Here is a 60,948-nt window from a genome sequence, read left to right on the forward strand (position 1 = left end):
GAGGAGCAGAATGTGCTGGAATGTGTAGCCAGCATTTATTGTAAAGTCACAGTAGAGCATTTACCATGTAGAAAATCTGAGTGTCTCATTAACTCCACACACATACATGATGAACTATACATAAACAGGATACAAATGCTATTAATCTCATGTATGAAAGGCTACACATCATATATGGGGCCCGGAATCACACGTTTACCATATAAGCATGTTCAGCTTTTAACAAACAAAAACGAATCTAGCATGAACAACGCCATAAGAATAACATTAGCATGAATTAGCTTTGATATATGGTGATCCTGCTAGTGTTGCTCTACTGCATTGGATTTCCCTCTCAATTGCATAACATACGGAACGCAAATACAACTTAGGCATGATATTTACAAATGAAGGGTTCGTAGAATCCCTTCTCACAAGCAGCAGTGTCTTACATGTGGGTCTGTATTCTCCATTTAACAAACAAACCTCAGTTGGAATGACATGCCCGTAAGACAAAAACAACATTATGAAAAAAAAAAAAAAATGCCACATTGGAAAGCCCCAGGAATGTAGAGTTGAATGCAAAATGAAAATATAGAGTTCCTGAGTCTTGGCATTTGGAGTGAAGTTGGATTTTCAGTTGAGCAGAGTGAGTCTCGAGTCTCTCCAGCTCGCTGCTTTGACTCGCTCCAGGGGAGCTGTTTGCGATGCAGTGTTATTCTGGCCTGTGGACAAATCAAGTAACTTCTCATCAGGAGCAGAAGGGAGGAGAGGGAGGAGAGGGAGGAGAGGGAGGAGAAAGACAGCTTTTCAAACAGCATACATTAGAATGCCTTCTCTTTGCTCTCCTCACCTTCCTGTTAGAGGGGTCCTCTGGGCCTGCCTCTTGTTCAGAGGCTTAGACTCTAACAACACTCCCTGCGATGGTCGGAGGTACCTCTGTGTCCAGCCTGCTCCTCTCTAACAGAGGCAGCACCAACACATCAAGCAAGGTCTTAGAACAGAGATCAACTTTTACACTTTTAAATCAACTTTAATCCTCATCACAAACCCCCCATGAAAAAGGCTCGAGATCTACTGTCCATGCAGGGTGGTTCATGGCCTACTGTGTTTCTACTGCATCTCTACTGTAGCCTATCTACTGTATACGGGGGTATCCACTATATTTCTGGGGCCTTTCTGGATTTCTAGAAAGATGTGGAATCAGGAAACATAGTTAAACAAAATGAACCGATACCGACAGAGCCATGTTGTAGGCATCTGCTTCTCCTCCTCTATCATACTGTGGACTTTCAAGACAATAATTGATTATTGCTTTGAAGGATGCTGACAAGTACATCCTCCTTACTCGCATCATTTTTACACAGTTGTACAGACAAAGCTGCTGTACTCAGCGGCACGTAAAGAAAATAACTAAATCGATGGGAGTATGCGGTGGACACAGTAGCTAATGCCTGGCGGGGTATCGGGAGAGAACGTTCTCTGCCGAGCTGAGTGCAGGGCACTCCCCAGGGAGGCTGGGTTATGATGGGGTGAGCTCCTCCGCTCCTCCTCCCCTTCCCCTCCAGCTCTCGGTTCCTCCTTACTGAAGAGGATCACATCAAATCCGCCAGGAGGTGCAGCGGACGAGGAGAGGAGAAGGGGGACCAGAGAAGGAGGATGAAAATGGGAGGAGATGGGGAGGGTTGGGGAGGGAGAGGAGAGGAGAAGGGGGACCAGAGAAGGAGGATGAAAACGGGAGGAGATGGGGAGGGTTGGGGAGGGAGAAGAGAGGAGCTGACTAGCAGGGGAGGAAGAGGAGGAGAAGAGAAGCGGAGGAGGAGCAACTCCTAGTTGAGGATATTAGGTCTACAGGCCTCAGAGAGCCAATGGAGAGGAGTAGAGGAGGAGCAGGTGAGGCGTGGAGGAAACAGCGTCTCCTCTTCCTAACAGGGCCGGGCTTGTGACTCTGACCTCACCTTCACTCTCTGTAGCAGGGCCGTGTGTGTTCGTGATGCCAGAGATGACACTCTGGTACTGCCAATGACACATAGTTTAATATAAAATTATCAGAGGGGACAGAATAGTTAGGAAGGAGGGAAGGATGGAGTTGATAAATGTGGGAGGACGTGGAGTTTATATAGGGGGAGGGCAAGGGGAGGGGGCATGGGCTCAATACAGGTGTGGGGGTCATTGGTCATTGATAATACTGATAAGTTGGCTAGTGCCAATGTTACCAGAACAAGCAGTGTTCATTCACAGTTATACTTGATATGCTGGAGTGAACAGGAATGTCAATCCGTAATTACTGACTAATTAATGTGTTCATTGATGGGGCTTAATGAGTGTGAATGGTAGTTTTCCCATCCTGAACTTCGTATTTCACTGGGTTTTAGTCAAGGTCTGCATATGAGACAGGAGAGCCAAGCGGTATCTTGGTAAATCCAGATAGAGGTAACCTTTTACCCAACGTCACGGCGAGAGAGCGGCAACCCGCAGCTCTATGAATCGTGGGCAACCCTGCCCCGTGGAGAAGACATGCTCGAGTGTACACACCTGTCGCGTAATAGGTCGGTAGGCAGCCGGGTCTACCTCATCAGAATAGGCAGCTCGCAGTTCCCAACTCTACGGGTTAAATTATTATCTGAGTCTTTAAACCGCCACCTCTTTTTGAGTTACTCAAGCAAAATCACTTTGGATGAACGAATGCTTGTTCGCGAGGTGTGGTAACCTACCCTAACAAGTAGACATATAGCCTTCTTGTTTCTGTGTGAAATGAAATTCTCATTAAATCGCGGCGTTCCATGAATCCCGGTTCAGCGAATAACCTTTTCTACCTTGCATCGCGGGATGTAGACATGATGTCACTTCGGTCGTGGGGTGAGCCATTCTAATCTGTGCTCTGTCAACGGTAACGCTCACCTGCTGTGATCCCAAGGTAGGCAATTTCATGGGACAAAGAGTGACAATGTAGTATACCTCATGTCTGATAGCCTACAGGAGTGTGTCTACTAATATCCCGGATGTCTGTTCAAACCAAATGTAGACCTAGAATATACACCTGTAGGCCTAATAGTCCTTTTTATATTCATGATTTAGGCCTATGCTATATATTCCAGACCTCGCGGTAAAATAAGTTTGTTGTAAAATCAAAAATTTTCACAAATTGGGTGCACGGTAAAAATATATATTTTTTATTTCAGCACAAACAAAAGCTAAAGTGCTTTATGAAAGGCGGAGAATTATACAAAGAAGCGAGAAAAGGTGTCACAGAAATTGCTGCGACCTGCAGCGTATTATCATGTAGGGCCACGTCAGCAGTTTGATTGTAATTAAATACCAAAACCAAACTGAGGTGTCCCAGTTTTAACCAACTTTGGCAGTCGGTAAATAACCAGCATGCGGCTGAGTTGAAGGACATAATTAATGACACGGAAGTGTGAACAACGATAAGCTATAGCCTTTTTTTAAATCCTAATCTGCATATGAATAGTGTATTGTTTTGGAGATGATTTTACACTCTCTATGTCAAGTGATTTAGACTATGTCTAGTGATTTAGGCTATCTCCCTTATCTTGGCCAAAATCAAATATTCTGATTAAACAGAGTGAAAAACATTAGGCTACTTGATGTTTCCATTCACTTTGAACGTTCTCTTTACTTTAATCAGCTTATGGACATATAGCCTAGTCTACACTTCGTCCATCGTGCTCACTCGCTATAATTACACAATGATCACACAAGTAAGGCATTTAGACATGCAAAACATCTTAACCCAAGTCAGTCTTTGATATACTCGTTGCCGTACTTCAAACACGTTGTTTGGTGAGAACCATTAGTTTCTCATTATGGGCTATTTATAATTGTCCTATCTCTGCAGATGAAGATGATCACTTAAGACAGTACACAAGGGAGTAAGGGAGAGAAAGGAGAGACTGTCATGCTTTGTAAATCTGGCACAAAGCACAAAATCACCTGAGCGAACATCTTAGTAATGTTTTTCCTTTTTTTAAAGTCTGGATAAGAGCGTCTGCTAAATGACTAAATGTAAATGTAAAGTCAACCATAGCCGCTATAAATAACGGTTAAACCGGTTGGGGCCAGAGATGCGGTATAAACAGGAACAGAGCGCCCCCTATGTGCCGCTTCTGTTTCAGTCAGCTCACCCCCCATAACAGCAGTAGACTATTAGTCCAACTTGGATTCTTAGTCATGATACTGGCCCATGTAGACAGTTGTAGATTAAGTCTCTTTTAAGGAAACCATGAGGTAAAATATGAGACTTTTACATTGTAAATGCCCTTTGTAAGTTCCATGTCCCCTGAAGTTAACCAGAGAGACAGGTCACATCAAACGCCTACAGATCTTCACTGTCTATTTTCACAATCCACTTAAACCCAAAGAAACCCTTTCATTATCTTTTTCCATGATTTGACTTTTAAAACGAAATCATATCTGTAAGGTAGATCTGTTTTGCCAAATGACAATTGATGAGACAAAACCTGACCAAAAACAACAAGGCCTTTATAGCAACAGTTTTTCACTTTCTCTGTAACACAACTCTAATCAGTTTAAATGTAAACGACACACATACTGGTAATGTGTAGAAATCCAAACGCAAAACAATGTGCAGCCAGTTCCGAGTTCCGGTGCCTTCCGGTAGAGGAGACAGATGTGCTTCGGAATATGCCATCGATTGCCTCGGGGCATTTCCAAGTTCTAAAGGCTTCCACTGTCAAAATGTGGGCCCCTGGGAGTGAGCGACACAAAAGTTAAATGAAGGTTAAATGGAAACACTTCAAAGCTGGGGGATCTCCACAGAAAAATAACAAAAAAAGGTTAATGTGTCTCTTGTTGAGACACCCCAGCAGCTTGTAGCTTTTGGGCAGGGCTGACCCAGGTCCAGTTTGGGGCGAGGTGCCTCAGGGCCTGGCAAAACAGTTCAGTTTGACCAGAAATGATAACTGGAGAGCAAATGGTGTTTGAACGTGGCTGCTAAAAAATTCATTTTCACTCCACCAACCCCTATAAAAACTGTTAAATGAATGATGCTGCTGTACTGCTACAGGCTCCATAGCCTAACTGTGTGGCTTCTCTAGGTTTACACTGACAAAATGAGAACATTTTGATTTTGTTTAGTTTTTCTACGTACTGAACCACCCAGCTCATGACATGAGAGGTGCCGTTACTTTAGGAAGGATTCCTTAGACAGCAAAAAATCTTTAAAATCCAACATAAGTTTCTTATGGACCAAAGACTGGCCTTCATTTCTTTATGACCGAATGTGGGACAATTATTTCCCCTATTTTTTCCTTGTACATGTCATGAATAATATCCAAGTTATAAGAAGATTAATGTATGATGCATCCTTTGCTGATATAAATAATGTTCTATAATTACCAGCTGTGAGTTAAAGAAATGGGTAACATCGCCAGCTAAGTCCCCTAAGTGTTGAACCTATTATCACAACATTGTCATGAAAACTAGGTTTCTGCACATCAACGTCGAAACACAAAGCGTCAATTAATTACCAACTACAAGAAGTATAAGAGGCCGCGGGGGACGCGTGTTGAACTGAAGCTCCACGGCTTACCATTCAGCAGAGAACGGAGAGCAGAGTTTGACACGGTTTTGAAGGTCAACTTCTTCTGCTTTCAAAACCCCCCATCCGGTCCCCCTCGGGTCCCCTCCACTGCTAAAATGCCTATCACAGGAAACTAGAGAAGCTCATTGTTCTCTCCTCTCCTGTTGACCCTTACTGCCCCATTAAAATCTAGCCTGAAACGCTGCCTGAGGGTCTTCAGACATCATCGGCATGCGTGCCTTGCTAAACCGAGTTGCATACTAACGAGGGAGGGTCTGGCCGGATCTGTAAAGAGACACTGGTCTGCATCCTAAAACGAGACGGTGGAAGTGGGTGGGGGTCGGGGGGTCTGTAACCAAGCAACATTAATGAGTTCTTTAGCCAGATAACTCCAGATTGACTCGGGCTACGGGCTACTTTTATAGCTGGTTCGTCAAACAGAAAAGGTTGCTCAATAGAAATATAGGCTATATAACATGATGATTCATTCATTTTGTCAGAAAAAAATTGAAGGAAAAAAAATACTGAGCCTGTGTCAACATATATGTATATATTTTATTTGACTATTTTGATATAGGGTAACATTATATTACAATTACAAAAATGTATTAGTAATCTGGATACCCGTGTGGTACTCATCGGACTCTGAAATAACAACTACAGAGGTAGTGGAAATACTTACACAACCTGACATGTACTGTAGGCCTAATATATTATCATGGTATTGGAAGCGGTTGACATTGAGATAAGTTAATGTACGTTAGTGATTGCAGAATTCACATGAGAAAGTTCAAGATTTTGGGTAACCTAGCATGTATAGTTAGTTAAAAAACAAAATGGTGACAAAATGACTTGATGTACACATTCATATGCCGAACACAGAACCCCTGAAAACAGATGTTTATAAACATTCATACTTGCTTGTCTCCTTAGAATAACATAACACGTGCAGTATGACGTTAAGCTGACAAGACTGCACTTACCAGAGTTCTTAACCCTAACCACTTATGTAAGGCAAACATATTGAAATGTGTCTGCTGTTCTACAATTAAAGAAAATATTGAAAGAATGAGAAATTGAATACCGAATACAGCAGTTTTCTAAATGGGTTGTTCACGAGACTTGTCATTGTAAACATCAAGAAGACAATGGCAGATTTTTTGTGTTATGTTCCTTAATCTGGCATGTCTGTTGACAAGTGCCTTGTCAAAATTAGAATCATGTCTTAGTTTACAACTAAGAAGAGTCACTCTCAGACACAATTTAGATATCCAAACAGAATATTCAAAATAGAGTTTCACAAGGCACAGTAAGCTTATCATCTTAGCATTATCCAACTTATTAATAGGATTTTTAGTTGTCTTGTATAGTAGTGTGACATTAACAGCATTAGCTTTTAAGCACAGTAGCAGTTGATTATTCTAAAATGATTCCCATGTTCATGTCTAGATTAATGTACTGTATTAGACAACAAAATACAAGAGAACATGTTAAATTGTTTATACAGGTATGTTTGTGTTGCTTCACTCCTACCACAGTGACTGTACCCTTGTTTGTTTAATCCCCTTTCACCCCCCAAGAACATTTTGTTAGCTCAGTCTTACTTAGTGGCTCAAGTATCCCACATCAGAACTGAGGTATGGTCTCAAGTTCATATTACGTTGAAGATGATTTGTTTTCACTTACCAAACAATACTGTAAGCAGTGACACTTGTTCGTGCACCCAAGATTCTTTGCCCATGTTTGAATTAACATAAGAACATCAGCCATCACTTCCTCATTCTGTCAACATTTACATAAACAATTGCCATTTGTTTGTGCGTAAAAAGCAAAACATGAAACAAACAAAAAAGGTAGTTTTTGAATGCATAGCGTTTGATTATCTGGTTTGATGAAATAAAAAACAGTCAAAGTAAGGACCACTAATGATGACACCATGCCCACACAAACACACGTTTCAATTAGAAATCAAGAACATATCTCATATCGACTTGACGCTCATTTAAATGTATTTACTACAATATGTATTTTCTTTTGGTCCTGATAATAGCATAGTTCAAGTTCATCAACCACATGCTTTTAAATAATGACATGGCTTTTTATACAATGTTATTAAATTAATAATCTGGAGGAATTGATGGTTTTAAAATAGGTGTATGGAAACATATCTCATAATTCCGATTTAAAGATACAAGTCAAAGTCTTGTCAAGTCTTGACAAAATCAAAGTAGTAGCTAAGTAGCCAGATCTTTAGATAATAATTCTGTGAAACTAAGAAAATACAAGTGAACATTTTAAGCATTGTATCAAAATATGCGGTTTACTTTAAACTTAAAATTGAAAAATCAGAGTAACATTGCAGTAAAAAAAAAGAAAAAAAGAAAGAAAAAAATCTATCAGTCAACAGCTTGACTTTTCACTTCTGCCTACAAAAAAAGAAAGACAATCACTGCCTACAAGCGCTTTTAATACAACTGCATAAAAATGCACGTGTTTATTCAGTTTATCATGGGTGTACAATGTCAAGTACAAGTGAAAACAAGCAACATTCTCTTACACACCCATTCAGGTCAACAGGTTTGGGTAAGGGAAGACGGCTACACCTACTCAACTGCATTCAGCCCAATTAAACAAGAACCATACCACCAGATGTGGTTTTTGTAGGGTTTTTTAGAGTGGAAAGCTCCGTTTTGCATTTGTTGTGGTGGTTTTCAAACCAGCAGGGGGCAGTGTTACCTGGTATATAAAACGTGATTGTACAGTACATTCCTGCATTAGGAACTACTGCATGTGCTGACCCTGTTGTCTATGACTAGGTGTAGAGTCCTTGCATGTGCTAGTAAAACGTTGACTAGACAACTAGCGACGTAAATGACCGTTACACGCTCTCTTGCCCACAGTGAAGACAAAACTACAGAAAATTACATAGTCATAATACTATAAAAAATACTGTCTACCCTGAACTGTTAAAATACTATGAAATGCTGGAGGCAAACAATAAAAAAGGGCTCTAGAACAATGGCTGTTAGCTGACAAAGTGTGTTAGTCAACTAGAATGTGTGTTTGTCTGTTCACAAGTTAACACCTCTACAAGAAGCAAACAGATGTTAAACTTCTTCACTAAATTGCTCAGAAAAATCCAAAGATGGATAATCTTATACTATATTGTACAGTAAGCTACATTGAATCTTCTGAACTATATTTAAATATGGTAGTTCAGTTATTGAAAACCACACTATTAAAATTACATGGATGATATCTCCTATTTCCTTTTCTGAATTTCACATTACACATTAATAATATACTGTACTGGTGTTATAACACAATGGGCTGTTTGACAGTATATGCACATACAGTAGATAGATGATTAAATGTTATTAGTTAGTATAGCTGCTGAGCATTCTTCAAACACTTCTCCAAGTTGTAAGAAATACTTTCCTATACAAACCAATTGGATGTGAGAATTCTACACATCACATTTCAAAGTGTTAATTTAACACCGGGATTGTTTACATATGTCCATCTAATGAGAGTGGAACTATAAACACATAAGGAGTAAAAATGAACACTCCTGGTGATAAGACAAGTCCACAATGTCTCAGACTCACAGTGTTCAAGAACACTTCAATAAATAGTGTATACTATAACTTTATATATAGATAGAGAATCAAGTTTGTTGCATTCTTTTTCATTTAAGGCAATGCATCATTGGTGAAAGTGAAACAGCTACTCCCAAAAAATGACCCATCCCCATGTCCCACACTAATAGTTATCCCTGGTCAAATACATGCTTCAATGCGATGGATAAGTATTGGTAATATTGCTCATGGGGTTAAATATTTGGTATAAACCTTTAATATATATTCCTAGGGGACGTTGGTGGCAGCAGGTGTCGGTTAAGGCCATTGAAGACAGCCAGATAATGAGCCGATTCACATTCACTGGATTTGATTGGATTGCATTTGTTAAAAAAAAGAGGTCTTAATTGGGGCCTCAAGTGGGCCTCATTGACAGTGGTACAGCATATATTCATATGTATGTGGACTCCATGTGCTTTATGCAGTGGTAGATTACAGTGTGGCCTCTATCTTACGTATGACAGCTGGGCTGTTTGAGCAACCCAGCAGACACAAAGTTCTATAGGGCAGCATAATACATGGGCACCAGAAGATCCAACCAAAACCATGATTTCTGTTCTTGGTGTATTACACTTCAAACTGGTTTGGAGATTCCGCATCATAAATCGTTAGCACAAACTTCAAGTGCCTGACCTCAGTCAGTTGAATGTGTTAATAGTAATAGTGTATTCATCCAGCCCAAGTTTTTATCCAAAGCAATATGCTGTACAGGGGTGGATTTGCACCTGAGACCTTTGGATCCACAGTCAAGCGCTTTAACCACTGAGCTTTACCCTCCCAATATTGCTGCGGTGTGTGACACTGTAGGTTTAGTGGCGGAGACTAAATATACACATTGCGTTCTTAAATCACAGATTCCTAGATACATGACGTGATTCATTCTCCCACATTAACAGCTCCCTGAGTCTCTCCCTTGCATATTGTACATGATCTACCCAGCTGACACATCCCCCAGTATTCATGACAGTCCTTTTTCCGTGGAGAAACGCGCCTCGCGACGCAACAGGCGTCGTCGTAACTTTGGCAGTTAAAGAGCAGAGTGTGGAAAGCTCCTGGCGCGGAGACCCTGAACGGACATCGGAACGGAGGGAGCGGAACCGGAACCGCTGGCTCGCCCTCTAGGAGCCGTCTGATCTTCGTGGAGGGCGTGGTGTGATGGCGGCAGGTTTGTGGGTTGGTGTGTTGGGTGTTTGTGGGGGGTTGGGGAGGGGGTGGGGGTGTTGGCAGGGCAAGGCGAGGCAGAAGAGAGAACGTTCTAGACGGTTCTAGATGTTGGTCTCCCGCTGCATGGCGTCGTCGTCCTTTGGTCCGTTGTTGGCCAGGCTCTCTGATGCCTGCAAGTCCCCGTCCGCCTCCTTCTGCTCCTGGTCAGGGTCCTCCGTCTCAGTCGGCTTGTACATCTCCGCCTGCTTACGCTCCTTCTCTAGGAGTCTGTAGTTGATGAAGTTCCCGATGAACAACCAGATGCTGGCTACGATCACCACGGCACCACAGCAGAAATACATGTACTTGTAATTCTTGGTGACATCTACCAGTTTGCCTGTACATAAAATGACGACAACAAAAAACATGCATTTCTGTAATTATCTGGAGTTTTTCTTTAACAGCTATTTAGTTTAATGAAGGTAATTTCACATTTGTCATTATTATTCTAAAACATAAACACGTACTAATCTTTAATGAGCACAATTTAGTCACCACTTGCACTTGACACCACAGAAGTAAGTAGTTATGTAATAAACATCTTCTTTTGTTGCTAAACGATTAGAAAATTTAAAAAATGGAATCAAAAGCAAAAATGTTTGTGGACATTTTTCACTCCTTGAAGTGATGAAGATGTGTTAATTTACCTCCATTTGAATTCCATACACAAATAAACTCATTTAAAATTCAAGGTCTGGACATGAGGGGAGAGAGACAGAAAGAGAGGGAGAAGAAAGACTACAGAAAGAGAGAGAGAGAGAGGGAGAGGAAAGAAGCCAGAGAGAGAGGCTTCCTGTGACGTACCAGCGAGTGGAGGTCCGAGGAGAACCGGGCAGCACTCCACGATGGTGGTGAGGCCCACGGCACTGGAGAACCTCTGGGCCCCGACCAGGTCCATGAGGGTCTCGAACAGCACCGAGCTGACCATGCCGAACGCAAACCCAAAGAACACGGCGTACACCACCAGGCCCGTGTAGGTCTCCACAAACGGGCAGAGGACGTGACACACGCCGTTGTAGAGGACGGCAAAGCTGAAGAAGTACTGGATCCGGGGACGGACCCACTTGGAGTTGGCCAGCAGCCCCATGGAGGGACGCGCGAACATGTCGACGAACGCCAGGATGGACAGCAGGAAGGCGGCCGAGTACTCGTCCACGCCCATGTCCTTGGCGTAGGCCGCCAGGAAGACGATGGGCGAGAAGAAGCCCAGGAACATGATGACGTTGCCCGACAAGTAGATGAGGAAGCCGCGGTGCTTGAAGAGCGACAGGTCCAGGAACTTGTTGACCGTCTGCCAGGCTGTGGCCTTCTCCTTCTTGGACGTGGTCTTGGCGGTGAGGGCCAGCTCCTCGTCTTTCTTCGCCTTGCCCGGCGGGGGCCCCAGGGGCCGCATCAGGGCCCCGGCCACGCAGCAGTTGAGCAGCAGGCCCCCCAGGATGAGGAAGCTTCCCCTCCAGCCAAAGAAGTTGAACAACCACTGGTTCAGAGGAGCCAGGGTGCTCAGGAACACCGGGCTGCCGGCCATGGCTAGGCCGTTGGCGATGGGGCGCTTCTTGAAGAAATACCTGCCAATCATCGTCAACGCAGGCTGGAGGTTGAAGGCCAAACCCAGCCCTGTGAGAGAGGTTGAAGGTCAGAATATTTGGGCTTAAAGGGGGTTTCTGATGAGGGTTAAAAGGGACACAAAGATGATCTTTACTACATGGAAACAAGGGGTTATTGTGGAAGCAGAGAAATTGTAGACGAGTTCAGAAATAATAGGAGTTCCTCATTAAAGAAGATAAAAGAATTAATGACAAGTAACGTTCTCCAAAACAAAAGAGAACCTCATTTAACTAGAAAACCTATGTTCTTAGACCTTGACACAATGAACTCAAAGGGCCAGCTTACAGGATTGTGTCAGACTTACCTCCGATGACACCAATGCAGAAATAAAGCTGCATGACGTTGTTGCAGAAGGATGCAGAGATCATCCCCAAAGAACACAGCATGCCTCCCATGATCATTATAGGCCTGCAGCCATACGTGTTCACCAGGATACTGCTTATAGGACCTGGAGGAAATCATACAATCAACAAAAACATTTTCAACAACAACATTGAGCACTCAACTGGGTGATTACTAACCAGATTAAACTGTAAGACCTCACTTAAGTGTTCCAAAAACAGAAGGGATTCTGGCCTAAGAATAGATGTATCTCTAATGTGTTGACACTCGAAGGCACGCATGTCATCTTGTTTGTTTGTGTTGTTGAACAGAGAAAGTGTTGGCTTTGTCAAATGGTTCTCAGCCATCAGTTTCAAATGGACCAAACAAAAGGGTTGTTCAATTATTGTTTAAAAGTTCTATGTAAGTATACAAATTGTTAAGAAATAATAAAAAATATTTCAAACCTTGAAGACTTGAACAAACTGCCAAACAGGAAATCAATACCCCCCCAAAAATAATAACGGCTAATCAAATGTAATGCAGATACTGACTTGTTTAGAAATTACTTTATATAAACTACAGTGATTGTAGCTGGTTAGGGCTGACAGATGGAACAACAACAGTTCGGTCTGGCCAAAGGGACAATCAAAAATCAATCAAGCCCTGTCCAGGGCTCTTGGATTCTTTCTCTTGCTTCAGGTCTCTTATGTCACAATTAGAAGGGGGGCATTTCTTTCAGTTCACTGTACAACTTTCAGGTGTCAATGTCATTGTTAGCAAAAAACAGCTAGACCATGCTCCCAGTGAGGGCTGTTGACAAAACCCTTAAGCATGAGGTTTTTCCATGACCACAAGTAAATACTGGTTATTGTCAGTACACAAAGCTAAGTGGGACTAGCAAAAGCGTCCCAGTCACGCTGCAGTTTGAACTCAATGAGTCCACTTCATTTGTATACTGTTATCAACTACACCTGTCTCAACATATTTAAACATCATACATAAGCGTTAACATAATTTAGAATACTCATTAACAGTCTCTGAATATCCTTCCATTCAATTTCCCCATTGTTGTGGCTCAAACCCTTTCAGACTGTTGCTCACCATTTAGGTGAAGGAAGGATTGTTCCAACGTTCCAAATATTGATAATAAGATACCAATGTTGCTAATATTATACAGAGGTCTAATGGTTGCTAAATTATCTCCCCAAGGGAGAAGATGACTCATTTCCTGTTGTGACAGTGATATTTGATGACACACAAAAAAACGGAAGCTGGTCAGCATAAATATGTTTGCGCATTTAGCATCAATTGATCAATTTGCATAAAATGGTAGAGAGAAAGGGGTTGTCAAAGCACAAGGCAGCTGACGGTGCTGGAAAATGATGTGAATTCCATCCCTCTTCTGATGTGACACGTTGTGTCAAAACTGAGCACTACGTAAAACAGCGTCGGTTTGTTTTGTGAGGCAGTTCAATTACAAGGGGATGAGTCGGTGTTGTGCTACAGTGATTTTGTGAGTAGTCGGTTTGCCCGCGATGACACATTTGTGTTGTTTCTATTGGACAGCCTCCTTCACCACTGAGGCTGCCAGAATGGGCTCCGTACTGACAGTCAACAGAGATGGCTGTGTGTCTACACTGCCAAGCTCAAGGTCACCTCTTCCTTCCCCTGCAACCTCTCCCTCCATCTTCCTCCCTGTCTAGTTCCCTTCCTTCCCCCTCTCTCCTTCCCCCCTCCATCTCTCTCACTCTAGCAGTCTACCGTTCTCTCTCTCTCTCTCTCTTCACTCAATACCCCCTCTCACTCCACCCCCATCCCCTTTCTCCTTCTAGTTCCCTCCCTCATCTCCCTTTCTCCCTCACACTCGCCCCCTTCTCCCTCCCCCCCCCCCCCTCCCTCGCTGCCCCCTCCCCCTCTCCTTCCCTCTCCCTCCTTCCCTCTCTGTGGATTAGTGACATTGATCCAGCACTGACACGGCCTGCAGCTTAGCCCGTCACAGCAGAGCGACACTCAGGGAAAAGGGCGAGGCTGGCGCTACTGAAGCTGGCTGGCGTAACAAACCATACAGTCATGTTGCACGATGCGGACTGTTTGGGCGCCTGAAATGATGCATCCTCATCCTGCTACATCTCTCCATCACCATCACGCTCCTCAATCATGAAGCATCCATCTATTTTTCTGATGACAATACCACATTCCAAGTACAACCGTAAGAGCTAAGGCTTCTGGCTAGATTCCAAGAAATAACGAAATGCTATGCATTGCATTAGCAGGCCTTGCCTACCAGGACGTGGCTGTTGCATCATAAACTTTAACTGCCGTACGGGAGGATGAGAGCGGTACTAATTGGTATGTGAGCATATGGCAGGCCCATCCAGTCTGTTTGCGCTTCACCACAGGTGCTGCCAGGGCCACCACGTCCACCATTTTATGAGTTCACCATGGGCATCACAGGGTGGGACGTCCAATGCCCGCTGTCCTGGAGTGACCTCGGACTCCTCGGTGAGACGAGGATGATGCGAGCAGCTGTTTAATGGCCTTTGGCTCTTTATAGAGTACACTCTCCATGGCAAATTGTGTGATAGGGGTGTAAAATGCCTGAAAAATTGGACTACAGCTTTCGGGCTTTCATTGTTTATACAATATTTGTCTTTCGTATTGGATAAAAGTATCTACTAAATGAATAAAATGTAATGTAATGAGTTTCAACACAGGGACCAGATAAAATCATTTGAAATTCAGTAAACATTGGACGAGCGATTAACAAATGATTACCTCATAAGCCTGCACAGGACAAGACGGCAGGTGTTAAACAAACAGACGATGAGAAGCTCTGATCAATATGAATGAATTGCTGGGGGAATAGTGACGAGCATCTGGAGACTTGTCTAAATTGTGCAGACTGACATGGGAGGGGGTTGTCACTTGAGGGACCGTGCCACCATCCCCACCCCTCCCAAGGCCATGACAACATGACGACCGTTAAAAAGAACTCTCCCCCCGGTCTCAAAGCCCCTGTGACCACGTTAGTCAGGAATGACTGAAATTAGATCTGGGGAAAGATTGCTGGCATAGAGCTGCCATGCAACAGGCCTACTGACTTATCTAACAGTGAGGGGCACTTGTGCACGTGATGCTGAAGGGCAAGATGCTGCCAGCACATCACCAGAAACTTCTGGCCGTCTAAAAAGGTAAATATCAAGAAAGAGATGAAAGAAAGAAATGAGTTTGTGAAAAGCCAAAAGGAAACGACCACCACAACCTACTTTAACTTGACCGTTCTAGGTTGTGTTTGATATATTTTCTGTCAATGCTAGTGTTATGGTTTATATTTGTAGCTTACAGCAGCAAGACCAATGAGTTGAGAAAACTGAAGTAAAGGGCGGGGGGGGGGGGGGGGGGGGTTGGCAGGGAGAGAGGGTAAACAGTGGCGTCATGGTGGAAAGCCTACATGCGTTGAAGCATGAAGACGAATACATAAGTAGGCTAAGTCAGGTCAAGTGTAGAGGTCACATTTCTCTTCAGTGTCCTTATGCTCATTTAAGGTCAAATTAACACGCAGTGTTTACCCTTTCCTCATACCTAGAATGATCTGGCTGAGAACTTTCTACAAGAAGTATGCAGCACGCCTTTGTTGTATTTCACATCAACCACATCATTCTATGGGGGTTGTCCAAATGTTCTTTGCTGTGTTTATTTTCGATTTAATTTGCGTACATGACGTCTGTCAGTGTACGTGTACATCTTCCTTCCTGGGGGCTCAGTTACAACAACCCGCGATCGCCATGGAGACAACGGACAGAGATCCACATAATGAAACAATCTCTTACCTCCAGCGTACATGACAGCGAGCATGATGGAGGAGATCCATGCTATCTGGCTGTAGGAAGCCCCGAAGATCTTCTGGATGTCTTTGAAGAAGACGGTGATGGCTTTGGGGAAGGCGTACGAGAAGCCGATGGAGATGAAGGCTCCGAGCACCACTGCCCAGCCCCAGCCCCCGTCTGGGGGGGGCACGGCGGGAGGACCTGAGGAGGGGGGTGGCATCACTGGCCCCGGCTCAACGTTCGGCTATCACTGGAGGGAGGTAAGGAGGAGGGGGATGGGCGGAGAACAGAGAGGAGAGGTGGAAGGGTGGAGAATGAGAGGGAAAGATGCACAGGTGGAGGAGAAGAGGAGGTGGAGGAGAGATAAGTAAAAGGTGGAGGAGGTGAGGGAGAGGAGGAGGAGACAGGTGAGGTGGTGGAAAGACGTGGGCAGGTGGAGGAGGAGGAGGAAGAAGAAGAGGTAGGTAGAGAAGGACGAGTGAGCAGGAAGTGGGTGAAGGTGAAGAGGTGGATGTGTCAAGGAGGACAAAAACAGGTGGAAGGGAGAGATGGAGGAGAAAGGTGGAGAGAGAAGAGAAGATCATTAAATAAAACACAGACAGGAGGTCAAAACACTGACCTTAGAGGATATACAATACTATTCCTTAATGCAAGTCCCTTTAGAATTTGACTCTGAGGGCTAGACAGCCTCTTAGGTGTCTTATGTCATTCCAACTCATGACTGCGAGATCATAAGACCAGAATATTAAACAGGAGGTTAAGGGCATTCATGCAGAACACACACACAACGGATTATATCCTTTACAAAAGGTGAATTTTACTACCCGGGAGACCTTGCCCCAACCGTCACTCACCTTGACTCCAGCCCCTCCCTTCCTCCCCTCCCCTCTCAGGCTATAGGGTAATAGAAACAAAGGGGTGTGTGTGTGTGTGTGAGGGGAGGGGGGTTAACAGACCAGCATGGTATAGGACCACAGGGCCAAAATCTCTGGGCTATATTTACAAAGCAAACACGCCTCCACTGTTATCCTGTGTGAAAATCTTCTATTGTGCAGCAAGAGCCTATGGAGCACAGTGTGTGAGGGTGCAACACACACAGACACACACACCCTTCCACACATGCACACACACCCTTCCACATGCTCACAGACCTTCCATACACTCACACACCCTTCCACGCACACAAACACGTACACTCTAACAGGATATAGCTGGGAAAAGAGGCACCTAATAAATTAGAGAAATCTAGGCTATATTTGCATCGCCTGCTAAGTACAGAATGGCCAGCTACAGAAGGAACAAGATGGAATTTTTAATTATAGTAGCCAAAACTGAGGCAAACTAATCATGTTGATGCACAATGACAAACTGGAGAAACAACACAAACAGTAAAACAAATGGCTCGTGTAAGAGTTTCACAAGTAAAAGATTACTCCAACAAAACATGCCCGGTCAGTTTCAGACTAGGCAGATAACCAGGCAGCTATTAGGGGTCTGGCCTCACCTAGAGAGAGTTGGCAAAGTGCTACCAGATTTGGAATTCACCAGATTTATCCTCCACAACCGTGTTGCTGAGAATAAAGTTATCTTCTGCGTGCGCATGAAGGCACCAATGAGTTCTGCTGCACCAGACTTGTACATAAATCTTTCGTGTTTCAATTTCAATACAAGCCTTTGAAAGAGCAACCATGACAACCGCGTTTTCCCTCCCCCGAGCATCAATTATGGAAGCGTCTCTGCCGCAATCCCAAACCAGACTAGTGGAGCCTCATTCACAGTAAACCCCATCTCGACTGTCAACGGCAGATAATTAGCTAAGAGGCTCGACCTGGCCGTTGGTACGTGAATTATGAACCCAGGCAACAGGAACGGTGATTTATGTTTTCTCTCACCTTGACAATGCTTGAACAAACCTCCTGAACTGGTGATACTATGAACAATGATAAAGATTGTTTGCACAGTTTACAAACACACTTAATCCCCAGTGCATATTCACATCGGTTAGGGTTTTTAAATTAAAATGAGAGATTAGGCCTATGTATTTCTAAACTATAAATCAAATCAAATGTATTTGTATAGCCCTTTTTACACGCAAGCATGTCACATAGGGCTTCACATATGCCCATAGAACTGCCCCTCAACCAACCTAAACCCTCAAGGAAGACAAGGAAAAACTCCCAAAAAACTCTCAACAGGAGAAAAAAATGGAAGAAACCTTGGGAGGAGCAATTCAGAGAGGGATCCCCTCCTCCAGAGACGGTTGGTGAGAGAGAAGAGCAGAACACAGGCTAAACATAGTCATACAGTGTCGATGGGTTTTTAAAACACCAAAATCCATTGTTCAACTTTATAGATGTAGGACAGGACCGGGAGACTCGCGACCAGGTCCAGCGTTGGCTGACCGACGACCAGGCAGGTGCTGACAACTCAAACCCCCCACTCAAATAATCCACTGTAATCTGATTATCGGTTGGCTGTAGCCCTTTATGTAGATAGGAGGTATGATTGGTTGAACGTGACAAAACAGGTCTTGGGACCCTTAAGAGGCCTAGATGTCTGAATAAAATGACCAAACCAATGACCAATGACCAAAACACACTAAATCAAGGTTAAAAAAGTCCAGTGACATAACTATCTAATAAACAGACACTTAGACAATTAGTCTGAACTGTGTGTATGGTGTTGTCCCTTAAGAATGTATATTAATTCGAACACCCACACCATCGTGTACACTTGAGTGTCCTACTGCCTTTTCTCTGCTTGACAACGAGATGTCAGCTGACACTGTGGAGACACACCACACACACATACACTTCTGTTTCACCTTACACCAGGGGTGTGTCCTCCAACGAGCCAATCACAAGCCACTCCTGAAACCCATTGTTGAGCAGAGTAACAGTCACCTCTGTGCCATGTGAAACTCCCCTACCTGTACTTGAAAACTACTAAAACAGCAGCTGAGGTTAGATAAGCAGTAGAGCCAGCAGGAGAATATGGTGGCTTCTGGCCAGAGACTACATCAGCCTGTTGATTCAAATAATCTCAATTACATAGATGATTAGTGCTCAAAGATATAGCAAAGCAATGTGTGTACGCGTGTGTGAAAGACACAGAAGGAAAGGGCGATCTGGTCCAAGTTTTCCTAGAGTAAACCCCAAGGCACCTTCATCCAAGGTCATACACATACAGTGGCTTGGCATTCGGCCCAGAAGCTGCTTTCTGATTAGGTCGGCACGGTTGGAGGAAACAGAACTAAGGTCTGTCGATCGGTCTATTGACTCACAGGGTTACGTTTCTGGTGAGCTCGGATGACGTAACCTGGCAGGAAATAGGAGCACCTGCATTTTAAGGGCATAGACAACACCTGGTGTTCACAATGGCTGTGTGAACACATGACAGTAACTGGTTCTACGGTGTTTGTCTTTGTACTGTACACCAAAACGGATTATGTGGCACCGAGAGGGGGAGTGAGGGAAAATGAAGATAGACAAGCGTCAGCAGCAGGCCTATTTGGGATCGACATATCTTGGCTCTGCTGTGACAGAGACTTAGAGAATAAAGCCTGGCTGAACGAGAGGTGCATTTGCATGATGATGATCATAATTGCTTGGAAAACAAATGGCAGATGTCGTGTTTGCCAAGCTAATGCAATTCGGTTGTTGAATAGGCGGCTTGAAAAACTACTCTTGCATCTCTAACAGAAAGAAAATATAGAAATTAGAGGGTAAATATAACAATTCAGGTCAAAAGAAAATATGACCTGAATTTCTAAAAATGACACAAAAATGCAATGCTCACCAGCACTACCAGAACTGTAGGCATTGTAAATTGCACTGGTTCTGAAAGCAGAGCTTCAAGTCTCTCAGTGGCCTGGTTTGAATCTCTACCAGCCTGCAGCACATACAGTGTCAGTAATAGTCTAAATCCTAACAGTGTCCTGCATCCCCTAGGACACAACTGCCCAGTGATTTCATTAACTTCATGAGTGAGTGAGTGAGTGAGTGAGTGAGTGAGTGAGTGAGCGAGTGAGTGAGTGAGAGACTGACTGGCTAAGAGTCCTAATTTCTCATGAAGTTTTTCCATGACTTTGAATAACTCTGCATTTGCGTATTCATAGACCGTATCCGTGATATGCTTTCCGGGATTGACTTTCTGCTCTCAGTGAATACCTCATCAGGTCGACCCTTCTTCAGACAAATGTGCGTCCCTACACAACACTCCTTCCTTCAGTGGGGGCTTTGCTGGATACACACCAGAACTGCTAGCATCATGGCCCAGCTTGCTCCACCTTTAATTTCACAGATGAGGCCCGAGCAAATGTTAAGGTTTGTTTTTTTTTCAAGAGAAAAAAAACACTATAGTTCCAGGAATTCTCCCTACATCTAAGAATCCTACACAGCTTACACTCTCAGAAGACATGTTTTCAAGGTCAAGGAGCAAGTTTTCAAATAAAAATGGTGTTATGGGATTTTACATTCCACACAGCACAGTGAGGCCCAACCTCATGCTGTATGTCCTGGCTTTGTATTGTATATTGAGGACCCCCCCCCCCCTTCTTGTGTGTGCATGTATGTGTGCATGTATGTATGCATGGACATGTGTGTGGATCGTAATCACATATCCACGATGTGTACATTTCGGATGCATATCATGTCAGATCACCCGGAGTCTCGCTACATTTGATTAAAGCTCCCTTTTTATTAAGCAACAACAAACTATGGCTGCTCGATCGGCAGAAGAAAGACTACAGAGAAACAATGGAGGCTATTGAGAGCTGAAGGAGAAACACCCTCTTCAGAGACCGAGCATGCCAGGGGTCCTTCTTGACAAATCATTGATTCAAGTGTTTGAAACCCCTTTCCATTCAAATCTTATCCTGACGCTAGTTTGACGTCGACCACTTCAACAAATTACCCAGGGAGGGACATGGAAAAGGCAAGAGTTTGGTAGGATGAAAAGCATTGATATGGGGCTCTGAGATACAAGAATTCACTCCTAAATGTCAAAATTCTGCTAATGACAATGACAATAAAATGTCAAACCAAGAGGTTGAGTATTGGTTCGCAGCTGAAATCAGCAACCCGTTAAAAAGCCGTTTGACATAGGGTTAGGGTTAAGCCTAACCCCAAAACATGATACTGGCCTCAGGGAGAATGTCCCTGTACTTACTGTAAGTCACTCTGGATAAGAGCGTCTACTAAATGACTAAATGTAAATGTAAAGTAACCCAGGTCATAGGTCACAAGAAAACCTCGAAATGACCGAGGATTAACTCGCACTTCTTTGATTTTTAATGAGCTGTGACTGTGTAAGATTGCTGTTGAGTGATTACAGACTGAGTACTACTTGATTGTTTACTATGGCACCACAGGACTTCATGGAGCTTCTCCATTACGCCCAAGGGTGCCTGACTAGCTGAGTGAGACTACAGCAAAGGTATGTAGCCAATACGAAACAACCATCAAACAGGATCAGCAAGATGCATATTTCTACACACACCCACTTCCAATAAAGGACACCGTATGTTATGATGTCACTGGAAGGAGGTCACCAGGAATATCTGGGCACCCACAAGATATTCCACGGCTCTCTTGTATAACTACATCTTGTTTGTTGGTGGCTGTGTAGGCCCTATATTTCAACTCATCACAGCTGAAAGGACTCCTCGATCAGTCCCTCTTCATCCTCTCTTCATTTCATTGCACCCTAAGAACACAATGAGCTTCAGGTGTCAGGGAATTCAAAAGCCTTGCAGCTCTTGTTTGACCAGCATGTTGATAAAAAGAGCAGTACCTGTGACGCAAAACAGTGGAACACAAGCCAAGAGTCAACGTAAGTCGCATGTGGACTGTGACAACAAAGCAGTATTTAGAGTTTCCATTAGTCAAAAGTCATGCCATTTCAGTCACATGACTTTCAAGCTACTGAACAGAGATAGGTCACACTGCTTGTTATGCCTGATGAGAAACATGCCTCCAGTAAGATGTGACCATATAATGGGTTTAACCAAAGAGGAGATGTAAATAAATCTGTATGACAGGGGTCAGGCGTTGAGCAAGGAACATATATGCGAGCATCCAAACTTTAAACAAGATTGGAAGGAATAGCAGTGAGGTGTTTGGTCTCAGTGCGTGGATAAGAAGTTTTCTGCGTCACATTTAGTTCTATTTCTGTCACTTTTGCAGAGTGATCCTAATCACAACAACTTGAAATGTGCCATTTTTTTACACTTTTTTTCAGGAAAGAATAGATCACCTCTGCTGACAGTTTGACATTTTACAGAAATATAACTTAATTGTTGCCATACAGTAGGCAGTCAAAAAACACAAATTCAGAGTCAGTCACACACAAGACTAGCGTATGCTTGCATCAGTCATCTTTAGTATCCACCGACATGGATGACATTTATATTTTTGTTATTTGGACAATTGCTTTTAAACGGATATTTGAGGACGATTTGGAGGAGAAACAAGTTTCAGAAAAGCTCAATATTGGCCTGGTGTTATATTTAAAGCCCACCGGCAGCTGACCTGAACAGAACATCCTCAGCTCAAGGCAGCCAAAACCTGCTTACGGGAAAACCTCGATCAAATCCTAAGATAATAATAGACAGAGATCTATGCAAACTGTCTTGTGTTCTTAGCGTACCCTTGTCCATTTCTACACTGTATACCGCTATTCAATGCAAACCAGCGGAGGAGACGTAGCCTAGGCTACTAAGATCTTAGTAATAGACCGTGAGTCAACAACTATGACAGCCAGGCGCATGTTAGAGGGGTAGTGTAGTACGATGCTGTTTAAAACCGGATGCAACCAGCCGCAAACGCATACCCTGCCATGATATTCACGGCCTACATAATGAATCGAACAAGAACAATATAGATTACGAACATAGTGTCTTGTTGGTTACAATGGGCCTAAATTACGTTGCAACAGTATGTTTGTGAATGTCATATTGGGCTAACATTGGGATGTAACACACATTAAATGTATCTGAGTTTAACATAGCCTACATTGAATAATGTGGATTGTTAGGGAAAGACACGGTACAATAAAAATTGGGTGCGAACTCTCGGCTCGCAAAAATGAACATAACGAAGCACTCACTGTGGCAATACATCATGTTGGGACAAAATGCTCATGGACACGAGTTGAGCAGTTTCATACTGAACCCTTGCGAACTAAAACCGCATATTAATCGCATATTACCTTTGAGAATAAAGACGCGTGTATCTCCTAATATGGTCCTTGTTCGGTGACCTTGTCTGTGCAGTTGGACGATGGGTCTGTGTTGTGTTTTCGCTTACAGAGAAGCCGCTATGTGACGTCCTACAGGGCTGGAAGAGGGCGGTCTAACCTGCTACCGTTGCTATTCTGGACCACGGGTCGCCAACCGGAGGCAAAAGGCCGGACTGAGCATCATAGAAAGTTGCCCGTTGCACAAGCCACCGAATAGCATTCAACCTAGTGGTAAGAAAGGGGCGTTTAAAAATGTTTTCGCGTCTTTGATGAACGGTGTGAGCTTCGATGAGCCAGTGCGCGTTCTCCTCGTGCTGTACACACTTTACAAACAGCCCCGAAGTAGGTCATCATGGGGATTAATCAAGTAAAGCCGTGTCATAAACTAGATAGAAAGCCGCTGCAATTTAACAAACTGTGCCTTAAATAGACATAATTGAAGATCTGGGCTACTAAACCGTAGTTACATTACAGATCAGTAAATAGGATCATATTATTTCATTCAGGGCAAGCCATAGAGAGCTAGTGATTAATAGCCTCTCAACTGTAGTTTTCGAGTAACCAAAAGCACCTGCCATGATGCGCATGCCCAATGCTCTATGACTACTCTCTCTAACTATAACCTCTTGCTCGGACAATTAGACCGAAAAAACATTAGAATGGACAATAATATGCTTTTATTTCTATTTTTTTTTCTTATTTATATTTAAATATGGTGAGTGTTCTTTGGATGAAAGCAGAGGAACGCACATCCCCCACCACCACCGACACGCTGACGTCATGTGTCATTCTGACAAAAAAAGATAATGCCCTTCTCAGCCCCAGTTTCTGATTACACATAAAGGAATGGAATTATAGTCTGTTTTCTGCCGTGCTTGACCAAAAGTCATAACAATCTTCAACAGCCAATTATGTGCTACTGGTTGATCGCATAATAGGCTACTTGACAAGTAACCTAGGCTATTTGAGAACTATGAATGAAACATATAGGCCTACATTAACCACGAAAACAGAATACATTTTATCGATTAATTCAAAAGTAATGCAATCATAATCTGATTCTAACTGTTTCATACCCAAACGGATAGAATAGTAAACTATCTTTCTGAGTCCGTAGGTTATAGCCTCGACCACCTGGAATGAAAAACAGCAACACATGGGAGTAGAATTTAAGCAAGGAGGACACTCCCTAAAAAGCAAACAAAAACACCGAACCAGTGTTTCCATGAAGCAAATGTGTTGTTTTTAAGAACGCCAAGAAAAATAAAGGATTGTTCCGTGTGTAACCCTATGCTGAAATTGATCCAAGACAAAGAAATAGGCTACCTTAAAGTTTCAAGGTAAACAGCGATTTTGATGTTATCCTATCTACTACCAGCATGAAATAGGCTATCTTATTTGATTTTATACTGTAGGGTTGGTGACTCCAGGGAAGGATGAGGAAATTGAAGAGGACTGAGTATTATTCTGAACAGTCTGACAGACACCTTCATAGTCTCTGTAGCGTGAGTATGACCACATGTTCGAATTTGAGCAATGAGCAATTTATTCGAAAAATCGTTTTTTAAACTAATGCGTTTCTTTGGGGTTAAATATGTTACATATGCAGCGGTAAAATATTCACTCGCCTGAGTGATAAATAACTTACTGGAAGAGGCAATAAGACTTTAAACAGTTGATTGTTTCACTCTCATGACTGTCACTCGATGGTGTTATGAGGGCTAGGAATTATTTTTATTTCGGCTATTGTGATGAACACGTGCCTGATTAGTTTTTTGTTTTCACTGTTTCGCCCCGGGGGGTTCTCACCTGCGAGCGCGTGTTGTTCAGAGCTGACATGGGCTACGGGGTATTAGAACTTGCAACCTCTTGATTTTTAGGAAGATAAAGTACCACTGTGCTATACCCATTAAGCAGAACTGGCCCATTGATTTAAATGCATGGAGTAAGTTTAATCAACTGAACCTCAAGTCATTGTCAGTATTTACTAACACTTGACCCAGATGCTTGTCATGTTGTGGCCATGCAAACAGATGGCCACCAGGTGGCGATATGAATCATGAATCCAAATAGGATTTTCAGGGAAGAGAAATGTGCGCATGTTTCCGTTATCGGTGTAAAGTGTGTTGGGAGATTGATTGAAAGTTATTGTTTTTTTAATTTTCAAAATTCAGTTTTTCGAATCACGTGAAATCTGGCTAAAATTGGACAGCAATGCATGCTACCCGAATGTGACTCATATCTATTGTTCATCAAGATTACCCATCTTGCTTTGTCGAACGATTCTCATCTTGATCTCACCTGGGTCTGCATGCTGAATAGGAGAATATCATGACTGTCTTTATTGTCTGTGCCTCAATCTCCTTGCACTCTACCTCAACCTTTTCTCAACACACTTGTACCTCTAGATGTCACTATTCACCTGGCAAACCCCACCTGGGAGCCCAAACCCTGCCTGGTAGAATATACCTACTAGTGCACCCGCAAGCTAGTTTGACTTGACAGGACACAGGTGGCCAGTCAAATGGTTTTATTTGTCAAATATACAGGGAAAGTATCACCTGGACAATAGTATACAATATGAAAGCAACTAAGTCAAGTAAAAGTATAATATGTATCCTTGCATGCAAGTACAAAATAAGTAAGGTTTGAGGTTTCCATCATTACCGACAGCATAGTCTAGACAGTTTTATAGCAGCGAGGTCACCTCAATCACCTCATAAAGCAGGACAGCCCTAGTTGAGGAGAAGTGGTCTGTGTTTCTAGTTTCAAGCTTGTATTTAGACAGCATTTGAATCAGCGACTGATAAAACAACCATAGGAAGCCACTCTCTCAACACCTCCGTGTTTACGTTTGCTGTCAGCTTGTTTCCACAAAGCCAAGCCTTGCGGAGAAAAGGGTTAGATTGTTTTGGTGACCTTTTGAGGAACTGCAGCTGGGGTTATGGAGGTAATATGTGCGGGGGGCTCTCTTCCTCGAATCCAAACTGCCCTCCCTGTGACATGGAGGGTGGTGGAATGAGGGAAAGCAATATCCATTCTTAATCTTCTTCACTCTGCATGCACCCACACACACACACACACACAGACTAATACACACATGTGCACACACACAACACTCTTTGCAACCCTGCTGGACACGCTTGGTTCTGTTCCGCCTTTCTCTCAAGGTCTTTGTACCACTCACAAAGAGGACACTATAGACCTGCATGAGTGGGGCGCTGAGACACCCCCAGGTGCGACAGAATCAACCACGCGAGCCTTCAACGGCCGGCCACCCAAAACAAAGAAGGGAGGAGAGAGGGAAGGAGGAGGTGAAAGCAGAGGAAGGGAAGGTTGAGATGCATAATCAGTGATGTCGGGGTCTGCCTCATTCTCTGTGGCGCTGTTACCGTGAAGTGAAAAACGACACACACACACTCAATAACCCCCTGCCTGCTTTCCACAGGTGATAAACAACTAGAGGTATCTTTTGTGTCCCGACCAACCTCCATTTCACACCAACTCAGTCCTCCACTGAAACAGAAGCCTGTGAGTGTGAAAACCCTTATGTGGCATCCTGTTCAAACAGTGATGCGGTCGATAGCACGTACCTTGTCCTAGCGCCGTGCCCAGGAAACACATCCCATGTATCTCGTTTCCTTTTGTGGATTAGAAAGGAGTGACCTATCAACTTTGACATTGTTTTCATCAATTGGCCTCAGAACAGGAGTGCTGCTGAAGTGGGAGTTTCAAGCCTCTTTTGAAGATGAAAACGAGCTCTTTGAAATACTAATAATATAATCTGGAAGAACTGAAAGTGCTTATCTAGAAAATTCCAAGATGGTATCACACACCAAGAGCACCTTCCCTAAGCGTGAGTGGAATACACGGATGATGTTTCAGGGTCATGAAGAGAGGAAACTCAAGCATCTCTTGGTGTTGATGTAGAACCAGCTGTAAACTTTGAATTAAACGAATAAACAGTCTGGGAGCTGAACCCAGACCAGTAGTTTTACTCGGGGATTCAATTACAATTCTGCACATACTCAAGTACGTGGGTGGACTTGATTTGCAACCAATGTCTCAGCCCCATTAGTCAACTGTGTGAATCCACAGTACCACACTTACTCAAATGATAATGATGTATTTAGCAGACACTTTCAGCCAAAGCTAAATGTAGTACAGGGGGGATTTAAACCTGCAACCCCTTGATCTGCAATCAAATTCCCTAACCACTGCTATATATGTCTCCAAGGAAATGGTTACAATACGATACAGACTTTATCTTGACTCTGAGCACCAAAAGACTGTCAGAACTAAACATCTCGGATCCTTTATCTTCTGCTGTACTTTCTAGATTTGGACGCTGGGTTGGTCAAAAGCCTCTGCTAAATGGATAAAACCTCAAATGTATAGAGCAACTTACCGTCAGGAGCTAATACGTAGCTCGCGTAGGACATAAGATGGCCTGCTTACTTTTTTATTTTTTTATTTAGCAGATGCTCTTATCCAGAGCGACTTACAGTAATTACAGGGACATTCCCCCGAGGCAAGTAGGGTGAAGTGCCTTGCCCAAGGACACAACGTCATTTGGCACGGCCGGGAATCGAACTGGCAACCTTCTGATTACTAGCCCGCTTCCCTCACCGCTCAGCCACCTGACTCCCAACTTGTCAGTTGAATGTTTTCTTAATAAACTCGCCTTGTGCTGTTTTGCTATACTGCACAGTTATAGAGCTGATATCACACAAGTACACTTTGTTCTGTGCTAAAAGTTCAGTCCAAAAATTCCCAGCGTATGCTAATTTGTACCAAACAGGTTGCACCAAAACCCCAACCCTCCTGTCCTGTGTGACTCTCATCACCGGTGGGGGTTCATTCCAGCAAACTGTTTAAACAGCTGGTGGTTCTTTATCACGCAGGTCTTGGCTCCGCCACAGACTCTTCCTGGGGTGTGAGGTGGGGTGAAGGAGGGGGGTGGGTGAGTGTGTGTGTGGGGTCCTGGGGTGTGAGGTGGGGGGTCCTGGGGTGTGAGGGGGGTAAGGGAGGGGGGTGGAAGAGGAGTGTGGGAGGATTCTGGGATGTGAGGGAGCCAGCAGGGGGCAGTTCTGCTCCGACTGTTGACTGAAGACATCTCTATTTATGTAGAGATAGAATGCCCAAGCAACCAAAACGACCTGAAAAAAACAATCAAAAAGCCTTTTTAACAAAGTAAGATGGGGGGGGGGGGGGGTCCACAAAATGTACAGATAGTGTCAAGTATAAAGTGAAACTCAAACAGGTCTGTGAAATCTCTCTGATATTTAATTAGTCAACATTTTATAGACACTGGTCGGGATTTACTGTACGAATAGTACTTATTAACGTCGAAATATTTGATTTCATCTGCTTTATTTTATTGGAGTAATTACAGGTCATCTGAGACAATCCCTGGCTTTGGGTTCAGTGGTTACATGAAATATATGGTCTTGCCAAAGCCTGAAGAGCTTTCCATGCTTACCTCAAATGGATACCTTGGAACACATAAGCGTTCTCTCCTGACTGCACACTCAAATGTGAGCTGTTTATCACCAACCCAAAGGGACAGCGGATACCTGGGAGAGCTATCAAATGAGACATGACACCGGGCCTGAGGTTGGCTTACGATTGCCTGTCCAACATCTCGGACGTTTTAAGAAACGAATGACAATAGAAAAACCTTTCCTAAGGCGTTGAGTCCTGCTGTGGCAATGACACGGTGCTGCCCTCTCTGTGAGGCTGGAGGATTCGGTAGGATCTGTGGCTCCACCATCACCAAACTTGAGCAAGAGCTGGTAAGAAAAGCTGCAAGAGCTTAACGGGGACACATCCGCCTCCTTCAACGGCGACTCCACGCGGCTCCGTCGTAAAACGCCTTCTGTTCTTCTCGTCCCCGCGACACCGGCGGTGCGTCACCGTTTTCCCTGGGCTCACGATGCTTGCCCGGCACTTTTTTTTATGAAGGCTGGATTAGGTTCAGTCGTTCAGTGTTCACGTCTTTGGCAGAAGTTCTGTCGCGTCTTAACTCTAGTTGTTTTTTTGGGGCTCCAGCAGTTTCACATAAGGGATAACTCTGAGCATATGGGGAACTGATGTATCTGTTTCTCACATTATCTCTTTTGTGAACAATATAATTGTATCTAAGGAGGAACTTGGAAGCTGCTCTGATTGGCTGCTTGGGCCGTGGTTCCTTTGTAACACACGCATACACACACACACACACATATATACATGCATGCATGCACACTTTAACATACACACACACACTCACACAGACACAACACAATCATATAGGAACACATTGACCCATGTTGTGCCACAAATGAATTGACTAGTTTGAAAACCAGAACCCAACACTGGGTCGTGATTGAAGTGTGGTGGCTGGTTAGGAAGAGTTCAATAGAAGCAGTCCTCAGGCGCCTGGGTGGATCCTGACCCTTCTACTGGTCAATAACACAGACACCCCAAGCAACCAATCCAGTTATCGATTGTCTGGAATTGGGGCAGTTTCTCACCATCCAAACGAGTAAAGTTCGACTCGGAAATGACCCCCCTGTGTGTGTGCTTGTGTGTGTGTGTGTCCTGTCACCTTGGACAATGATCCAAGCCCTGCCAATGTGCGCCCCCCCCCCCCCCCCCCCCCCTATTCACGCCACTCAGTTTTCTACAACTTGTGACAAACGAGCAGCAGTTTACTGAAATGCTCCTGGAGGGTGAACCGTAATTACAATTTTCTCTTGAGAGAGTGACCCCAGGCTCTGACCTCCAATCTGGCCGTGAATAAGCCAGGGCAGCTCTCGTTAGGACGTACGGTAACCCCAACCCTGTCAGGCAGGCCTGGGTGCACGATAATGAACTGGTCGTCGTCCGCACATACATAAATGAGTGTTAGGACTGTTTGGTGGTATGATTATGGAGTGAGCTAGGGCTTGTTGACAAATTGCTGGGCGATCAGGTAGCCACCGCAATGCTCCATCCCCACACCCGACGTCTCATTAATTATAAGAGGCAGGAATCCTTAGCGGTGAAACAAGCCTCGGAACACTGCCTTCTTTATACGTCGTCCCCGGCAACACACTGTCTGTTTGCTTTAGGGATCTGGGACCTGTAATTGGTAAAGGGCCACACAGCTCATGCTCCAATGCTGACCACTTTTGCACCCACTCCAGCACCAGTCAGCAACAGCCTCACGCAGACAACCAGGGCTTGTGTGGGTGGATGTCTGCGTGTGTGTGGGTGTGTGTGTGTGTGTTGGTGGGTGGGTGGGTGGGTGGGTGGATGTGACCTTGACAACAGCCACTCTGTTCGTTCAACACTTGCCCCGTGGCGAGAGTGTGCGGGGTGAGGAGTCTGGGAAAGCTAGTTTGTTTGTGCGTCCCGGTTGTCAAGACGCCTCATAAACTTGGAATGTGTCTTATGGCCCCCCGTTCTCTCCCCTCTTCCCTCCTTCTTTCTCTCCCCTCTTCCCTCCTTCTTTCTCTCCCCTCTTCTCTCCCCTACTCCCTCACCCACCCCTTTCCTCTCCCCTTCTCAAATGATGTGTATAGGCTCTCTGTGTCAATCAATTCAGGAGACGGAGAAAGTCATTTAAAACTGCAGTCATTTAAAGCATATTGTTAATTCCTTAAAAAAAACAAGATGTGGCACTGTTAGTATTACACCTGGAAGATGGAGAATTTTCCACAGGTAGCCCTTGTCTCCGATCGCACCGCCCTCGAAGCCTGTCAGGGCGCAGCTGGCTGTGTGAAGAAACGATCTGTTTCTTTCTGCCTCTCGCTTGAGAAAACTCATTTGTATAAACAGTGTCTGCCTGCCATTTCTTGGACAGCCCCCTCCCAGATGTGCACGCACACACACGCAGACTCTCTCAATCATGCACACACACACACACACACGCACGCTTACTCACACAGACTCTCTCCCTCGCACAGACACATACACTCACCTACTCACACTCGTGCCTACATCCCTCATGTTTGTCCTGGCACAGGGTAATACCTGGAGTTTGGCCTGTCGGAGAGACTGTTGCTATTCTGAGAATAAAGACTGGCACACCGCCACTCTGAGCATTAGCTGGCGAGAGCAGCCCACAGCCATCATCCTCGTGGTCTACACACACACACACACGTCCTCGCTGCCTGAGCCTTCACCCGAGCTCTCTGGGCTTCTTCTGACATTCCAGACACTTGTCTTATTAAAGTGTACTCCACAGACCTGTAGCTACCTCGAAGCCCCTACACTGTGTGTGCGGTGTCGGCAGAGATGTTTCGTGGCCAGCGGAACATCCATCATCCAGGCGCCGTTGTGACCAAACAAATCAGCGGCAGCAAGGAAATATGATTTCACCGTGTTTGGAATGTAAAAGCGCTGAGACGTGCTTTTACTGGGGAGTCGTGTGTGTGTGTGTGTGGGGGGGGGGGGGGGGTGTGAGTGTGTGTAAGTGTGTGTGTGCATGCAGGAGGAGAAAAACGTGTAATTTTGCACGTGTGTGCGTCTCAAAGTTCAGATGACAGAATGTTTATGAAATAATCAAGAGCTTTCCCAGCCAGGCAGAATGTTTTGACATGTGTCCCGGTAGTCAGTCACTCTTTCTTTCTTCTTTCTTCCAACAATTCTTTCTCTCTTCATTTCTTCCATGCTTTCTTGCTGACTTTTTTCTTTCATTCTTTCTTCCTCCCTTCCTGACTTTTTTTTTCCTTTTGTCATTTCTTTCGCTCCTTCTCTCCACCAGTCATGCTCCCTGATTCGCAGGTGATATATAAGACTGGGGGAAGACAGGTTAGAAGCGGTCTCCATGCAGTTGTTTTCCTAACGTAGCCAGGGAGGGTGAGCGGGTGTCAAGCCAGTGTTGTTGCTGTCTGGTGAGACCACTGCAGAGGGCCAGCATAAGGAAACAATCAAGTGATCAGGGAATGGACTTCCTCGAGCCCTCGGGGCATTCCACACACCAACCAGGCACAGCAGGCCTCCATACTGTCTCTACCCCCACCACCCTCCCCTGGGTCTCTCCTAAATCCAGAAAAAGCCCACAGGGACCTAATCAATCACTATGGCCATGCAAAGACTCACGCATGCCATTCCTTGCCCAGCTCCAAACTCTATCTTATTTCCACAGAGTGGGATGATGCTTCCAGACTGCAATTACCAGTCAGACGCTCTAGAAAATCTGTGGTTGTCTGTGGATTCCTTTGCTTGAAAGAGCTCAACCCAAAAGTGTTGGAGCTGGTTAGTTAGATAGGCTGCTTCTTGTTTTTTTTCCCCATCCTCATTTTGAAATTCCATTTAAAGTATTCAGTGGTGATTAAATACATCTGTTTGTTGTTATGTGTGTGATATTCAGATTTCTTTATTCATTCCAGTCTCAAAGTAGGTTTCTCAGTCGCAGCTCATGTTTGTGTGTCCGTCTGGGCTGAAGAATTAAAGGGTGTTTTTCAGGAGGCCCAAATTCAATCTAGCACAATCCAATATCTAAAGGTTATCGATGGTTTCCAATTAGAGTCTAACCAGAATCTGTCTGGCTTCCTCAATTACAATTGAACAGAATAACAATACTGAATTGTCTGCTGCTCACATTCTAAACTGTCTTTGTTTGGTAGAGGTACGACTGACACCAGAGTTTGACTTTCCCAGTTTCACCGACGGCCTCTTACACACAGATTCTCACCATTATACTTTGGTGTTGATGATTCACTTAAAGTGTAGTGTATTGATTTTATTTAGCAGATGATTAAAAAAAAATTAGACTGAGATTCACTTCAGATTTAAACTAATGTAAATATGGTGCATACAGAAAGTACAGCGGAAGATCAATGATCAGAAGTGCAGTGTACTACAGTATTTCTGAACAGTCTGTATTTACTAGTATCTATTAAAACAACTTACAGTGTAGTTAAAATACAATGTACACACATGCTCTACATCATATAACCACTATTATGAAATGATACAGTGTATCCTTGTGCCACTCAGGGCCGACTTAGACCTGAAACTAAATGAACAAGCCCAGGGCTCTAATGGCTGATAGAGAGTCGTTTCGGGGAAGGAGCTAGCAGGAACATTCACTTCAGAATGGAGCATGTGTAATACATGCAGATCTCTAGGTTCCCCTCCAGGAAATGGTTCTCTTGTGCTCCAGTTTGCTTGAATTCTCATTCTAGAGGGCAATCTAATTTTCAGTTGACCAAGAGTTCCATTTCACATAGAAATTATTTGGCTAATTGGGTTGACTCCAGCCAAAGGGACAAGTCCAACACGTTTGAGACTTCAATGATGGTGCAGTCAAGTATTGAAGAAACTACATTTACATTTACATTTAGTCATTTAGCAGACGCTCTTATCCAGAGCGACTTACAGTAAGTACAGGGACATTCTCCCCGAGGCAAGTAGGGTGAAGTGCCTTGCCCAAGGACACAACGTCATTTTTCACAGCCTGGAATCGAACCAGCAACCTTCGGATTACTAGCCCAGTTCCCTAACCGCTCAGCCACCTGACTCCTACTACTTACAGATGGCAATACAGATGCATGAAATTCATGACCAGACATTGTCAAGGAGAACAGAAAATTAGAGCAAAAACAGTTTTTGTGCTGAGAGTGAAATGACTGGGAAGAGACATGTAGACTCTTTGTGCTCGAGGATGTGTATTTTTATTGCGAGAGCAGTGGGATCAAAAGATCAATAATCCTACACAGTTCACAAAGTGCACGGATTACTATAACTTCCTCTGTGGTTTTAGGCATCAGAACATGAACAGAACGGAACGGAACCTAATAGATTAAGTCTGAACTCAATGGTAGTGTTTAAGTGCAGATCAAAGTTGCAAGATCAAATCCCCCATTTATGTCACTTTGGATAAAAAAAATCTATTGCGACATTAAATATTAATTATCATTGTGTTCATTTGGCTGACACTTTCATGCAATTGATGAAAGAGAGATAACGCTAACTATGGTCATGTACGTATACAGGAGATATGTTTTTTTCTGTAAGGCCTGCACACTCCTTGCATTGCAATATAGGCCACCTGGTTCAGGGAGCTAGGGATAGTATAGGACAGGCCCGTGCAGGGGAGGAAATGACCTGAGAGCTCTTTCACACTGTGTCCAAGGCAACATTAACATCACAAAGGCCCTTGACAGACCAATGATGAGTCTTTCACATGCTGATCAACTTAGTGGGGGGAAAGCGGCCTTTCTGTTGCTAATGCCAGGAGTATATCAGATACAGAGGGTCATTGTGATGCTAATAACAGCTTACAAGCAGCAAAGATGGTTAAATAAAAGAGCTAATGTTTTATGGTCACTCCAAATTTCAATTTGTCAGCATGACAGCAGTGTCATTATTTACCCCTATAGATAATACTGAAAATACCAACTAATGTTGGTATTTAAAAAAACAAACAAAAAAAAACATTTAAGGATGGCTTAAAGCCACCCGTGTTATCGCATTCTTATTTTGTTAGATTGTGTCATTTTAAGATCGGCTCATTAGACGTAAGACCTAGTTAGACGTAGGCTATTTGAAGGATAAGTAGTGTGATGTCTGTAAGCTTTTTTTATACATTCGGACTTCTTCCTAGTTCATCTTGGACTACGTTTCCCAAGTGCCTCTTTGGTTACTCTTGCTTCACCCATGAGAACTGCCTCCGCATACCTTGGGTATGTTGCGCATCACTTGCAGCAACCAATGGAAAGAGGCGCGCTAGGGTGCATTGAAAGTAGTTGTCGCTGCAACTGCAAAGCGAAAAGACCAGGCAGAAAGTTTTGCGGAGGTATGGACAACTTTGAACTCAACGTAATACTTTTAAATTTACGGAATTTTCAAGTTACAAGCCGCTCCAATTATTGGATGTAAACAACAACATTGCTTCTACGGTTAACATTTTTGTTGGATTTTATTGGACATTGTTTCACTCGTTCGGATTTCGTAGCGCTTTTCTGTGAAACTTTGGGAGGACTTAAGTCTGGTGGGAAAAAAAGGAAGAAAAAATGTCCGCATCTATGCTGCCTCGTAGTATTGCGAGGTATGCGGTAGCTTTTCTTCTGTTTTTGCAAATTGAACTTTTGCTTGGACATGATGAAAACTCAAAATCATGCCCCAGACCATGCACATGCTTTGGGGAGCTATTGGACTGCAGTCGTCTAAATAAAGGAGCGTTTCCCCAACATATTCCTGAATGGACCGTTCAACTGTAAGTGGTTTTATATCCCCGTTTTCCCCCCTCAGCCTTATCTTGACTGTCAACAGAAATAAATAGCTATCTTAATGACCCTTCACACCTAATATACCGAGTTGATATCTGTAGCTGCACGCTATGAACGCTATTAGATTAATGAAGAGATTAAATACGTGCTTGTTTACACTTGATCATGGAAGGTCGTAATCTACTGAGTTAACAAGTCATATAAACGTATTAATTACCATATGATTGTTTGTCAATTACACTTATTCACAAAGAAACTACGTAGTTTGTTTAGAAAGTAAGTATTTCGTAATGCCTAGGTACGGGCCTTTTCACTTCTACGGCCCCAGACTGATAGTTTGAGTAGCATGTTAACTGGTTTAAACTGTTTGTTTACAATTGTTTGTTTGATCACACATTGGAATTTGTTATGACCTTTTGTTAATACAACATATTACGCAGTTGTATATATAGTGTGATTGTTATCAATGATTTGCTCTAAGATATGTTGCATTTATTTTTCTTCATGCATATATGACATGGATCACATTCGTTTACAACTTTGTGTTTGTTATAATTCACATAGCACTGTTGGGAATACATAGGCTATTCCGGTAGATGTGGAGAATGGCCACGGTTTTATGAACACAGGTAGTTTGAGGATAAAACGAAAGAGGCTTGTGTGTTTTGCAAATCAATTGTCCCATTGTCAGTCCAGTGAATCATTACCATGCACCCAACTGAATGAAGTTGTGCCTTTTATTAGGCTGATTTTAGTCATTCATTAGGCCACTGCAATCTGAAGTCAAAAGGGGATCATTCAACACTTTGAACATCATCATTCTATTTATACTTCTGTGTACTTCTTCAAGCCTCAGTGCATGTTCCAGGCTCCAAGGCTTTTATTAGAATAGTAAAATCATAGGCCTAGCTTTAAATGAAGTAAGGTACCCAAGTCAATTTCCTAAGGCAACAACTCAAATAGTTGTTCAGCGTAACATCAACAAACAGATGTTTCGCAGATCTCACAGACTTAGCAGACTTGAAACGTGATGTTTCTGTCTCGCTTGATTCGCTCAGCCCCAACTCATACCACAAGGCCTGCACGTTTTCTACCACCACATCTCTCCTCGAATGTGTGCAACTCTGGAAATTTCGTGTTGCCAGTAAAAACAGGCACAGCCAGGGCCTTCTAGCAGCACAGGCCTTCCACAGAGGAGAGGGGGAGAAGTTCCACATGGGGGGAAACATTCTTTGCACTCAGGCATGCTAATTTACGAGTGTCTCTCCCGCACGTCGTAGACCCAGTAAACCGCTCGGTCCTTTGTTTCCCGGCACCCCATTATTTCTGCTGAATTAGCAACTCCGGACCCAGCGATGGTTCTGATTAAGGAGCCCCTATTGGATTAGTACGTACAAACTCTCAGAAAGTGAGGGAAGGAGGGGTGGGGGAGGGTGCGAGGGAGGGAAAGAGGCAGAGACCACGGAGGAGGAGGCAGGGAGTTAGGAAGAAAAGAGAAAGAGAGGTATTTGGTTGGAGCTTCACACTTCGCTGAGCGAATGGGGGGGGGGGGGGGGTTGATGCAAGAACCCCTCTTCCCTCAGTACAGTTAAATACTCTTGGTTCCTTGCTAAGGGTTGCAACAGGGTGGCATTGGATTAGACTGTTTCCACAGGGCTCCTTCAGACAACTCCATCACACTCATTACTTTCACTGACTCTGTCTAGTGTAATCTTCTGAGATACTACCCTAAGTTTTGAACTCCCAGTTCATATGAGATACCTGGTCCATTATTATTCATCTCCAGAGGAATATGGACTGTATCAGCTGGTTGGTAGGATGTATTTTGGCAATGTTAAACCTAGCCATGACCATGTTTTAAATCACAGTAGTGAGTTCTGGCACCACAGAGCTTAGAGACAGCACTAAGGGTTAGCACAAGCTTGCCTAAGCTGTTTTATCACTCCTAGCTAAGATAGTAGATAGCTAGTTTTCATCCACTTTTCCAACACGGATAACCGTGTAGCCTAGTTCTCTCTCTCACACACACACAAACACTCACACTGCCCAAGTGTTATCCGAGTCACTCTGCAGCAGTGTGTATAAGAAGAGTGGAAGTGTTGGAGCCACTCTATCCTTATCTAGCCAACACCTCTCCCAATACTGCCATCACGGACTGCAAAAAAACAAACCGCTGCATTATGGGTAAAAGAGACAACAACTTCATTGTATCTTGTTTCAGGAAGAGTACAGGAAAACATTTCTTCAAAGATTTGAGAGAATATTTCTAGACATTATCTAGTACAAGTAAACAAAGCCAAAGCCCAGAAAATACAACAGGAGTTTTTTTTCTCCTTTGGTTGAATCAAAGGCAAAAGCCCTCTCACTTTTCTCGGCATTGTGAATAGATTACCAGTTGTTAGGTTTTTCCCCTCCTCCTCCCAGTTCTCCTTGATGGATTCCAGATGGGGGAGGGGGGGGGGAGGAGGGAGAGGGGGAGGGAGGGAGGGGGAGGGAGGGTCTGGCACCACATCGTAGATGAAGCGCGTCAGCGTCAGTAACTGCACAGCTTCGTAGAGTTCAGGCAGGCTCTTCTCCCCGGGCTCTGTAGGCCTCAACCCCCTGGGAAGAGAAAACACAACCGTTCCAGAGCTCGTCTTACTGTCTGGTTTGGCTCCCTGTTTCACTACAGATGCGTGAGCTTGATCCTGGCATTGAGCTTCTCTATGTCTCTCTCTGTGGTACGAAGAGAGAGAGTAACTATGCTTGATAGGCACCCAGTCTCTTGGACATTGTAGCCATGAATTACACTTCCTAGACATGCCAAGGAGTAATGTTAACCACTTTCTACACTTATGGAGATTGTAGTCTTTTAAATGGAATAAATCAGTTGTCTATTTTGTGTCAATGCTGGCATAGCAGTTTAATATCCCCCAGGGATCAATCAAGTTCTACTCTAATCTACTCGTCTCTTTTTTTTTGTTCTGTTCTACTTTGTTTTGCTCTGCTCTACTCTCTAACAAGCCTTAAGCTGGTTCGGGTAGCTTGAACATCCACTAGTTTGTTTTGGAAATGTTTCAGCTGCTTTTCAGACATTACTCAGAATTATTTCAGTGTGTGGTTCACGTAGGCGCTTGGTGAAACCTCCTCTCTCTAGTTTTTGTAAACAGTTACAGTAAGTCGTGGCTGTTATGTCATGACTGTTATATTGTAACTGTTGCAAATTCTCGACCATGCACTGCATTTCTTTTCCTACAACACATGTGCCTTTATCTTCACAGAGACCTGAGCCATAACAAACTGCAGACGATTGACAGCTCTTTGTTTTCCAACTTGCGGCACCTGACTGAGATGTAAGTATGGACCTGAGTTTTCCATTCTAGAATAAACAAGGGTTTGTTTTTTCCCCAGCCTCCATCATCCACCCCCCCCCCCCCCCCCCTGTATGCAACTTGTCACAAACAAACCACCATGATTGTGTTTACAGAAAGCTAAACAACAACGAGTTGGAGACCATACCTGATTTTGGCCCTCATGCTTTGAACATCACAACCCTCACTTTGTAAGTATGAATTTATTTTATTGCTCTTTTCTTTTCCTACACACCCACAACCCCATAAAGAGAAGCCTGGAAATCATTCTGTTTGGGCCTGGATTCAAGGCCAGTCCTCCACTGAAGTTGTCCTTCCTGGTTAAAACTGTTGAGTTGTGAAGCTGGTCCTTCCCTCTCTGTGGAAACCTGTTGGCTAAAATGGATTCCAAACATGGTTGTGTTGTCTACACCAAGACAACCAGGTCCATGTCCGTCACGTTGGATGGTAAATATCACTTTCTGTTGGTATTTAATCATAATCAGAATTTGGTTTATTCCCCATGTATGTTACACAAACACAGAATTGACTGTGGCAGGAAGGTGCAAACAATAAACATATACAGATCTTAAATTAAGTAAAAGTACAATAGTTTAACTAATTCTAAGAACTAAACAATCTAAACATGAAACAATGTAAAATATAAAATATATATAAAAATAAGAATCGAATATGAGTGAGCAGCATGAGTGGGCAACATAGTGCAAATGAGATTAAGAGGTTGCAGAATCAAATCCCCCCCCCCCCGTACCTTGCTTTGGATGAAAGTGTCTGCTAAATGAACAGATTCTTTTGACTTTTGTCAGTAAGCTGATCCAGAGATGAAAGATGTTTGGTGTTTGTAACCTAGAGTTTGGTGTTTGTAGTCCAGATTTGTGCATGCATTTCTAATAACCAAAGATGGTGATAATGATGTTGTTAGGGGATAGTGTCATAAAGTTGATTAAATTGATGATGGATGGCTTCAGAAAGCACCCCATCTCCAAAACACAGACATTAAATTCAGACTTTGAACATAAATATTGGCTCTGCTCAAAACGGTTGCGCAACGTATCGCTTTCATGTCTCTTGAAAGAAAAAGAAAAAGGATCAGTCAACTTCTTTTTTGATTTGTTGGCCTCCCGAGGCTAAACGTGCGTCTGGCAGAATCGATGGATGTTGAGCTCCAGAGGAAGAATGTGTCCCCTCCGTGTGAGAGGAAGAGGCTTTGTCATGCCTGGACTTGACTAGCAGGAGCAGCCCCAGTGGGAGACTCCTCCTGCAGACACGAGGCTCGCCAGGCAGTCGCAGCCAATTTGTTTTCACACGTTCGGACTCTTCCGAGAGGCTGGAAGTGTGTGTGTGGGCGGGAGGGGGGGGGGGGGGGGGGGAATAACCGATGGACGGTTATCCCCTACGCCAAGAGACTTTCTATATATGGAGACTATTATGTTCCTGGTCTTGATCACCATGAAGGATGCCTTTGATTTTCAATAGATCTCTCAGAATCAATGTCGAGTTTAACAAGCTATTTAACAAATGCTACTCAGATGGTCATCAGTAGATCTTGTTCAGTTCTCTTTCATATTTGGAATCTGAATTTATTAGATGTTGTCTTTCGGCTGCATTGTTTTCATGTCGAGTCTTGTAGATGCAGAAACCTGCCTATTGGGTTGAAAGCATATCTTTGGATTGAAACATTTGTAGATAATCTGATTTGATAGCTTGGAAAGGTAGGTGTGCTGCCCAGAAACCGAATCAGAGTCTTGCCAGTTACATTCCACTTTGTCTACCCAGCAAGTCCAAGAAAGGGGAATTTAAACATCCAATCACTTTTTCCATTTCTCTTTTTGTTGCTTGCAGTAAGCTTGGATAATGTGTGTGTCTCTCTCTGTGTGGCTCTGTCTGTCTGTGTGTGGGAGGGAGGGAGGAATTCTGTTGGATAAAAAGCAGAGTTTTCAAAAGCCATCAGATGACTCCTCCTTCTGCTTGAAATGAGAACTAGAGGAGCAGGTCTGCGTTCCTCCATGAGGAGCAGGTCTGCGTTCCTCCATGAGGTGCTCTGTGACCCACAGCAGTGATCATACTGTCCTAGGGGCTGACGCATGCACGGACACCCAAATGCAGATCACTATGATCCCACTGCCTTCACACCACATTGGCGTCACACTTGAATTCAGTTTGATTCTCCAAGTGGGCCTGTGTAAGGATGCGTACCATGGGTCGAGGGGATTGTTTGGTAGAAGCTTCTGAAATGTGGAGTCCACATTTCCTCATGTTGCTGTTCTGAATCTCGGGGTTTAGAAAAGGTGTGGGGTCAGAATGACGCGTGACGAGAGCGTGTGCTCGGGTCCAAGTGAAGAAGAGAAGTTTTATTGTTGTGATGTAGAAGTTCACGCCATTTCGTTCCAACCTTTTTGGCCTCTTTTCGAATACTTACAAAGAGATTCCATCCAGCCTTCCAAATTCTTAATCAGTTCTGGAATCTCCAGGTCATTTGTTGGATCAAGCAAACACAATGAGGGGGATCTCACAGCTTGAAGGGTTAAACCTCTCTCCATAAATTCCTGGGAAATTGTTCAATTAATTAAGATGATCACGACTCAATTACTAGCAGCTGCCGAGTTTTTCGCCATTTGTTTTTCCTCTGGGCTGAGGGGTCAGGGAAGTGCACCAGAGCTGCCGCCCTGTCTGCCTGGCTGTTTCAATAAGTGGCATTTGATACCCTGGGGTCTTTTTTTCCTCATCTGATTCTCCTCCCAGACTAGAAGCGGAGGGAGCGAGAGAGGGAGAGAGAGAGAGGGAGAGAGAGAGAGGGAGAGGGAGACAGAGAGAGGGAGACAGGAGGAGGGAGGAAGGGAGGAAGGAAAAAAAGTTCAGGACTATGTGCAAATGGAAGGAAAATTTGGCACCAGACCGTGCCACCTGGAGTATACAGAGGGGTGTTTTAGGAGCAGTCCATTGTTGGTTTAAAAGAAAAAGGGTTTACAGCTGTGTCTGTTCTTAAGCTTGGTTTCTTGGAAATGTATCTTCATCTGAAATGTGTTTGGAATAGTTTGATGGTGATGCACTCATCACCAGGAGCCTGTTAAACTGGGGAATATTTATGCACATGAACAAATTCAGACATTTCAGATCCTTGAAGTAAACATGAAATTTAAATATAAAAAATCACTGTGCAGAAGAGGTATCCAATTCCCTACAGCAATAGCCTAATAAAGAGAAAAAATATATATAGTATTTATTTTCTATTAACAGTATATTTGGTGTGTTATAATCCTACATATTTAATGTATGCACCCAAAGCATGTCCTAAACAAGACTTGACAGTCAAGTTCTGGCTCTATTAAAGTAATGGTCTGTAATAACCTTACTTGCGGAAAAAATTGCCTGAACAAATTTTGAAGTGGTGTATAGCGGAGACCGGACAATGGCCCGCTTGTCTGTCTGCAGGGCCAGCCATGAGAGAGAGAGAGAGAGGGAGAGAGAGAGGAAGAGGAAGACCCACAGATAGGTGCTCAAAGCTGTCTGGGATATGTCATCCCAAGCAAAAAAGATCATACTTAAAATACTTGTAGAGTAGAAGTGTAAGTATAGACATCCTTACAAATATTCAGGTTGTCAATAAGTATGTGAAAATACAAAATCAGTCAATCTTCAGGACACTTCCAATTGTGTATGAAAACATGGATATTATGAAAATGTAGTAAGCTCTCACTTAATACATGAAATTAGAATTAAGTATACTCGTTTTCCACTTGGAATGGCTTGCCTTTCAGAAGCACTCATTACCTCCACAGATGTTGGAGAGAGGACAGAGTTCCTGGTTGACTGACAGGAGTGGGAAGGACCAAGCTCTCCTGCTTCTACAGTTTGACCGTGGTCCGTCCTATCGCCAGACCGTGGAAGCACACTAGCAGGGTTAGACACATCCACAACCTGGATCCCAACTGTTTTCAGTGCAAACTTGGACCACGTTTGGGAGATTGTTTTAGCTGTGTCATTGATGGTTACCTTTTCAAGGTCCCCTGTCCTGTCTGTGAACTAGGGTATCTCTGTGGAGGTCTTGTTGATCCAGATGGTCTGGACCACATCAGTGGCGTAGCCAGGGGGGGCCCTGGGGGGGGCACCGGCAACCCCGCTAAGAAGCTTGAGTCGCCCACTGACCCCCCACTCGTCGATAAACACAACACCATTTTTTTATATAAACATGTGCCACCCCAAAAATATATACTGGAACCATCTAGCCACCCCATGAAAATTTTTCTGACTATCTCACTGGACCACAGCCCTCCGTCCTCCGTACAGGAGTCCTCAGAGGGGCTGGATGAGGCGTTGACATGTATGGTCTGTAGATGTTCCCCGGGAGGGATATCGCTATGAACTTGCTGACTCTAGGCAGTGAGAGGCCTGCAGTCACTCAGGTCTCTGTGAGGTGAGTCCATTTAGCAGACGCTTTTATCCAAAGCAACGTACAAATTGTGCATACAGAAAGTACAGCGGAAGATCAAGGATCAGAACTGTGTAGTTCTAACTGTATTTTGGTGGTCAGAGTCAAGGGACAATGTGTATTTACCAGCCACATTTCAAAGTAAACAGTGGCTTGCTCAAACAACAGGCCTCTTTTCTCCAACAAACAAAACAGACCTCAGATTTCACTCGTCCAATCCACGAGTCGTTGCCGTTTCACTCCTATGTACGCACGTTCAGTCAGACATCTCACGTAAGAGCTGGTGTTTGGATGTGAAGATCTCCGAGATGGTGCTCGCTCTTTTCTCTTGATTCTCTGTAGCACTGAACACAGGAAAACCAAGATGGCCGACTGCTGTTTCCAGTCAGCTGTATCCATACCTGGGCGCTTTGTTGGTGATTTGGTGATTTCCAAAAGTTTGAAACTCCCAGGTTTTGGTATGCTGGTTTGTGTGTGGGACTGGGGGCCATAGCTGGCTAGATGTTTGGTGTTTAGGGGTTGTGGAGACACCAAGATGTACCCCCACCATAACCTGCTATCCTTTACCTGTCCCTGAGCCAGCCCGCCTGCTTTTAGGGAGGAACGCAGGGCTGGAACATGGTGCTGACAGTAGCCTTCAACCCCCCCCTACTTTCTCTCTTCTTCCCCACCTAAAAACATTTTTCTGGGGCTCCACAGTTCTCCCCCCCCCCCCCCCCCAGAAAACTGGAAAGACAGGTTCTCTCTGCCTCTCTCTCTCTCTATCTCTCTCTGCCTCTCTCTGCCCATCTCTCTCTCTCCCCCTCTCTCTCAACTCTCCTTCTCTCAGCGGCCAGTCAGGGGAACATGGAAACTGAGACCCAGGTGGTGTGCACAGCTTTTGTTTAGTTCCTCAGAGGCCGTGGTGCGTGGAAAGCTCTTTGCAAATCTGCGCACAAAAGACGGGCTTGTAGCCCTCTTACACGGGGGGTGGCGTGTGGACAGCACAGCCTCTCTCCCTCCCCCCCCCCCTCTCTCTCTGGGGGCTTCACATAAACACTTTTCCACTCTGAAGAGACCATTTTGTTTTTAGGAAAGTTTGTAGGTTAAAATATGCCGAAAGTAAGTTGGTGGGATCCCCTCCTCCCCCACCTACACACTCTCCTGTGTTCAGCACTGGCATGGCACAGAACCCTCAGTCCCGGCCCTGCCAGGGGCTAGGCAGGGAGGCATGCTGTGGCAGGTTCTCTCTCTCTTTCCCTCTCCCTGTCTCTCTGGCTCTCCCGATCTCCCTCTTTCTCTCTCCGTCTCTTCCTCTCCTCTGTATGTTTGAACAGTACGGCTGCCAACGGGTGTAGCGTTCCCCAGAACCAGACCTCCCTGTCTGCAGACCAGTCTCTCTCTTTTTCTCTCTCACACACACTCTCTTTCCCACACACACACACACACTCCCTTTCACACACATATCAGACCTTTTCTGAACCTGAATCTTAGCGTGCAGTACTTCAGTGGAGATCAGTGTGTAGCAGAAGGAGGATGCTGGCTGGATAATGGCTGCCCTCTCTCAGCCTAGGTGTTGGTGGGCTTGTGGCCTGTCACCAGAACACTGAACACTGAAACCAGCCCTGTAGTCTGGGGCACAGAGGGAATTCCACCACACACCCCTCCTCCTCTCTCTCTCTCTCTCTCTCTCTCTCTCTCTCTCTCTCTCTCTCTCTCTCTCTCTCTCTCTCTCTCTCTCTCTCTCCAGTCACTCTCTCTCTCTCTCCAGTCACTCTCTCTCTCTCTCCAGTCACTCTCTCTCTCTCTCCAGTCACTCTCTCTCTCTCTCCAGTCACTCTGTCTCTCTCTCTCTCTCTCTCCAGTCACTCTGTCTCTCTCTCTCTCTCTCTCCAGTCACTCTCTCTCTATCTCTCTCCAGTCACTCTCTCTCTCTCTCTCTCCAGTCACTCTCTCTCTCTCTCTCCAGTCACTCTATCTCTCTCTCCAGGCACTCTCTCTATCTCTCTCCCTCTCTCTCTACACGCTCAGTTCCATACACAAAGAGGGCACTGTACAGGTCCTGTTTATAACTAAGCAGTCCCTGCACTGCAATTTAGAAGGCGTGCAGTTCAGGAAATTGCTGGCCTTTGCAGAGGCATGCTTTCACTGGGGGGAATGGTATTCATCAGACAAATAATTGGCAGGTTATTTTTTTAAATACCTTGTTAGTAATTACCTTATAAACAAAATAACACAGCACTAAACCAAACGTCTGGTTTGACCTGTTGCAATGAGCAATGACATTGGTTAGCCAATTCAGTACCCCTTCCCCTTACAGGCACACACTCAGCCCCTCACCCAAATCCTCTCCAGACAACCAGGGAATGGTCTTCTAGGTTCCACAGCAGAGGGGTATTCATTGTTCTCAAAATAATTATAATTATAGAACAAAAAAACAAGCCCGGTAATGCTGGGTGGAGAGTGTTCCATCTCGGGTGAGATGTGACGTTCTTTAAAACACCGCAAGCTAATTGGCTGGTTAGGGTGTTTGTGTGTCTAGAAACTTAAAACGGGTGACCTGCGTTAGTAAAATACACAGCATTTTTTTCTTCTTCTGTTGTTCATTGGAGCTCTGGTGTCTGTGTTTTCAGAGCAAACAACCGCATCAGGAAGATCTCCCAGGAGCAGCTGAGCGCCTTGCAGGGGCTGCTCACACTGGACCTCAGCAACAACAATATAGTGGAGATCAAGGCCGACTCCTTCCCTGTGCTGCAGCTCAGAAACCTGTGAGTTCCACCAGTCCACCAGACATGACCAGCCTCCACCAAAACACCACACTTAGCTGTTTGGCGGATTTTCGAGGAATTTATGGCAAAGTGGATAATGTATGATAATGTGTTTCAGTAGACCAAAACACAATGTATTGCAACATCGTCCGTTTACCTACTCCTGAACTATAATCTGCCCCCTCTCTCTCCCCTTTCTCCCCCTTCTCTCTTCCTCTCTCTCCCCTCGCTCTTCCCCTCTCTCCTTCTCTCTCCTCCCTCCCTCCCTCTCTCTCTCTAGCTTCCTCAACAACAACCGTATCTCGAGCCTGGAGACGGGCTGCTTCCTCAACCTCTCCAGCGGCCTGCAGAACCTGCGGCTCACACGCAACCGCCTCTCCACCATCCCGGCCAAGATCTTCCAGCTGCCCCACCTCCAGCACCTGTAAGACCCCGGAGACCGTGAGCCCCTCGAACCTCCCGTGACCGTGCGGTTATGTTTGGTTAGCGTGGTTCTGACCTTGCGCTTTGTGTTCTAAACTTCCCCCAGGGAGCTGAGCAGGAACCGCGTGCGCCGCGTGGAGGGCCTGGCGTTCCACGGTCTGCACGCGCTCAGATCGCTGCGGATGCAGAGGAACGGCATCAGCCGGCTGATGGACGGAGCCTTCTGGGGACTCAGCAACATGGAGGTTTTGTGAGTACTGTTACTGTGAAACCACCGTGTGTGTATGTATGCTCATACAATACTGTGGAAAAGCCTTAGGCACAGCACAATTTTTTAAAATATATATATTAAGTCTACCTCGAATGCTTCAAGAACTAATGAAATGAAAAGATTAAACACGCATTTTTCATTGCGAACTTTGTCCATAAGACTGACTATTCTTTTTCTGTTTGTGTGTGCTTGCTTTTGCGCGCGTGCGTGTGTGTACGTGTGTGTGTGTGTGTGTGTGTGTGTGTGTGAGCAGGCAGCTGGACTACAACAACCTGACGGAGGTGAGCAAGGGCTGGCTGTACGGCCTGCTGACTCTGCAGCAGCTTCACCTGGGACACAACACCATCAGCAGGGTCCGGCCCGACGCCTGGGAGTTCTGCCAGAAACTCAGCGAGCTGTGAGTGAGACCCCCTTTCTTCTCCTCTCTCCCCCCCTACCTCCCTTACTCTCTCTCTCTCGCTCCCTCTCTCTCCTTCACTCCCTCCTTCCCTCCCCCCCCCCTCCCTCCCTTACTCTCTCGCTCGCTCCCTCTCTCTCCTTCCCTCCCTCCCTTACTCTCTCTCTCTCTCCCTGTCTCTCCTTCACTCACTCCCTCCCTCCCTCCACCACCGCCCCCTCTCTTTCACCCACTTCAACGCCCCCCCCTCCTTCTATCTTACCTTCTCTGCCTCCTTTCCTGACGCCCTCTGGTTATTGTCTCCCCTTTCTATCCCCCCTCCCCACCCTCCCTCCGTGTGCCCACTGGCTCTGTGAACTCCTAACACCTCTCCCCAGTCGTCCTCCCCCCCTCTCTCACACTCCTCTCTGCCCTTCCTCACCCTCCTAACCCTTCACCCCGCACACACCCCCATCCCCCACCAAACACACTCCTCTCTCTCTCTCCTCTGCCCCTCATGCCAGTGCCAGCACAGGGGCGGCAAGCCTGCCAAAATATTACGCCCCATTTCACCCTCTGTCATGCCCCCCCCCCATTCTTCCTCGCCTACGAGGGGAGTTGAGAGCGGTGGGAGAGGAGAGGGAGGGGGTGTAAGTGGAGGGGAGAGGGGGAGGGGAGAGCAGAGGGGTGACGAGGGTGAGGGCAGAGGAGAGGGGGGGCCCGTGTTCACGACCAGAGTGTCTCTAGCGACAAGTGAAGTGGCGGCAGTGACACTTTGTTCTTTTGTAGTTGTCAGTGTTTACTGTGTCGCCAGTAACTCAGCCAGCCGTGGTGGTGGAGCGGGCGGGGCCTGTCTGAAAGACTGCAACGCTGTTGTTGTCCCTTATCAAGTGAAGCTGAGTTTAAATCTAACTGGCAGTTGGGGGCTTTTTTTCCTTCTTCTTCTTCTTCTTTGCCCTCTTTTTTTGGTGAATGTTTTGCTCTTATCTTTTGTTTGCTGTTTTAAACCAAACTGGACTTATTTGGATACCCAGTCCAGAGTATATACTTTTTATAACTGTCTGTACTGTGAGGAGCCTAGCAAGCTGAACATTTATGTAATAATTAAATTCAGGTTTTACTGTTCCCCCAAAAGAATGATAGGCAGAATAAAGGTTTTAGTTACCAGATGGCCCAAATAATAGGATTCTGGACGATACTTAGTGGTGGGAAAAAACAACACTAATTACAGCTTTTGCTTGGGTGTGCTGTGAGATAGTCATGTCCTTTCTCTCTCTCACACACTCTCTCTTTCCCACTTCTCTCTCCCAGGGACCTCTCATCCAATCACCTGTCTCGTTTGGAGGAATCCAGCTTCGTGGGCCTCAGCCTATTGGACGAGCTTCGCCTTGGAAACAACAGAGTCAGCTTTATCGCAGACGGGGCCTTCAGAGGGCTCTCCCATTTAAACACGCTGTGAGTCCACACACATGATGCTCTCCCATCGACACACACTGGTGGTCGTAGCCCAACGTAGCGCCTCCCAGACTCTGTCTGCTGTCGGGTTCCTCTGCTGACCCGCGGCGCCCTGAGTGGAAACACTGTCTTGTTTGTCTTCTGGATGTGAACTAGATGAATGTGTTGTGGTCCGAGTCCCCGCTCTTAAAAACCTTAAGGGCCACTGCTCGCATTCTCTCCTCTCCCCTCTCACTGTCCCCCTCCTCCACCCCCCCTCTCCCCTCTCACTGTCCCCCTCCTCCACCTCTCCCCTCTCACTGTCCCCCTCCTCCACCCCCCCTCTCCCCTCTCACTGTCCCCCTCCTCCACCCCCCCTCTCCCCTCTCACTGTCCCCCTCCTCCACCTTTCCCCTCTCACTGTCCCCCTCCTCCACCCCCCCTCTCCCCTCTCACTGTCCCCCTCCTCCACCTCTCCCCTCTCACTGTCCCCCTCCTCCACCCCCCCTCTCCCCTCTCACTGTCCCCCTCCTCCATTCTCCCTCTCCCCTCTCTCTGTCCCTCTCTTCCGTCCTTTCTCTCATTGTCTTGTTCTCCCCGATCTCCTTTCTCCCCCTCCTCTCTCACCTCTCCTCCCCCCCCCGTCTCTTCCCTCTCTCCTCCCTCCTTCCTCTCCCTGTCTCAAAACTCCCAGGCCTTTTAAGTGGAACCAAATGTTAACCTCTGGAGGGGGCAGCAGGGGGCAGGTGAGGGGGGGAGTATGACCGAGGGAAGGGCCTTACTCTCTCTCCGCCAGGCCCTCCCTCCCCCTCCTCAACCCAAATCAGTTGTAACCAGGCATGCCGTGAAGGAAACTAGCTGTTTGAAAGCATTTAGAGCAGCGGAAAGGGGGGGGATGGGTGAAGGGGGCCAGGCTGAATACCTCTGGAGACTCGTGATGTGAGCTACTGTGTCAGACCTGGAGTATAGGCCAGGTATGATAGGTGACTTGTATCCATTCCTGTAGAGAGATACTCATGAAAAACACATGTTACTACGTATTACTGCGAAACCTCAATTTCTTGGTGCCTTGGAACTTCGCATCTTTAAATGGCTTTCTTGTAAAACGCTTGCTGTTTGGATGAGGAAAAGATATTGCAGACATTTTAGGAGCCCGCAAATGCACAAAAGAAACTTCCTCTGAATAATGGAGCCATTTTGAATGTAGTGTTAACGTCTTCTCCTTCACACGAAGCCACATAAGGGTTCTGAAACATTGCAGCTGCAGCTGTTTTCAGGGTGTGGAGTTTAACGAGGTGGTTTGGTGTCTTTTGTTTCTCTCTGGAAGGGATCTGCAAAACAACGAAATCTCCTGGACCATCGAGGACATGAACGGGCCGTTTTCAGCTCTGGACAAACTGAAGAAACTGTGAGTTTGTTATACGTTGTTGAACCTTGAGCGAACCTTGAATAGTCATTAATCGTGGATCTGTGGGTCAGACAAGTAAATCAGAATTTTTTTTAAATCTTATTTCAGGTTTCTTCAAGGAAACCAAATCCGATCTGTCACCAAGAAGTCTTTCTCTGGTCTAGACACCTTGGAGCATCTGTAAGTTGACCTTCTCTGACCTCTCCTTGTTTGTCCAGAACCTGGGGTCTGGGTTTGGGGGATCCTTAGCAACCATTTTTATATTTAAAGGATACTTACAAAGTATAAGTACAAACATAGTTACAAAATAATTTTGTCCACAAGTACGTGAATATACAACATCAGTACATTATAAGTATACTTCCAATTGTGTCGGAAAAAATGAAAATGTATGAAGCTAAAATAGGTTCAAGTATACTGATGCTTTGGAACAAAAACGTCTTTGCTGGAGAACAGAGCCGTGTGACCTCTTCTTAGATTGCGGAGATCATTAGTTGATCCTGTTTCGGGAAGTACAGAAGTGTGTGTGTGAACAAGAGAGATGGCGTCCATGAGGCAGCCTGGCGACAGCTGCGTTGTACTCTGAGTTAGAGTCTAACTCACTGTTTCCAGGTTGTGTGTGTGTGAGCTCACTGCAGCCTGAGCCAGGCCCCTCATAATGAACAAAGCATGGCTCTCAGAACAGACCCTCCTCCTTGCCCTGGTTATGGAGGTGTTTGGTCTCCTTGTTTGTGTGTGTGTGTGTGTGTGTGTGTGCGTATGTGTGTGTGTGTGTGTGGGAGCCCAGATAGGCCAAGACTGTGTCTGGCCTCATTCGCTCTCTTTCTTCCCCTCTCATCCATTCTTCCTTTTCTCCCTCTTCTCCTTTCTCTCCCTCTTCCTCAGAGATCTGAGTAACAATGCCATCATGTCGGTCCAAGGAAACGCCTTCTCCCAGATGAAGAGGCTTGAGCAACTGTGAGTATGAGCCCCAGGTTCTCCAGACTCTCTCACTGGCACGGCCTAGCCCAGGCGCTCACCTGCCTTCCATGAGCTATGACTCCAAACGACTGTTCATCCTAGTCACAGACATACAAGTTATAAGTTGCACCGTGTCTGGTTAAGATACAGACCGTTCCTTGGCACGAACAGCTGAAATATTGTTCAAAAATGTTTTTACAAACTTGACCCATCTAGCCCACATTGTCTCCTCTCTCCCTTTCTCTCTCTCATGCGATACCCATCTATACCCGCTGTAACTCAGCCTCCTATTGTCTCCGTCTCCCCCAGACACCTGAACACCTCCAGCCTGCTGTGCGACTGCCAGCTCAAGTGGCTACCGCTGTGGGTGGCAGAGCAGGCCTTCATGGCCCACGTCAATGCCAGCTGCGCCCATCCTCTGGTGCTGAAGGGCAAGAGTGTGTTCGCCGTCGCACAGGAGGAGTTTGTGTGCGGTGAGTCAGGCACGCCCGCGCCCTACGCTGTCAAGCATTCAAGAACGCACGCACGTACGCACAGCCGTAGACGCCGATTCATACACGTCGACACCCAGACACTCAGACTCCCTGACACACACACGTACGCCTACACAAACAATCGAGCCCTTCACGGTGGTGCTGGTAAAATTCTGGCGTGTACCCGTGGCAGGTTTTCCATCTCAGAACAGAACAGTCCATTTCCTCAACACCCCAGTGAGACCAGACTGGAGAGGGAGGGAATTTCAGTTTTGGAGTTCCTAGTCAACGCCAGAGAGAGCTGGTGGAAAATAAACCCTTTAACTAGTTGTTAAAGACTTTAAGAAAAGTTACCAGGCCTTCTTGGTACGAGGGTAGTTCGTGGGTAGATACGACTTCTCAATAGTGTTGAAAGTTTGAATTGTGTTTTATAGTACATTCACCACCGTATTCTGCTCGTGTGTTGGAGTCGATGCTTATGATTACATCCACATTCGATTCGCCCAAGCCACCCGTGTGACGACAAGCCTTCTTCCCCTCTGTCCCCACCCCAGACGACTTCCCCAAACCCCAGATCACGGTGCAGCCAGACACCCAGTCGGCCATCAAGGGCACCAACGTCACGTTCGTCTGCTCGGCGGCCAGCTCCAGCGACTCCCCCATGACCTTCGCCTGGAAGAAGGACAACGAGGCGCTGAGCGAAGCCGAGATCCACAACCAGGCGCACCTGCGCGTGCAGGCGGCGGGGGGCGGCGGGGGCGAGGCGGAGGTGACGGAGTACACCACCACGCTGCGCCTGCGCCAGGTGGAGTTCTCCAGCGAGGGGAAGTACCAGTGCGTCATCTCCAACCACTTTGGCTCCTCCTACTCCACCAAGGCCAAGCTCACCGTCAACAGTGAGTGGGGGGGGGGGCGGCGCATGTTTGTTTCCAGGGGTGCCAGGGTATGTCTCTCTCTGTATCTGTCTCTCTCTCCCTGTCTGTATCTCTCTCTTCCTCTGTCTGTATCTCTCCCTCTCTCTCTCTGTCTGTGTCTGTTTCCCCCTCGCAATCAGACCAACTGACAAATCCCCCTCCTGTGTCCTCCAGTGCTGCCCTCCTTCACCAAGACCCCCATGGACCTGAGCGTGCGTGCGGGCGCCACGGCCCGGCTGGAGTGTGCCGCGGGGGGGCACCCGTCTCCCCAGATCGCCTGGCAGAAGGACGGCGGGACGGACTTCCCGGCCGCCCGCGAGCGCAGGATGCACGTGATGCCCGAGGACGACGTGTTCTTCATCGTGGACGTGAAGACGGAGGACATCGGCGTGTACAGCTGCACCGCCCAGAACTCTGCCGGCGCCATATCTGCCAACGCCACGCTCACCGTGCTGGGTAAGAGGGAGGGAGGGAGGGAGAGAGGGGGGGGGAGAGAGAAAGGAAGTTGGTAGGGAGAGGTAGAGAAAACAGCCAGCCAAACACAGAGAGCGACAGAGACACCTGTCCAACAACATCAGACCAACTGACCACCCCTCCCCCCCCCCCCTCCAGAAACCCCCTCCTTCCTGCGTCCCCTGATGGACCGCACCGTCGCCAAGGGCGAGACGGCGGTGCTGCAGTGCATCGCCGGGGGCAGCCCGCCACCGCGCCTCAACTGGACCAAGGACGACAGCCCCCTGGTGGTGACGGAGCGCCACTTCTTCGCCGCCGCCAACCAGCTCCTCATCATCGTGGACGCGGCCGAGGGCGACGCCGGCAGGTACACGTGCGAGATGTCCAACGCCCTGGGCACGGAGAGGGGCAACGTGCGCCTGGGGGTCCTGCCCAACCCCAACTGCGACTCGGGGGCGCCGGGCGGCGTGGGCGTGGGCTCCGTGGGAGGGCTGGGGTCGGACGCGGACGGCTGGACCACGGTGGGCATCGTGATCATCGCGGTGGTGTGCTGCGTGGTGGGGACCTCGCTGGTCTGGGTGGTGATCATCTACCACACGCGGCGGCGCAACGAGGACTGCAGCGTCACCAACACGGGTGAGGGTTAACGGGGGGGAGAGAGGGACATTCCCTCAGGGTGCTGTTGGAGGGTGCAGCACAGTTGAGGGTTTTCTGTCGTTGCAGAGGTGTGAGGGATTCAATATGTTACAGTTGACGTTCCCATTCCAACTAGCTGGTCCCCCATGTCTAACGGGCGTGTTTGTCCTCCGCAGACGAGACCAACCTGCCGGCAGACATCCCCAGCTACCTGTCATCCCAGGGCACGCTGGCCGACAGGCAGGATGGGTACTTGCCCTCAGACAGCGGCAGCAACCACCAGTTCATGAGCTCCTCCCTGGGGGGGTTCTACCTGCAGACTAAAGACCTCAACGGTAAGGGGGGTGGGGGGGGGAGATCTCCTTTTGGTACAAAAGAAGATCCGAGGGTCCGATGTGGAAGGGGTTGTAACGGTGTGGTTTCCTGTTTGCGTGCAGGACTGTGTCAGCTGGACACCGGAAGTGAGGCGGACATGGAGGCAGCCATTGACCCCCTGCTGTGCCACTACCAAGGCCCCATGGGGTCGTTGCTGCGCAGGGGAAACATGTATTCTCCTGACCCCACGGATGGTTTCACAGGTCCGTTTTGACACACCGACACGGTTCTGGGAAGGGGTGGTTTCTGGGGAGCGCGGGGGGAGGGTGGAGGGGAGCGCGGGGGGAGGGTGCAAGGAAGGTGAATGGGAGGTTCAGAGGGAGGGAGCTGGGAAGGGAGGGGGGGTGTAGCAGGAGAGTGGGGTGTGTGGGAGAGTGGGAAGAGGGTGGGCGAACTAGGGGTGCCCTTGTACTCACGTTCTCTCATCCCCCCCCCCCCAGGCTGTGTGGACCAGAGACCGGTCTGTGTCGACTCCTACAGCGGCAGTCTGACAAGCGCCAAGAGGAGGGACTACTATCCATGCGGGGGGGTCCTGACCGACCCCTACGACCACGGCCCCCAGGGCGTCCTGATGCAGCTGCCCCACGGTGCCCTCCCGCACGCCCTCCTGCACCTCCCAGACGAGCAGCCCCCCTCCGCGGAGCAGGGGGAGGCAAGCGAGTACGGGCGGCCTCAGAGCAGGCTGGCCTCCGCCAACACTTTCATGGGTAAGTTGCACACGGCCTGTAGGACGAGAAGTCAGTCAGGTCTGCTTGTCTGTCAAAGCAGTTCTTCAGTCAGTAAGTCCATCTTAGAGGTATATTAAGCCCATTTCCCCTGTGCTCTCCTCCCCTCCTCCAGGCACTTTTGGCAAGGCCCCGTGGCGTCCCCAGCAGGACCTGTACCCTGGTCTGACCCCCCAGCCCCCGGTCCCCCACAGCGGCATGTTGCTCCACGAGAACCCCTACTCTGCTCTGGACACGGACGAGGACAGGGACGAGGATAAGGACCCCGCCCGGGGCAAAGACTCCCCGCCGGACCGCTCGGAACAGAACGTGTACGAGCTGCCTTTCGACGTCGACAGGACAGGCGCCGCTCTGCACGGACGGGCGAGCACGTAGGGAGGGTCCACGCGCGGGTGCCCCCTTTCCATGAACGAGACGGACTCAATGTTTTTTTTGCTTTTCTTCGAGAAGAGGATGACCAAAAAATGCTACCTCAGTGAAATGACCCTTTTTTCTTTCTTCCCAATGATGGACACCGCAGTGCAACAAGTGAATGTAAAACAGAAGCATTGTTTTGTATGAAATGCAGAAAAAGACACGGGGAGTCTGTTAACAGTGAAGATGGTTCTTTCTTCTATTTTCAAGAGAGAGATAAATGGTACACGACTTCCATTTAAGAAGAGAGATATTGAATATATACATTTTTATACAAAGTTTATTATATTTTGTAAATTAAATGTAAAATAAATTAGAATCCAATTATTTTTGCTTACCTTTCATGTTTGTTACAAGTATTGTCTGTCAGATCTCTCCCTGCCTGTTCAGTTATCCTAGCCTAAGACATTTTGCTTTGAGTGAAGCAATCTTTTGCACATACACATACATAATAAAAAACACCATAACATGTGCTGCTATGTACACTTGGGAGTTCTGTGATTCTTGATCTGGGGATTTTTCGGTGGTTCTACTTCTGTGGTTTAAATGGAGCCTGTGTGTCATGCACGGAGGCCTAGTCTGTGCCATGTGAGGACGAGGAGTGGAGAGAGGTCCTGGCTTCAGCCTAGCCGGGGATGAGAGGGACGGCTTGGCATATAGGGCAGCTTTTCAGAGCGCAACCGCAGACCTCCAAGGACGGCAATGCTCCTGCCATGTGCCCCCCACGACGCTGGCCAAACACAGACCAGTAAAGTGAAGGTCGGCTGTGTGTGTGTGTGTCCATGGCTAGCAATGTGTAGGTTCAGCACCACAGGGACCCCCTGAGGCTGAAGATGGAAGTTCAAATTAGGGCAGACATACAGGACAAGAACAGTCACATAAACTTTCTCTCTGCCAGCCAGCCAGCTAGCCAGCCAGCCAGGGCTGAAAGCAGCTCTCGCAGTATTCAGCACATGGAGACTTTCCACCAGATGACTCATCTTGCCTCTCCCCACCCCCTCCCTTCCACCGCCCCCCCCCCCCCCCCCCCCGCCCCAACTTCTTCGCATTTTGGGTTTGTTATTTCAGGCCTCTCCTTTTCAACATGGGAGGAAAAAGGTGAGCCTGTGCGCTAGGCTAGCTGTGCGCTAGGCTAGCTGTTGAAACTTGCACTTGGAAGGCATCGTGCGGCCTTGGTGACTGCCACACTGGAGCAGTGTTAGCGAGGAGGAGGAGGGTTCATCTGGTGCCAGGTGTTCAACAGAACTTTAGTGAGATATCCCATTGAGAAAATTGTAAGACTGGAAGATAAGATTTTTAAACGCTCTGTTATTATTACACTAAAATCTCTGAGGTGCTTGGTGGTAGCTCCGAGAGGGTACATTTCGAAAACCGACATCTGCTGATAGAAGAGCTCATCTCTCCCCCCACCCCCCCCTCTTATTGACTTATTTGACTCAGCTTATTTGACTGACCACACCTGGAGAGGGCGAATTGTGTGAATGTAGCTCCGACACGTGAGGGTCGTCTGTTGGAAGTTCTGCTATGTCACCAAGGGACCTGGGATGAAGACGAGACGCTGCAGCCACACACGATCAAACACCTGGAACACAGCTGCTCGAGTCAGATGCTCTCATCCTGGCACCCCTCGTCAGCATAGAGTGCAAACCAGATCTAAGAAACCAGACCATCAAACTTTCAAACTTGGCTCCTTACGTTGGCGTGATGAGAGGTGATAGGAATCACACCAGGGTTGAGAATCACAACCACAGGAAGTGAGGAACTATTGAGTTCAAAATGCGTGAATCACAGCATAGTGTTTGTTAACTTCCAGGGGGTATGGCACGATGATTGTGGGTTTTCCCACACTGTTGTGTTTTTGGTAGAGACTTCTCACCAGCATACACTTTTTTTTGTTGCATTTAACATAACTATGCATGCAGCAATTACACTTGTAGAAGCAATTTACCTCTCCACAATTTGGTGAGGCCCTAACCGTTTATTTACTCCTCTGGGAAGAGTTCTGAAACAACTGCCATCAAGAAACAATTTGTAGCATAACAAGGGGATGGGGGAGGAGATGGTGGTGAGGGGGGTGGGGGGAGGAGGGGAGGGAAAGGAGGGAGGTGGTAGGTTAAGAAGTTCTCCACAGAAATAAGGAGAGTCTCTCCTGCAGAGACTGCAGTCAGCTAGAACAGTCCTGTTCTCTGCCGGAGGGAAAAGAAAACACTAGCCAGATTGCAGAATAATTTCCCCGCTTTGATTTTGGCTCCAAAGAAAGTAGACAGGAAGTTGACTATTCCTCCAGACCACCAGTGATTGGCAGTTGGGGGATGGGAGGGCAGGTTGGAGTCCTCTACCCCTGGTCTGGGATCAGTTTCTGGGCCCATCGCCCTGACCTTCACCCATATACAAGGAGCTCTCCGAAACTGATCTTAAATCAGTTCCTCAGGCCATAGCTGGCCTTCCCGATCCTGGCAACTGGGACCCTGAAAAAGAAATTTAGCATGCCAGAGCCTTATCTCAGTGCCAGACACTTTGAATTTCGTAGCTAATTTGCCTTCATTGTTACCAGATGTGGGGACATGGAGACAGATGTTTATGATATTAAATGTCCACGGGCGGCTCGCTGAAATTGTTATTCTTTTGTTGTGAAGCTCAGGAAATCTGCTGGAGGAATGGAGTCAAACTTTTTACTACCTCTTTGTGTGTTCCTTGGGTCCTGTTTTGGGCTGGGTTGGGGCTCAAACAGTAAACTGAGAAAATGAATTAAACAATAACTTACAATCAAACACTGTTGCTGCTCAGATAAAGTGACCCACATTAATATTATGTTTATGTGTTTTTAATCAGGGCTTGCTTTTCCTAGCTTGTCTTAGATTGTTGGTCAACGAAGAATTCATTCTAACCCTAACTAAACCTTGCCAATCAAATGACTTTCAGAGAAATAATTGCTGTGGGAGACCAGCTTCTATCCCATAATAAAGTTGTTCGATGATTGAAAAACAAGAGTTATGAGCGTGACCCATCAGCCACCACAAATACCAGTGGCTGTGATTCAACTCTGTTGACAAGTTTTCTCACACAGTCACACTCAGAACCATGTCTTCTACTGTGACTCACTCCTCTAGAAGTCATTTGATCTGCGTGGTTCAGCTAAGCTCTGCAATCAATTCTTCGCTGACCACCAATCTAAAGAGTTAAGCTGGGAAAAGCTAGCCCTGATTAAAAACACAGAAACATTATATTATTGTGGGTCAATTTATCTGTGTTTTGGAAGGCGGACCGCTTATGGAGAAGGACGTACAGTACCAGTCAAAAGTTTGGACACATTGCTTGTTGCCCCAGAGATTGTTGTCATGGCAACACAGAGAGGAATCGGGCACAGCCTAAGTTGGATGCATCACGGCAAAAACTTCTGCAGACAAATGTAAAAGTTGGAATTGTTCTGAACACTTTACATGAAAATTTACATTTACACCAGTCTGGTACTTTTTTTGATGGAATCTACAGATGGATAATTTACAGATGGATAAACCCAAGACAAGATTGAGTTAAGACTGTGGGCAATGCATCTGCTTGATAAATACAATCTTAATCATATGTATTTTAAAATGTCGGAAACCTCACAATCAGATACGGGTCCAGGATACAGGTGGAGTCATCCCTGACACAGGTGGAGTCCTCCTTGACAGCCCAGCCCATCCCTCATCCTTCCTCAGCTCAGCCCTCCTTATGAAAATCACCGCTGCCTTCACCAGCCCAGCCTAGGGGGCTTGTATGATTAAAAGCAGATACTGGTGCATTTCTTTCTTTTTTTTTGTGCCATAAATCACTAGCTGGCCCAGCCTCAACAACTGGCTGTCTGACAAATGTTCCACAATAACTTCGCCCCCCCCACCCCCCACCCCACCCTTCCCGTAAAGTAAAGGCAGGAGAAGGAGGAGGAGGAGGAGGAGGAGGAGGAGGAGGAGGAGGAGGGGGGAAAGGCAGGAATTTCAAGCAGGCTTCTAGTAACTCTTTCGGTACAATTGTAAACTCTTGGCACAGGTGTGGAACTGAGAGGTAGTAAACAGAAGTAACAAACAAAAGCATCCATCCACACTTCTCCTTCTCTCCTTCTCTCCCTCTCTCACACCTCTCTTGAAGCGTGGTTGACTGCATCCCTCAGGTCTCTCACTCTCTAGCAGGGACAAACGTTGATGTAACACAATCCAAGACGTAAGAGAATGCACCACCATCCGCCAGCCTGCATGGCGAACCAGTCTGGGAATATTTAGGAGTGTGTGTGTGTGTGCAGGTGTGTGTGTACGCGAGTGTGGAATGAACACATTCCATTTGATTAATGTATCCAAAGCAATGAGCAAACAGTGCACGTAGCATTTAGAAAACATTAGTACACACACAGCAGACACAGATATATTTCCAAATAGATGACATTGTTTGTATTTGCTACTAGCGTCATAGCGTCAACGGTAGATGGGTGTGAGAGAGGACTGAGGGTCGTCCGTGACGAGAGACTGAGTGTGAGGATTTATGAGGGTGACGGTGACAGCAGGCCGCCCCGGGCCACAGCGCTCGCTAGCACCTGGCGGCCCTCCGGATCCTCTCCTCTGTTTGTTTGGTTTTACTGCTGCATTGAAAGCAGTCACACTGACACCTCTCTGGTTTCACGACGGGGCAGGTATGTAGCTTGTAAAAACAGCTCAATTGTAAGTAGAGTCAAGTGGATCAAATCCTGTGTCCATAGATAGATGTTTTTGAGCTTTAAAGTTCAGACTGGCCTTCATTTGTTGGTAAGGAGAACTCTCTTCCCAACAAAGAGTTGACCAGTACTCTGCTGCCCAAAAACAAAATGTCCGCTGTGTTAAGAACAGAGCCACAACACAGCTGCTGCCAAACTAGCACTGAAATAATCCCCAAACAAATTGCCAATAAAGTGGTAAACTGTGTCTGCGTTTAGCCTGACTCAAATTATAGCCCTGGACAGATCCAGACAGGTTAGCTGTAGGTCTTCAGGGCATATTTTGTGAGCTGAGAGCAAAAGGCGGAGGAGGAGGGGAGAGAGGAAGAGAAAAGGTGACCTTGCTAGTTTAGTTTCCCTCCTGGAGGTTTCCGCCTCTCCTGTCACCACCAGTAAGGGTCCAGCCCCTTCACATTCTTTCACTGTATGCAAAAATCCACAGAGGGGAGCACAGTGAATACTTCTCTGTGTGAATGTGTGCCTTGTGGGTATTTGTCATTGGTAGTCTGTTATTACAAGATTCATTTGTTCGTGTCTGTCTCATCTATTTTGAAAGTTGTGTTTCTAAAGCCCCAGCAATAAAAAAAATAAAATAAACACAATTGTATTCAGTTTGTTTGTGCTGAACCCTCTCACACACATGGAGAGGAATCCATAAAATCCCGTTGAGCGAGTCCTTCACAGCAGTGCTGTTCCTGTCCCATTCCTCTGACTCTAAAAGGATCTGATCTCATTGGATCTGGAGGGACACCGGTTGTTCTTCTTGACCAAATAGACACGCGAGTTTTCAAGTGAGCAGAGGGTCTCTCCTCTTATCGGAGCGGGATCTTTCTTGGTCACTTGACGACAGAGAGAGGAGAGAGAGACATGCATACGTACACATGTACAATGCAAGAGAGAGAGAAAGAGTAAGAGAGAGAAACAGAGTGAACGATAGACAACTAGATGGAGACAGAATGCGACGGAGGCAGAGAGAGACAGACAGAAGCAGACAGACAGAGAGAGATATCACTCTCTCTCTCTCCGAGCCTCAGTCTATCTTATGCCCTCAGGTCACAGCTTCTGTCATCAATCTCTTCAGCTCACTTCACCCAGAGAGGGTGAAGCAGTACAAAAGAAATGTGTGTGTGTGTCTGTGTGTGTGTGTGAGCTCCCAGCCGGTGTGGTTGAAGTCAGGGCTGTGGCCATTCAGACTGTGTATAGCAACTCTATCCACACCCCGCACACAAACACACTCACTATCACCATCTGACCTT

At 46.1% G+C, this 60,948-nt stretch overlaps 2 protein-coding genes across 2 annotated transcripts; one reads left to right on the plus strand and one right to left on the minus strand.

Moving 5' to 3' along the window:
* Nucleotides 1-8,033: 8,033 nt before the first annotated feature.
* zgc:165507 (uncharacterized protein LOC561188 homolog) lies at nucleotides 8,034-23,369 on the minus strand. Its single transcript, XM_067254330.1, has 5 exons — nucleotides 23,349-23,369; nucleotides 16,143-16,389; nucleotides 12,293-12,436; nucleotides 11,188-11,997; nucleotides 8,034-10,720 (listed from the first exon to the last, which is right to left on the minus strand). The coding sequence occupies exons 2-5, from the start codon at nucleotides 16,357-16,359 to the stop codon at nucleotides 10,446-10,448; spliced, it is 1,446 nt and encodes a 481-aa protein (XP_067110431.1). The 5' UTR covers nucleotides 16,360-16,389; nucleotides 23,349-23,369; the 3' UTR covers nucleotides 8,034-10,445.
* Nucleotides 23,370-35,185: 11,816 nt separating this feature from the next.
* On the plus strand, nucleotides 35,186-55,442 carry lrig3 (leucine-rich repeats and immunoglobulin-like domains 3). The gene is made up of 19 exons (XM_067254280.1): nucleotides 35,186-35,568; nucleotides 38,842-38,913; nucleotides 39,048-39,122; nucleotides 45,973-46,107; nucleotides 46,388-46,531; nucleotides 46,637-46,780; nucleotides 47,055-47,198; nucleotides 48,489-48,632; nucleotides 49,939-50,019; nucleotides 50,128-50,199; nucleotides 50,905-50,976; nucleotides 51,289-51,452; nucleotides 52,007-52,348; nucleotides 52,541-52,822; nucleotides 52,979-53,455; nucleotides 53,632-53,790; nucleotides 53,893-54,033; nucleotides 54,271-54,537; nucleotides 54,671-55,442. Exons 1-19 carry the CDS (start codon nucleotides 35,366-35,368, stop codon nucleotides 54,928-54,930), a joined length of 3,378 nt encoding a protein of 1,125 aa, XP_067110381.1. The 5' UTR covers nucleotides 35,186-35,365; the 3' UTR covers nucleotides 54,931-55,442.
* Nucleotides 55,443-60,948: the final 5,506 nt, after the last annotated feature.

Source organism: Osmerus mordax, chromosome 17 (genome assembly GCF_038355195.1).
Source record: "Osmerus mordax isolate fOsmMor3 chromosome 17, fOsmMor3.pri, whole genome shotgun sequence".
NCBI classification, from domain to species: Eukaryota; Metazoa; Chordata; class Actinopteri; order Osmeriformes; family Osmeridae; genus Osmerus; species Osmerus mordax.

Excerpts from the sequence above, each read along its gene's own strand:
- zgc:165507 (XM_067254330.1), bottom strand. The coding sequence starts at position 16,359 with ATGCCACCCCCCTCCTCAGGTCCTCCCGCCGTGCCCCCCCCAGACGGG. Across the intron at positions 12,437-16,142 it reads CGCTGTCATGTACGCTGGAG|GTCCTATAAGCAGTATCCTG; the intron begins GTAAGAGATTGT and ends GATTTCCTCCAG. Across the intron at positions 11,998-12,292 it reads CTGCATTGGTGTCATCGGAG|GGCTGGGTTTGGCCTTCAAC; the intron begins GTAAGTCTGACA and ends CCTCTCTCACAG.
- lrig3 (XM_067254280.1), top strand. The coding sequence starts at position 35,366 with ATGTCCGCATCTATGCTGCCTCGTAGTATTGCGAGGTATGCGGTAGCT. Across the intron at positions 50,200-50,904 it reads CTAGACACCTTGGAGCATCT|AGATCTGAGTAACAATGCCA; the intron begins GTAAGTTGACCT and ends CCTCTTCCTCAG. Across the intron at positions 53,791-53,892 it reads GCAGACTAAAGACCTCAACG|GACTGTGTCAGCTGGACACC; the intron begins GTAAGGGGGGTG and ends GTTTGCGTGCAG.